The 72,089-nt window shown below is 39.9% G+C and overlaps 3 protein-coding genes across 3 annotated transcripts in view; 2 read left to right on the top strand and 1 right to left on the bottom strand.

The window, feature by feature from the left end:
- Positions 1-22,465, top strand: part of kcnab1a (potassium voltage-gated channel subfamily A regulatory beta subunit 1a) — a 26,958-nt gene extending 4,493 nt beyond the window's left edge. The window contains exons 4-12 of the mRNA XM_056270221.1: positions 3,742-3,786; positions 4,227-4,270; positions 6,781-6,867; positions 16,750-16,835; positions 17,848-17,968; positions 18,054-18,148; positions 18,756-18,876; positions 18,980-19,068; positions 21,269-22,465. Of these exons, the coding sequence (XP_056126196.1) occupies positions 3,742-3,786; positions 4,227-4,270; positions 6,781-6,867; positions 16,750-16,835; positions 17,848-17,968; positions 18,054-18,148; positions 18,756-18,876; positions 18,980-19,068; positions 21,269-21,358 (778 nt within the window). The 3' untranslated portion in view covers positions 21,359-22,465. The remainder of the gene's footprint in view (positions 1-3,741; positions 3,787-4,226; positions 4,271-6,780; positions 6,868-16,749; positions 16,836-17,847; positions 17,969-18,053; positions 18,149-18,755; positions 18,877-18,979; positions 19,069-21,268) is intronic.
- Positions 22,466-23,892: 1,427 nt separating this feature from the next.
- On the bottom strand, positions 23,893-26,632 carry ssr3 (signal sequence receptor, gamma). The gene is made up of 5 exons (XM_056270217.1): positions 26,410-26,632; positions 25,827-25,953; positions 25,631-25,729; positions 24,085-24,216; positions 23,893-24,007 (listed from the first exon to the last, which is right to left on the bottom strand). The coding sequence occupies exons 1-5, from the start codon at positions 26,540-26,542 to the stop codon at positions 23,941-23,943; spliced, it is 558 nt and encodes a 185-aa protein (XP_056126192.1). The 5' UTR covers positions 26,543-26,632; the 3' UTR covers positions 23,893-23,940.
- A 12,447-nt stretch (positions 26,633-39,079) lies between these two features.
- Positions 39,080-66,689, top strand: tiparp (TCDD-inducible poly(ADP-ribose) polymerase). Its single transcript, XM_056270218.1, has 6 exons — positions 39,080-39,234; positions 41,527-42,383; positions 57,922-58,108; positions 59,136-59,323; positions 63,207-63,482; positions 65,661-66,689. Exons 2-6 carry the CDS (start codon positions 41,551-41,553, stop codon positions 66,106-66,108), a joined length of 1,932 nt encoding a protein of 643 aa, XP_056126193.1. The 5' UTR covers positions 39,080-39,234; positions 41,527-41,550; the 3' UTR covers positions 66,109-66,689.
- Positions 66,690-72,089: the final 5,400 nt, after the last annotated feature.

The raw sequence follows: 72,089 nt of genomic DNA, 5'->3' as shown, positions 1-72,089 counted from the left end.
TCACTATATATTACTGTTTTTTTGTTGTTGTTACAAAAAAACAAAAAACGGGTGGCATCCATAGACTGTAAAAAAAAGATGGACGACGCCCCTTCGCTCTCTTCGGCCCTGTCCCAAATGGCACACTCCGGACTTGTGGATTTCCTCAGAGTCCACACTTCAGTGACGTCATGTAGTGCAGACCTATAGGGCCCTTAGCGCGAGTCCGCGAGGGCGCATTGAGAGGTATTTTTGGGACAGACTCGATCGTCACGCCGGAAACAGGAAGACGGTCTGGTCTGGTTGTTGTTATGGACAGGAGCTACAGGTTCGGGGAAATATGCTGCCTGTTGTTGTTGTGTTTACATATAATATGACTCAGTAAAGCCCTGACATTCTGTTCTATTTATTTAATGAATCATAATGCGATCGTATTATTCAGCTCGCTATTATTAGCCTATGTTTGAGACATCAACCACTGGTTGATGATCATAATGTTTGTATAAACTTGTCATAAAAACCGTAATGATAATTACACTTAAATATTTTGTTCTCAGCCATGTTAACAATTGTCCGTGAGCGAAATCTCCTCCCATCCGTTGTCTGATTGGCCTTTCGCAAGGATTCCTGGGTAGTTAAAGTGCGTGGAGCCTGCATCTATGTGGGCTTCGCGGAAGACCGCTTCAAGGGTACACAGGGGGCGCTGCTGAGCACACTTCAGAGCGTTAAAATGCTAAATGGGACGGCCTATGGACTCGTAGACTCGGCGAGCACGCGCAATTTAAGTCCACGAGACCGAAAGTCCGCATGAAGTGCGCCATTTGGGACAGGGCCTTCCATTGGTCAGGAGTGAAGCTGCGAGTGTTCCGATATGGCGCTGACATCTCGGGACCAGACCTGCGCAGTCGTGAGCAGGAAGTAAAGCCGCGAAATCAAGGCCCCGCCCTCACTCTCGCAGAATCAATCGCAAGCACACGCTCCAGCACTTTTTAAAAATTAATTATAGAAATTTAGATATTCAATTTAAAGCTCCAATCTCCTCAGTCCTCCGAAGACCCCGAAAAAAAAGTCTGTTGGTGCTTCAGTGACTACTTCACTCAGAGAATCTGTCAATCACAGCTGTCAATCATGACATCACCACCACCGTATCAAATAACTAAAAACAAACTTATTTTTAAAACAAAAACTTGAACTTACTACAGTACTACAGTAAATGACAGAAAGCATATTTGGAAAAACGATATTTGAAGTGTAATTTAATTGTTTAGTTGGTCTCACGTGCCAAACACGGGGAGGCGGGGCTTATGAGCTATACTAGGACCAGCCACCGGGGGGCGATCGAGACGTTTTGGCTTCACTTTTCAGGGCTTGTGCGGCACGCTTGGTGGCATCCAGTTAACATCTGTTTACATAACATCAAGTTATTTGGTGTTTTTAATACAGTTTTTGCATTACAGTGTCTTACCACTTGACAGATTATAATGTTATTCCCAAGATTACCATGGATCTCTCTCTCTCTCTCTCTCTCTCTCTCTCTCTCTCTCTCTCTCTCTCTCTCTCTCTCTCTCTCTCTCTCTCTCTCTCTCTCTCTCTCTCATATATCTCATCAGACTGATCTGTAGTGTTCAGATTTCCTCTGTCCCACAACTAATTTAATCTGGCCCCTTTTATGAGCTTCCGAATCCATAACCGTGCTGTTCTGCTGATAGATGTCGTCGTCCCACCGCAGTGAACACACACACACACACACACTGGTGTCTGGATATTCATAACCCCCAATCAAAATTCATCAGCACATCTGGACTGATCTTGTCTGTAAATGTTTAATGGATGTACATTAAAGATGAAGTGACCTGATCCACAGCTTTAATGAACAGAGCAGAGACCGTTTGCTGTCGAGTTGCCCTCTCTTCTGTCTTTCATTACTTCACTTTCCTACTCAATCTTTCATATCTTTCAGTTCATTCTTTCTCTCTCTCCCATATTCTAATTCCTGCCCCATTCCCCACTTTCCTTCCTTTTCTTTCATTCTCTTTCCTTTTTTCTCACTCCTTCCATAGAGATGATGGTGTGAAGTTCACATGTTTTTACACCAGCTGTTTGTTTGCTATCACAGTGACAATTGGTGTGAAATGCGAAACTCATAATACACTGGCCCACACACACACTGGCCTAATATACAGTATGTGTGAAATTTCACAGCCTCAACTTTCTTCTTTAAACTGTATCTTAATTATTTTGTAAGGCCACGATTTAGAGGGCAGCTCTCAGTTGTGAATGTAGGACACAGCGAGAGTTCACACCAGTGAAATCTCATTTACACCGTTTACAACGCAGAGTAGAGCGAGTCTCTCAGATTATTGCCAAACCAGCAACAGGTGAAGGTTACACACGTATCACACACTGAGCAGTGACATCTCTCTCTCTCTCTCTCTCTCTCTCTCTCTCTCTCTCTCTCTCTCTCTCTCTCTCTCTCTCTCTCTCTCTCTCTCTCTCTCTCTCTCTCTCTCTCTCTCTCTCTCTCTCTCTCTCTCTCTCTCTCTGCTTCCTGTTTGATGAAGTCATGTGACCAATGAACGAGCGAATAGCTGACGTTCAATTTCAATCAGACTACAACCATAATTTGTCTAAACTAAACCGTTTAGTCTGACTGAATTCACACAGATCTAGATGATAATGTATGGCTTCATCCAGCATGTTAATCAGACTCCATTGTGCAATTCCCCGTGAATCTTTGCATAATTTGCATAATAAATGTCTGATATACACTTCCGTTTAAACGTTTGGGGTCTGTAAGATTGTTTAATATTTTTGTCTCATTTGGTCGCATTTATTTGATCAATAATACAGTAAAATTGTTACCATTTAAAATAAGAGTTTTCTATGTGAATATACGTAAAGTGTAATTTATTCCTGTGATGATAAAGCTGAATTTTCAGCATCATTACTCCAGTCACATGATCCTTCAGAAATAATTCTAACATCAGGAAACATTTCTCATTGTCATCAATAGCTACGTTTACATGCACTCAAATAATCAGATTGAAAAGGTTTGTGTAAACACGAACAGATTGAAAGGGGTAATGTAGGCCTGAAATAATTCAGTCGATAGGGGGAAAGCACGTCAAGTCTTCTCAGTCGCAGAAATACTTTGCGCACATGCACAGTGTTTACGCAACCCGATCACACTAAATGCGTCTCTATAGCACGCAGTGTGTTTATCGTGCAATTTATCCGCCAAAATGAGTTTTTACGTGCATATGATACGCATGGGTTGGTTAGGGTAGGTTTAGTAGTGGTGTGGGGTGCGTGTGCAAATGCACGTAAAAACTCATTTTCGCGTATAAATTGCACGATAAAACACGATGCGTGCTATAGACGCATTTACCTGTTATAAAAAGATCTCTGTTTATATACATTTTACATATTACAAACTTAATATTCAATAAATATTTTCATAATTTTCATTTTTAAAAGCTCTTATGACATAATGCAGCTTTCTTTTTAGGAATGTCATCAAGGCAAAAGCGAAAAATAATTAAATAGTCACAGTAGTTCTGGTGATTTTATCAATGAAGGGCACTGCGCATGCACAACATATCTGTTCAATAAAACATTATTCACCTGTTGAGTTATAAAAACACCATTTCTGCGTCGCTTTTACAACATTTCAAATCCCACAGTTCTCACCATCTCTGAAAAGCCAAGCCGATGTGCATAATTTAACTCACTTTTCCCTCTCTCCTTCCTCCTTTCCTTAAGGCGATCCAGTCTGGTTATTACCACAAAGCTCTACTGGGGTGGAAAGTGAGTAAACTGTCTTCACATCTGTCATGATAACTTTTATTTCATAACTCGCGCTGTTGCACATTCTAAAGGGCAGCACACTTAACGCCGACATCCGTACATTCCCACATTTCATAAATGCAATTATAGACGTGAGTTCAGGGCAAGTGCTGACCCAGTGTTTTCTCAATGAGGAAGTATTCTGGGAGTCCGTGAGCAGAAGCAGAAGTGCAGCTGCCGAGCTCGATAAGACTAAAGAAAAGGCCTGTCCCTTTTCCCCACAAATCCTCTCTCATGAATAATAATTAGCATTTAAATATGCCAGCGTTTTATATGGAGTTGAAAAGTGAACATTTGCAAAGTTTGTCCCAGTTTGGAAGAGGAAAAATGTCTCGTATGTTAGACTGAACTCAACTTTGTGATGTACGTCTGTCTTTGCGTGTCTCCTTTTTTTGCCACAGAGCCGAGACCGAACGAGGCCTTTCTAGGAAACACATTATTGAAGGTGAAGTACACTTTCTCTTTCTTAAATCCTCTCGCTGTGTGATCACAGCTTGTGTGTGTGTGATGTGTTTGTCTCGTCGCGGGGCATTGATTGAGTGGTTTTGGTGTTAGTGTCGCTCTGGCAGGCAGAACTAACAGATAGCAGGGCTAAAGAGGACGGAGCCTCACACACACACGAGAGGGACTTGCCAAACGACTTCAGTCTTTGCACAGAATCAAGCCGAGAATGAATGCCCAATCGCCCATGCATCACATGACTCTATCTTGACTGAATTTCATCTGACACACACAGGCACCTTGAATTTTCGTTGCATTTCAGCATGCCGTGACAGCACTGACGTGGTTTGATCTGTTTCATTTGTGGGTGAGCTATTCTTTTAATATTACAGGATTAACTACTGCCCTGCAAAACCAGTTATGTTGTTATTCACACAGTAGATGCTGTGAGTAGGTTCAGTTACCTTTGGTGTGAAAGTAGAGGAAATAATACACACCCTGGCCTAGATATTCAGGGTTACATGGTGGATGAATGATTGGTTGTGTGTGCTGTTCTGCACTGGCCCTTATTTTTCTTCCATGCCAGCAAGTTTGGGGCCAGACGCCTATTTTATAAACCTAGAGCTCAGGATACACACTCCTGTAACCCACCTGCAGCTCCCTGCATTAGGTGTGAACACACCAGCCGTATATTTGCATGATTGCATTTGCTTCAGTCATTGGTCTGGTTGCAAATCTCACACACACACACACACACACACGGATACAGAAACCTTTCTACATTTTTACATAAAAAAAAAAACACACACTTAATATCTAGTTAATACAACTATAAGCTGTTTTCCTCATAGGAACCAAAACATGTCCCCACAAGGACAAGGATTTCGGATATTTCCATCTTTGTAGGGACATTTTGACCCCGTAACGTAGGGTTTACCTGAACCACACTTACACACACACACACACACACACACACACACATACATAAAGGTGGGCTGAGATACATTTGTGGCACATACACATTTTGACACACAATCTGTCTCTCAGGATACACAGAAATATTGTGTAAATACACAGATTTTGTGTATGTGGTCCTGTGAAATGAAGTGACATCCCTTCCCCACGATTATCAATTTATGTCATAGTATGACAGTCTGGATTAAGTTATTTAAAAACTGCACTTAAAATACAATTCATGCAATGCATACAACAACTTGAATACTTGATGAGCGAGGTTCATTTGTGATATAAAACTTGCAAAAAATTTACAGAGAATTAAAAAATATATATATATGTTATATGATAATGATTAAGATGGAATGGAAATGGCAAACTCAATTGAGGCGGATACATTTTTGATCCGATAAAAAGACTTGCGCACAAATTACGATGAAAAACATTTACCGAATATATTCCTTTGATGCACAACAAACTCACCTGTGGATTTGATTGGATAACTGGACTAACCAAGTGACCAATCGCATCACAGCATCTCAATTGTTAGTTTGATCATTCTAAAATAACCAACAACAAAAAAAATACTTGCAAATGAGTATCAAAATGTTATTAGCAACAAGTTCCTTGTTTTTTTAGATTTTTGACCTACCCATGTGGTCTTTGTTCTTACGCACCCATCACCTGCAGGTGTGCGATGGTGAATGCTAATGGTTTGATCATTCTGAAATGCCCGAGACAAAGTCTGTCATCAGAATGATTTGGTTTAATTTCCTCCAGAAGCGTCTCACATGATGCGTTCACAAACACCAGCATCCGAACGCAAGATAACATGACAGCGTTTATTGCGTTTCAGAAGTCATTTACGATGTAGAAAAAAAGAGAAACAGCGGCTTCCCCAATTGCAGCAACTTCCATTTTAATTACAGATATTCACGCAAATTTTGCACTCATGAACATATGGGATGCAAACGCTGCTTTATTTGCAAATGTTTTATGCGATATTGCAACTTTGCACGTAAGTTAAATTCACAAATTTGGATGGGAACACAGCTCTCGTTGTGCTACTTTCCACTATATTATTGATCAATCGCACAAACTGCTGACGGACACCATCATTTCCTGACTGTAAAGCTTCATCTGACCTCAGGATGCGGACCCTGTCCGAGTGAGCCTCTAGAGATGGGCACAGGAGGGAATCCAGTCCCAATCAATCCAGCCGAATTAAAGACAGAGACATAACGAGTGAATGAGCCCTGGGGCCCTGTACAGAAAGAGCTAGATTACTGCAGAGTCCCCCAGACTCACACAGCTGAGGGTCCCTCGTCTGCGGCGCATGATCGAGTCTGTCCTGATGTAATGAAGGCTTGAAATTCTTCATGGTATAAGAGCCGTCAGCAATCTGTGATCTGTCATAGCATGCACCTTTTCAATTAGCACAAACCTGTCTCCCATGCACAGCTAATCACGCTATATTGTTAGGTAAACACTACCAGACTTTTTGAAAAGGAAGACAAACAAATGCTCAAACACATTCGCAATAACCGTCTCCTCTTTCAGGTCTCAAGGGCTCTTTGCAGAGAATGCAGCTGGAATATGTAGATGTGGTCTTCGCCAACCGGCCCGACAGCAACACACCGATGGAGGGTGAGTTTGGCCAGATATACACTAATGTTCACAAGTTTGGGGTCAGTAAGTATAGCAAGCAGGGTGGGGCCGAGAGCCTTGGGAACGGAGCGAGTAAGATTTAAAAAATGTCACATTTGCTTATACGCATTTATTTGATTAAAAATACAGCAAAAACAGTAATATTCTGAAATATTATTACAATTTGAAATAATAATGTAATCTATTCCTGGAATGGCAAATATGAATTAACATTCTTCAGTTTCACGACATGCCTTAAGAAACATTTCTGATTATTATCAATGTTGAAAACAGTTGTACTTCATATTTTTGTGGAATCTGTTTTCCCAAAATTCTTTAACCCCTTAACTGTCACCGTCCCGTATACGGGACGCCTAACTTTACTTCGCTATATCACTATTAAATCCTAATCTAATTATGACAAACTATATATGGTTGGAAAGGTCTAAGACTCCTAAATAGATATTTGACTGCTGTTTTTTTGCTACAAATTATGTAGGAAGAGTAACCGATGAATTTTTGACAAGAGTGCACCTCAAAAAAATCTGCATCATAACAGGAGTTCTGACCTTTGTCACAAAAAGTTGACGCACACACCTTTAATAATTGAAACTTTGGTTTTCATGCTAAAAGTTCATAATAAAACATATAATCTAGTATTTTTTAATAAAAAATTTATAATATAATATTATCCTCTAAAAAGTATAATATGTATAATATCCTCTAAAATATAATATTATCTTTTTTTATCGCCTTTTTTTATTATATATATTTTAGTAGTTATCATAAATTAGGTATCATTTGAAAGCTTACAAACTCAGAATTCATCCTGTGAAAACCGTTTTTAAATTGAACGTTGTGTTACCATAGAAACGGTACTCTAAAATATTTTGTCAGGCTCCTCCCCTTTTGAGCATCATTATATTTCATAATTTATGATCAAAACCTTTTCTAATCTTGACAAAACACATATTTTCAGAAAGGTCTGAGTCTCAAGGTTCCAAATTTTGTGACAGAATTGATATTTGGACAGAAATTTATTAATTTGTTAAGGCAGAATGTATACAACTAAATTCAATGGAATGTAAGTTACCCAGTGGCTATTTTTGGTACTGCACCTAAACAAAATCTCATGGGAACTTAAATTTTTGTGATATCAACTTCAAATTTGGAACATAACTTGGTTAGATATATGGCTTTGATTTTATAGTAATTTTATAGTAAAAAAGATTTTGTAAAATATATATTTTATATAAAATAAAAAATATATAGTACAGTATATTTGATTTACTGTAAATTTAAACTTCCATAACTTTTTCATACTTTAATTTTTTAAGCGTTTTCACTTTAGCAATAATCTTCTGAGTGTTTCCTTTAAAACAAGACCAAACTTAGGTATATATTCCAAAGCATTCTTGAATTACAACCATTTAAGTTTGAATAGTGCATTTTAACCCCCATTCTCAAAAAGGGGGGTGACGGCTAAAGAATGTTTAAAAGCATTTAATTGAAATCCAAATCTACTGTATGTCACTTTTGATCCATTTAATGTATCCTTTCTTATTAAAAGTATTAATTTGAAAAAATCTTGCTTACCCCAAACTTTTGAACAGCAGTGCATGAAAATCATTACATTAATTGACTTGTTCATGGGAACATCTTGAAGACTTTAGTAGACTTTGGTAGATTTGGTAATTCAAAAAAATGTTACCTTATACCTTCACCAAAGCACTTTGAGATACTCTCTAGAAAAGTGCTGTGATGTTAGCAACGACAATACTGCATCAAAAGCCAGAGATGTACAAAAGAATGAGTGTTGGTGTCCTGCAGGCACATCCATCTGAGGTCTAAGTGCTCTGAAATATGTATTCATGATAACAGGGTTATGATTAAGTGCAGTCCCCGAGGTGCCATTCTGAACAACCAGACTTCTTACTTCTACCCGAGGAACGCAATGCAGCCAGTAAGCCACCAAACTGCTGTTACAACCCTGTGCAGCCCAAAGCTTCAAGTGCAGTCAGCCTGAAAATCTAATCTACTGTTTATAATGTGCTTTTCGTACAAACCACAGAATAGCGAAGTCTCTTGAACAGTGTACAGAGAGAAACAACTGCACCAAGAGAAAATGTGCTTTAAAATGAGAACCTGCTGTCGATGACGTTTTTAAAACTGAGTGTTTTACTCTCAGAAGAGCAAAATGAAGAGAAAAAAGATTGTTCCAGCCTCTTTGACCTTCATTAAGGAATGACTAGCTGATTTTCTCTTTCGTTTACCCATCGTATTATCTACATGCATATGCCAAAAGCATAAATACATAAGGAGAAGAGAGAAGAACAGATAGAGGAAGATGGAGAACATGAATGATAGAAGCAGAGTGATCGGCTTCAAAGTAGTTTTTCTTCTGAAGACCAGAAACAGAAGCGAATGCACATGCATACTTGACACTTGTGCATTCTTGCTTTACTGTGGCAGTAACAACAGTTGTTCAATAATTGTACTAAAGAGAAAATTGACTGAAGAATTGGAAGAAACTAACCCGCCTACAGCACCCCTAGTGATAAAGCGCAGCGCATAGCTTATAACTGGGATGAGAATGCACTGTCCTGTGAATTTAATTGAGCCTGCATAGCTAGAAGCATTTGTTTCACATACTTTCAGAAAGTTTCATGCCTTAGAGACAACCATGGAGGGATTCAAGACAATTTATGATCTCTCAGGATGGTGCTAATTAGTATAAAGCATGTTAAAATGCTAGGCAAGCTGTTTTAGCCCTTTGCTTAAAATGTCTCTACTATCTGGCAGATATCACTGAAATGGCTGCCCTAGAGAAATCGCAACGTCTACGTCAGGGATCCAAACTCAGTCCTGGACGGCCACTGTCCTGTAGAGTTTTGCTCCAACTAGCCTCAACACGCATGCCTAGACGTTTCTGGTCTGTAAGACCTTGATTAGCTGGTTCAGCTGTGTTTAATTTGGGGATGGAATTAGGGGTGCACGATATATCGGCCACCATATCGGTATCAGCCGATTATGTTCATTTTTAATGTTATTGTCATCGGCCTAATAAGAAAATTTGGCCGATATATTAAAGCTGATAAATAATGGATTAGTTCCTTCAGCTGAGAGACTTCAGATGCGCACTGTTCGCCATTATGTATTTGAACAGCTTTAAATATGATTGGAATCACTTAAAAAAAAGTGCAACGTGCAGCGCATATCGGCTACATACAATTATAATGAGAACATTATAATTGTGTGCTTGGGACATGACTTTTAATGTCATTTGTTTTTGTAATCAGGCTCTCAAAAATTATATAAAAATTTGTATTTACATTTATCGGCCAATATATTGATTATCGGCTTTCAAATATCGGTATCGACCGAACTTTTCATATCGGTGCATCCCTAGTTGGACCTTAATTCTTGTGTAGGACAGTGTCCCCCAGGAGCAGGTTTGGACACCCCTGGTCTATGTGACTGCCTTGAACTCTGTAAATAGCAGGGAAGCAGTAGCTTATTCATAAAGAAGCAAAGTTAGCAAAATGGCTTAAATCGCTTAGAGCACAGTTTGGAGCTAGAAATTAGAGATTTTTTATTTCCATTTTTTCTAAACTCAATCAATATTCTCTTGGGCGAGGGGATCAGTATGCCCTTCTGGTAATACATGAGCTGCTCTGTTGTGTAGCATTTAGGGCTTAGTAATATTTCAAAGCTCTGCGCCAGATCCCAAGGTCACCCTGACTCAGCCAATACTTTCAGACTTCTCTACTTTAACAAGCTTTTCAGCTCTCTCTAACACAGCCTGACAACCTGCTACTCTTGATTGATGTTCTTTTAACTTCCATTTACTGTTTTTACATCATCCTCTAGCACAACAAAGTTGATTTGTTACAAACTCAGTTAATTTATGATAAATGTCATAGACAGTCTCAACTCACAGAGCGAACTGCAAAGACCCCAAAATGATTCCATTGGCTGAAATTAACACTAGAGCCAACAAAACACAAAAATAATGATTACATATTATCCATTAATAAAGACATTTTAATGCAGTTCCTTGCACAATAGTGTGTTATGATGACCTCAAAACATTTATACCATAGTGCATGATTTGTAAACTAATAAGTTTTGATGTTTGCAACACATAAACAGCTCCATATGTTTGACTTTTCTGACATGGTAAACTTGTTTGGTAGCTCACCTGGTACAGCAATGCACTTAGCAAGCTAAAATGACATGGATGCTTCAGCAAATGTGTTTTTATCTCACATTTTCTTTTGTTAGGTTTAATGTAGGTAGTATGTTATTTTCAAACATGATTGAAAATTCTCATATGTACAAAAATCACCGTAATAAAACATTGTCAGATTCACGTCCATCAGAAAACTATAAAAAAGTGCTTTTACCGCCACTTTAGCGTCCTTGTTATGTGTGCACGCCTCCCATACCGGAAACGCCAGTTCAAATCCCGCTCGAAGTAGAACCGGAGGATTTACATTGGTGCCGTGACCCGGATGGTATAGAGGTTAAGGGAGATGAGTATAACAGAGGCCAGCTAGAAAAACCCAGCTCCCCTGGAGGCGCACTAGTGACTGACATCAAAATTTATAGGCAAGACAAGTAGTTTGTTTAGGCATGGTTTGTAGGGAATTACAGACCTGCGTGCATATATTCATATCTACGCACATAACTATAGAATCAATTCTTAATGCGCATGTGAACGCCGTCAGCGTTTATCACAGGTTCGCGTTTAAAGTCTGTTTAGAGAGAACCTTATCTAATAACAAATGATCATTTCGACGGAAGTGAATCAATCAAAACTAACCGCTATAAAACCAAACCAATCTCTGTTACCTTAAATTATGTTAAATTAATTATGTTTATCTCTGTAAAGCTGCTTTGAGACAATCTACATTGTTAAAAGCGCTATATAAATGAGGATGACTTGACTTGACATTCAAGTCTGTGTCCTTGTTAGTAGTAGAACTGGAGGGGTTGCATTGGTGCCGTGACCCGGATGGGACGGTTTGGTGGGGTGAGTGTAACAGAGGCCAGCTAGTAAAACCTCACTCCCCCTGGCCTCAAGAGGCACATTAGTGTCAGACACTAAAGGCTGTATCGTTGTTAGTGAGCCTGTGTGTCTCATGCCGGAAACGCCAGTTCGAATCCCGCTCGAAGTTGAACCGGAAGAGTTGTGTTGGTGCCGTGACCCGGATGGGATGGTTTAGGGGGGTGAGTGTAACAGAGGCCAGCTAGTAAAACCTCACTCCCCCTGGCCTCAAGAGGCACATTAGTGTCAGACACTAAAGGCTGTATCGTTGTTAGTGAGCCTGTGTGTCTCATGCCGGAAACGCCAGTTCGAATCCCGCTCGAAGTTGAACCGGAAGAGTTGTGTTGGTGCCGTGACCCGGATGGGATGGTTTAGGGGGGTGAGTGTAACAGAGGCCAGCTAGTAAAACCTCACTCCCCCTGGCCTCAAGAGGCACATTAGTGTCAGACACTAAAGGCTGTATCGTTTTTAGTGAGCCTGTGTGTCTCATGCCGGAAACGCCAGTTCGAATCCCGCTCGAAGTTGAACCGGAAGAGTTGTGTTGGTGCCGTGACCCGGATGGGATGGTTTAGGGGGGTGAGTGTAACAGAGGCCAGCTAGTAAAACCTCACTCCCCCTGGCCTCAAGAGGCACATTAGTGTCAGACACTAAAGGCTGTATCGTTGTTAGTGAGCCTGTGTGTCTCATGCCGGAAACGCCAGTTCGAATCCCGCTCGAAGTTGAACCGGAGGAGTTGTGTTGGTGCCGTGACCCGGATGGGACGGTTTAGGGGGGTGAGTGTAACAGAGGCCAGCTAGTAAAACCTCACTCCCCCTGGCCTCAAGAGGCACATTAGTGTCAGACACTAAAGGCTGTATCGTTGTTAGTGAGCCTGTGTGTCTCATGCCGGAAACGCCAGTTCGAATCCCGTTAGAAGTTGAACCGGAGGAGTTGTGTTGGTGCCGTGACCCGGATGGGACGGTTTAGGGGGGTGAGTATAACAGAGGCCAGCTTGTAAAACCTCACTCCCCCTGGCTGTGTCCTTGTTAGTGAGCCTCCCATGCCAGAAAGTGGGGGTTACACATAAGATAATACACATGAACGTAATATCATTTTGCAGCAATGTTGCCATGGGCATGTTTTTCCAATGAGCCCGTGTTGCTTAATCATCTATGCTTCTTATCTTTAAACATGGGTTTGACGTTGACACCCCTCTCTCACTGTCTGTCTCATAGACCTGTGCAGGCAGTTCGCTATGCAGTGCTTTTCTGCTGCATTGATGCGTAAAGTGTCCAGAGTTTGGTGCTCATCACTGTGTGCAGTGCATATTAAAGTTCCTCAGTAGCTCTGCAGTCCCTTGCTTTCTCGCTTTTCGTCAGCATGAAGGGTAAAAGCTGAAGGGAATATAAAGTTACACTGCACTTCAGCATTCTTTTATGACTCACGAGTGCGCTTATTGAATTGAGTGAAACCACACAAAAGTACGTCAAGCTGAACTTAATGAACCCAAGCTGATACACAGTGAATGAAAATATATTGCACCATGCCAGCTGAACTGTCATCACGTATGTAACAGGAGCACATCGAGTTCAACTCTAATCACACACAGCTTTAAAGAATTTCACAATTTAGCTAATTTACACCAATCTGACATTTATGACTAATGATCAGTGGAACTATTCTAGTTTATTGTTTTATTTTAATGACAGCCTAATTTGTTTTTGCTTGTTCTGCATTTTTTCAACATAAACTAAATAAAATGAAAGATTAAATTCTCATAACGCCCTTGTGAAAAAGAGGGATACTTAAGTACTTTTAAAAAAAAAAGTATGCTAAAGTATATTCTTTTACAATATATTATTTTCTTAAGAGGGAACTGAATGCTGGTCCAATGTTTTTGGACACTTAAGCCGCGTTTCCACCGCAATTGCCCGGAACAATTTGTCCCAGGAACTTTTTTCCCAGGAACTTTTTTTGCCCCAGACCGGTAGCTTTCTGCGTTTACATCGCGGTCTAAAGTACCGGGTAAACTGCGCGCGACTGCTCATTGCTTGCTTGTGACGGACAGTAGACTGTAAAAGACAGTAATCAGTTTTGAGCGCCACATTTATAATAAATATGGAAGAGATTCACACTGTGCTGCAGTTGTTTGAGATGTATTGGTTTTGGTTTACTAACCAGGTAATTAACAAAACGGCAGAAAAGAGACGAGCACTGATACTAAAGCGTGTTCAGAAAGCTCGTAATGCTAACGTTAGATCTAAAATTAGACAGCGTATGTTATCAGCTATTGCGGACATTGACCGTGAGAAGGCTGGGACGAACGCGCAGAAAATTTCTCTTCCGCAAATACGCTTAAAGGGATACTGCACCAGTTTTTCTTATTAAACTATGTTATTCCCTTAACTAAGACGAGTTGATACATACCTCTCTCGTCTCAGTGCGTGCACTATATCGCTCTGTATTGCCGCAAAACTATGTTAGCACTTAGCTTAGCCCATGCATTAAATATGGGCCAAGCAGAGAAGCGACCAAACACTTCCACGTTTTCCCTATGTAAACACAGTTACTCGAGTAGTGTAACTTGACCTGGGCTGGTGACACAAAATAAACCGTTGCGCTTTTCTAAGCGTTTAAAATTGATGACTATATTGTATGGCGGAATACCATAACAAGTGCTTTTGAGCACTTCGACTTGGCGCAATAATATCTTCACTCGTGAAAAGTCCCGGCTCCCGCTTCCTCTCCCCCTCCCTCTCATTTCCGTCAATACAACCAACGTGACATGCGCCGGTAGTAGTAGTTTGAGCGGAGTTGACGAAGTAACAGGTTGTTGGAAGCTAGTTTGTATACAATCATGGTTAAAACGTGCATCGTAAAGGGTTGTGAAAATAAGGAGAATGTACATAGTGCTGTCATTTTTCACCGAATTCCAACACACCACATACAGCGGAGAGCTTGGTTAGCTGCTTTCGGGAAAGCTCCGGTCTGTTCTGGATCATATCTTTCCCTCTCACGGTCCATAAGAGCTAATTCCTCCTCTGTGTACTCGGGTTCAAACAGATATGGCTCTGGGTCTTCTACAAAGAAGTCATAATCATCTACAAAGTCCGCCATTGCAAATGATCTGCAGTTTGCTAATAGCACAGCACAGGTAGTAAAAGTCACGTTGGTTGTATTGACGGAAATGTCAGAGGGAGGGGGAGGAAGCGGGAGCCGGGACTTTTCACGAGTGAAGATATTATTGCGCCAAGTCGAAGTGCTCAAAAGCACTTGTTATGGTATTCCGCCATACAATATAGTCATCAATTTTAAACGCTTAGAAAAGCGCAACGGTTTATTTTGTGTCATCAGCCCAGGTCAAGTTACACTACTCGAGTAACTGTGTTTACATAGGGAAAACGTGGAAGTGTTTGCTCGCTTCTCTGCTTGGCCCATATTTAATGCATGGGCTAAGCTAAGTGCTAACATAGTTTTGCGGCAATACAGAGCGATATAGTGCACGCACTGAGACGAGAGAGGTATGTATCAACTCATCTTAGTTAAGGGAATAACATAGTTAAATAAGAAAAACTGGTGGAGTATCCCTTTAATAAAGCCTGAATCTCGTCGTCGGTCCAGCTGCCTTTTTTATTTTTATTAAATTCCATATTTGCAGACAGACAACTCTTACTGCATGGAACTTCATTACTGCATGAAGCCACGAACTGCAATAGATTCTAAAAATTCCGGTTAAAATAAAATGCTGCGCGGAGTTATCCAATCATAATGCGGCGTGAACACAACCAATCAGCATGTTCAGCGCACAAGCCCCACCCGCGAAAGTTCCTGAACTTTGAAAAAGTACTACCTCGCGAGCAGGGACTTTCGGAGGGGGAAATATCTACCCGGAACTTCATTTAGACCCTGGTTCCTGCGGTGTAAACACACCGAGTACCAGGCCAAAGTTCCTAGTTCCTGGGTAAAGTTCCTGCGGTGGAAACGCGGCTTTAATTCCATGTTAATTGCAATTGATTGAAAATGTATTATAGTTTACAATATATGTTAAATGCATTCAGCTGAACTTTTAAGTGCTTTTTTCATAAATAGAACTTATATTCTATTTATGAAAAAGCCCATTATATGCAAGTTCATTACTTTTATTGTATTTGAATTACTGAAAAGCATTTATGATAAACTAAAATATACTTTTTTTACTGAACCTTGTATGTAATATATTTGTAATGGTCTCGTACAGTTTTGGTTTCATTTCAGTTCCTTTTGCTAGTTGGTTTCATTAGTGACTGATTACGTTCACCTGTGGTTCATTTAGTTCCTTCATTAACTGTATTTAAGCCTTTAAGTTTCCTCAGTCCTTTGTCCAGTATCATTTGTGTTTGTGTGATAATGTTAAATGAGTTTAAATAAGATTCCTAAAAGGCTTTGTTATTAAATTTCCTGTGTCATGTGATCATTGCTTTGAATGTGACATAATTACAAATGTGTAATTACAATATTTTAAATAAAGAAGCAATTTAGCACATTTAAAATCTAGTACATTTAAATGTAAAATTGTATAACAATGCACTACTGTTTAGATTATAATCAAATACTTTAGTATGTTACTCAACATCAGAATAAGCGTAATTCTTTGAAATTGCACTTTTTTTTAAAGTGCAACTAAACATATAAGTGCACTCTCTTTAAGTATACTTATGTGGCCTTTTATTTCATTGATATTATATGATTTGCAAGTAGTTTTTTTAAATATACATGTAAGATTTGAAGTACACTACAAGTGCACTTTCAATACAATTACATTCACTCTTTTTCACAAGAGTGCTAACAGAATCTGTGCATGTTTGTCTCCACAGAGATTGTCAGAGCCATGACCTACGTGATAAACCAGGGCATGTCCATGTACTGGGGAACCTCACGATGGACAGCTATGGAAATAATGGTAAGTAACCGTTTTCTTAACCTCGGTTGTCATGAGATGCTTCATTCAACATGTCAGCCTGCAGGACACAGCATTTCAGCAGAATTAAGTGCATCACTTGCATGTCATGACAGAATTGCTGATCATTGACTTTCTTTAGGCTTGAGTTCAGGAGCAAACCGTGTGTTTGCTGAAACAACAACCTCAGCTCCTCTAGTGTATATTGGCCACTTCACATATTTTTAGCCCTTTGACTGAAGTCAGTGGTTTGTCAGTGCTGTATGTTGCTGTAATTGCAGAGTGTTGCACAAAGCAAGTTGGCACAAACTGATATGTTGTAATTAAGCACTGACATTATCAATTCATGGGCGATAAATGTAGGCTTGATCAGTTTTTACAAAGAGGACACACACTGATGACCTGTAATTTGTGTGACTGTGATAATACCATGTTCTAGTGTCACGCCAGATCTATCCCACGATCCCAGATCTAAACACACCCCCATGACTGGAACGTGTTTACAGCCTGAAATGATACCAACGGAGCCAATCAGTTATGTGATATTACTATACACGATATTGGAGAAAATAACTAGTTGTCACACTTTTTACTACAGTAAATATTTCCCAATGTTAGTTTACTTTTGAAAGTTAGTTTCTACCTTAAAAGCTGCAGAAAATTATTATATTATATTATATTATATTATATTATATTATACAACAGCAGTGAAGTTGTATATTACATTTTAGACTGAATGATAGAAATCGGTGTTTGAAATCAACATGATTTGTGAAAACCGGCATTTTTGCAAACTAGGTTTGTTGCTGACTAGCCTCAGGCATCACTATATAAATAAAATAAAAGTATTTTAAATAATTTCCAGCATGTAATATCTGCAATATCTGCTTCTTCTGATGGCCCAGTAAAGACATTATGAAAGCACTTGGAGATGGAAATGTATGAATTGTAGCTATTACAGAGATGTATGCGTATATTTGAATCCAAAAGTGTAAATCTGATTGTGTGTTTCTAGGAGGCGTACTCTGTAGCGAGGCAGTTTAACCTGATTCCTCCAGTGTGTGAGCAGGCGGAGTATCATCTCTTCCAGAGGGAGAAGGTCGAGGTTCAGTTGCCGGAGCTCTACCATAAGATAGGCAGGTGTCAATCAATCATCATTTACTCACTGAATCCTGACTGTCATGCAGCGGCGGCTCATCTAGATTGTGTGTGTGACTGTAGGTGTGGGCGCCATGACATGGTCCCCTTTAGCCTGTGGGATCATCACTGGAAAGTATGAAAATGGTATCCCAGAATCCTCTAGGGCATCTATGAAGGTACCAATGTAATCCTAATTTGCTAGATATGTGCTCGCTTGCATATATACAATGACAAATAGAGTATTTATTTTGTGCCATGCTTCTTAGATAGATATCCATAATAAAGGCTAGATGTCTGGTCCGCGCTGCTGGCCAATGGAGGTGGACGTCCGCACTGGCGGCCATCTTGTCACAGGCAGCTCGCTCACTCTAACATTGTGTTTTAATGGTGCATGTACTTTTTAAATAACCATAAATTGCTCAATTTTCTACCGATTTTCAAACGCTTTGGTTTGTTATAAACGTCAGAGATGTAGTTATGACACTGCATACTTATGAATAATAAGTGTATAAATAAAATAATCATGCAGAATTATAGCCACGTTAATAACGTTTGTAAGAAACCAAACCGTTTGTAAATCCGACAAGATTTCAACGAGATAAGAGTATTAGTGTTCGTGCTGATCACTCATCTTACATCAGGCACCACAGAGCCCGCCAGAAAGCTTGCCTGTGACAAGATGGCCGCCGGTGATGACGATAGAGACTCCGCCGTAAGACATCTAGCCTTTATTATGGATATCTATGCTTCTTCCTACCCGACTTTACTTTTTGTTTTGTCCAGTCGTACCAGTGGCTGAAAGACAAGATCGTGAGTGAGGAAGGACGAAAGCAGCAGGCGAAGCTGAAAGAACTCACTCATATTGCTGAGAAGCTTGGCTGTACTCTGCCTCAGCTGGCCGTAGGTAAGACCGGTCCAGCAACACTTCAAACACAACCAGTCGTCTTGCTTCGTATGATCGTCCACCATGTCAACAAATTGTACTGAAGCCTTTTTTTGTTCTCCAGCCTGGTGTCTGCGGAACGAGGGAGTGAGTTCAGTCCTGTTGGGAACCTCAAATGCAGAGCAGTTAACTGAAAACCTGGGAGCCATTCAGGTGAGATCCAGGCCCAGTTTACACCTGGGGCCTCATTTATAAACGTTGCGTACGCACAAAAGAAGGCGTATGCCGCTCTCTACGCAATAATCGGTATTTATAAAAAGCAAACTTGACGGTAAAATGTGCGGTCCTTCACGCAAGCTCTGACCCAGGCGTACGCACAAAAGAAGGCGTACGCCGCTCTCTTCACGCAAGCTCTGACCCAGGCGTACGCACAAAAGAAGGCGTACGCCGCTCTCTTCACGCAAGCTCTGACCCAGGCGTACGCACAAAAGAAGGCGTACGCCGCTCTCTTCACGCAAGCTCTGACCCAGGCGTACGCACAAAAGAAGGCGTACGCCGCTCTCTTCACGCAAGCTCTGACCCAGGCGTACGCACAAAAACGGGTGAAATGAGAAATGGCGACACCGTCGGCAGATGGAAGAAACACGTGAAAGTGTGTGAAACTGTAGACCGTTGTGTAAAATAAATGGCAATACTGCCTCTCATAAATAACACGAAGACGTCACAAAGCAAGTCTTACAATTAACAGCCAACACGAACACCCGTTTGATCGATCTGCAACAGAAATGCAAATTAAAACATATTTGTAAAAAGAAAAGTGAAATATGTTCTGCAATAATATTGGCATGTTATACAATTTATCCTCAAAAATAAGATAAACAGAACGAAATAATGTACAAAACTGATATTCTCGCCAATGTGTCCGTCAGGCGGAGCAGATATAGATGCAATTAGATAGATAGATAGATAGATAGATAGATAGATAGATAGATAGATAGATAGATAGATAGATAGATAGATAGATAGATAGATAGATAGATAGATAGATGTATTATTTGTCCACTGGGGAAAGTTGTTTTCATAGTAAAAATGTCTTTATCAGCTACGGAATCATGGTATTCATGCATATGCCTTTAGTTTGTTTTATTTTTGATTAAATAACGTATGACGTATGTCTCAATCATTCAGAAAGCAAGAAATTACATTTGCGCTGAACTATTTCCCATTTCCAAGTAGATTATAACCGACATCTGTAGCTTGTCATTTCTTTTTTATTTCGGCCACAGTCCGAGGTTGTGAGGCTACAGCATTTACAGCGTCTGCAACCTTTTGCCACAAGTGCCTTTTTGGCATTAGTAATGCCCACACTGTGCCCTCCAAACAACATTTTGTCTCCTCTTTTCCACCTCGCCAACGATAACTTCTACTTCACATTGAGTGAAGTTACGTTTTTTTTTATTTCCTCTCTATGTTTGCCATGATTTCGCAATCGATGAATATTAACTTGTGGGCGTTTCACGGACTATTTATGGGCAACTATGGGGGTGACATGAAGCCGCAAAAGCTGCGCTACATTTAGAATTGATTGTGATTTTTTAAGGGAAAAATGCGTAGAATGTGCGTGCGCACGGTTTTATAAATCCGAATATTTCTGTGCGTACGCACGTCCTATGTTTCATCCGTACGCCACTTCTGACGCAAATCCTACGCAAAGTTTTATAAATGAGGCCTCTGGTGTTAAGATGCGTTTTGGTCGATCGGATCACAAGTAGACGAGAGACACATTCCCGTTTACACCTAGGGTTTCAATCCGTCCACTTTCAATCACTTCTGTCCTGATTTCTTCGAGGCGAGGGTCTATGGGTGTGTAAATGCTTGGGTTTTTCAGATCTTTCGATCTAATGGACGAAATAAGCTCACGCAATTTACATATGAATGTGAATGGATGATGGAAAAACACACGGAGAGCATCAGCTTTCGTTTCTGCTCTGACAGACGTAAGACCAGCCGAACGCTGTGAGTGTGTGTTAGAAATCAGGAATGGTGAGAGAACATTGTGCTTGGTACATTTTTTTGTTTTTTCATCTTCAAACAAAACTTGGGTCTCCAGTTGACAAAGTTTAAATCCCGTCTGGCTATTGTGCTTCTCATAATGTTTACGCATGAGGTCAGTAGGCGTCTTTCGCGGCTGTTCGGACACATGAGCGTTTCACTATGAAAGCGATGCGTTATTGACAGCCTCTGGAAGTGGTTGAAAGTGGACAAGCTCAAAACGTTTTATGCCTCGTGTACACCTGTATTTAGCGTCGTCCACCTGTGATCTGATCGAATACCAGGTGTAAACAGCCCTATTGACTTTCTACGCATCTATTCATTTCCAGAAGATTCCTAACTAATTTATTTGCACATTCAGGTACTTCCAAAGATGACATCCCATATAGTCTCAGACATTGATCATATACTTGGGAACAGGCCATACAGTAAGAAGGACTATCGGTCCTAGTGGGTCCGGACACACACTCATGGTGAAGGGAGATGTGTGTGTGTGTGTAGCAGTGTTCGTGCCCTAGTGGTTCCTGCTCCAAATCTGTTTCCATCATCGGTCTGACCTCTCTCTGAAGCCTTAGAGTGCCGTCCTCCATAACCTGTACCTGCTGGTGTGCCTTTACACCCCAACACCACAGCGAGAATCCCACGACTGGTGTCACCTTGCAGGAGACCTTACATAAACACCCATGACCCATGCTTGGCCTCTGCTCTCAAAACCATCAGCCACTGGGATGCCTGCAGGTATTAGCACACAGTGGAGGAACAGCGCATGTCGCCCTCTTGTGTTCGAGTACAGCAACTGCAAACCTGTTTCACAGACTCGGACTCGGTGGAACAATGTGCATTCGTAAAGATTCGAGCTGTTTTGCCTGTGCAAGAATACCTGTATGATATATTATGAGTGATATTTTAATAGAGAATATGTGTGTTTGCTTCATAATGTGAGCCACATGTACATGTGGTGGAAAAATAACTCAATGCACACCTCGGACCTTGGAAATTACTTGAATGAGGGTAGCATATGTGATTATTGAACATGCAACTGTATTATAAACCGACTTCAATCCGCACTGCATTATAATATACAGTATTAAAGTTAATCTGACATGCATAGAGTATATTATACCAGCATCCTAATGCATTCATGGTAATGTTTGATTATAAATGAGTGGCTTGATTTTTCTTTAGTAACAGTAAGGAAGAATTTAATAATTCAAGTGATGCCCTTGTGAAAAAGAAGTGTGCTTAGTTGTATTAAATGTGCACTTGTAGTGTACTTCAAATCCTAAAAGTAAAAAACTACTTCTAATTTCAATGAAATTAAAGGCCACTTTCAGTTTCTTAACACTTAATTGGACTTTTTAAAAGGTTTTACGGTACTTTAAAGTAAATTTTAAATCAGTAGGTTTCGATAATCTTTTGTCATGCTTTAAAGAAGTACTTATTTTGATGTGTTGACTAACATACCAAAGCATATCTAAAGTACTTGCTTATAATTATTACATTTAAAGTTACTATATTTTAAATTACAAATTTGCCATTCATTTACAAATGTGTAATTACTAATTTAATTAAATTCATGACACAAGTTTCAACAGATTTTTTTTTAAGTATCTTTAAGTTTATCATAAATGCTTATTAAATTCAGCAGTACACTTTAACTATATTTAAAAGACAATATAATATAAAAGATTTTGTAATTACGTCCTACTTAAGTGGGTCAAAATATACACTAAAGTTCAGCTATATGTATTTATTCAATACATTTTCAATGAATTAAAATGCAATTTAAGTATATTATTTTAAAGTATATTATTTCCATGATAAGTACTTTTTTTTTTTTTTTTTTTTTTTTTTTTTAAGTATTCCTTTTCTTTTTCACAAGGGTTAGTTCACCCAAAAATGAAAATCCAGTCATCATTTACTCACCCTCATTTTGGTCCAAACCTGAATGACTTTATTCCAGTTGTTGGACGCCATTGACTTTCATGGTATGGAAAGAAAAAAAAGAGATGTTTAAAAAAAAAAAAATACCTCATAGGTTTGAATCATCATAAGGGTCAGTGAATAATGACTGTCCCTTTATGCATCAAGGAGCTCCTGATCTGCATGTCAGCATTAAGATATAACAGAGGTGGATTTGATTGACAGTTTGCGGGTGCCTCGTGTGTGACTTTATAGCTCTTGCTTGCCCTACTTGAAAGCCATACTTTATCATGCCCCAGATATTTTAAAGACTGACAAGCTGCTTTACCCTGTAGTATTTAACTTCTCAGAGCTTTTCGATTCATTTGAAACCTGATGGATGTTGGCTTGAGAAAACAAGATGGCTCTGAACAGAAAACCATCAAAAACAGTGTGTACATAGTGTTACCTTTAGTCTCCCTGCGGAGTGCCTTGATTCTCACCTGCATGAACATTAGGGCTTGCCCATTCTCCCATGGGTCCATGAGTGGAATACTGTGAGCTTTTCTCAATTGTAAATGAAGTATTTTACAAAAACAAAGAAATCACACCGTGTGGTGGCTATTGTTTTCTAAAGTTTGTAACGTTGAGCTGAGTTGTTGGATACACAGGCTGTTCTGAATCTCTGCATCAGGGTCTTTTCTCATGTCATGCGTCTCTCTCCCTGTACGACAGCAGTGACTTCTGTAAATATCAATATGTAAACAGTAGATAGAGGTAGAATATATGCTTGAAATAAAAACACATAAGGCCAGTAAACCCATGTGTGTGTGCTTGCTTGTTATGGGTGGAATCGCCATCAGAAATAACAATAAAGTGATATACAGTATATCCTTGTGAAATATGTATATACCCCCTATTCCTTACAGTAAAATATGACAAGATACATGAGTAAACAGTCTTTTATTGGTACAAAACGAAAACTAGAGAAGACCAGACGAGCCTTAACTGATCATGAATTTCATGAAGCTTTAACAGATTAAATGATAAACCCCCTCCCGAAATATAACAAACCACATCGCCCTCCCCCACACAATCCTCATTTTGCGTGTTCCTCAATCTTGTCCTGTTTTATTTGGAGCCAGTGGACAGCAGGGCGATCAGACCTGAAGAAGCGCTGATGGACAGAATGTAGTTCCTGCGACAAACACAAGGCAAATGTCAACTTCTGAACCAATCAACAGGCTTTAAAAGACTAAACACTAAAGTACGTACACTGTTGGATTGAAGTTCTTCAGCAGGAAGAAAGAGGCGATGATGACGAGCATGAGGAAGAGCGTGTTGTTGTAAAAGATGGAGAAAGTTGTGGCCTCGTAATCGGCGACCTCGTTCTTTTTCCAAAGGATCCTGCGGGAAAGTCTCAGTGTTAGGAACAAAGCACTTTCGGTTACACTATTTTAATGTGTCCCTGTTACAGTGTAATTACAGATTTAAGTACTGAGTAATAATAATTAACTACATGTACTTACTATAGGGTTAGGGTAGGATCAGGATTTGGTTGAGGGTTAATTGCATGTAATTATGCCTGATTTATAGTTATTACTAGCCTGGGAAAACCCAGACAACTTCCGGCAAATTTAGATTTGCTCTGAAAGTTAGTCTGGCGAAGAGCTCACTCAAGCCCATTTCCAATCCGCCGAAATCGAGGCACCAATCAGAAACGTTGGGGCGGGCTTTACACGATGACGACAGCGCTGGGATTTTGAAGCAGATTTTGTAGCCTACATTACAAAGATGGATGCCGCCGTCGAACATCACTCGTTCCAATCAGCTATCGCGTCTGTTTTAAGCCATTTGAACGTTTCCTTTTAGTTAAAAACCGAGCAAAGAACAACACTCGGAGATGTTTCTCCGCCGCTCTGCATACGTCATCTCCTTCATCGCTCTGATTGGGTTTAGGTCTATCCGCGACGTCCGTTGGTGACGCCCCTCTGGAAATGATTTGTCTATGACGCTTTGCCAGACCATAACTCAGTTACAACTGAGAATGCTCTGGTTTTAACCAGGCTAAGTTATTACTATAGTAAAGACATGTAACGTGTGTAACAAGGACACATTAAAATGAAGTGTTACCGCACTTTCAAACAGTAGGCATGTCCTGTGCCTTATTTAAGACAGCAGAAATGGTTCATTTCATTTCTGTCTTCAATAATAGCCAGTGTTGTTAATGGTTACTAAATCGAACACTAGAGCTGCACGATTAATCCTTAAAAAGATCACGATCTTAAACCTTTGACTAATTCACACCGGAACAGTTCAATCTGTGTTTGCGATGCCGCGGAGCATTTACAGGACTGTTAAAAATGTGTCATTGAATCATTCACTCAAGAGTTTCATTCAAAAACGCTGATTCAAGCAGTAATGAAATTAGTCATTGAATTAATCACATGACATGAATTATTAACAATTTTGTCAGAACCTCTTATAAATTACATATTTTGTTAAGTTGTCTGTTCAGAATCATTTTAAACAAAACAAAAAAAGTAGTATTTGTTTTCGGTAACTTAAATAAAGCTGAAATAAAATAAAATATTACATCTAAAACTACATAAATACAAATATTACATAGTTAGAATTGTTTCCTTGACAGTTAACTGAAATAATTTAAGCACTAAAATAAAACTAAATTAAAGCTATATAGAAATATATAAAAACATAACAAGAGCACAATAAAATGACTAAATCAGGTAAAAGTAATACAAAAATAACACTGATAAAAATAGACAAGCCAATTAGAATTTGTCCTAATTAAGATGAATACCTCTCGTCCTTCTCTTTGCGGGACATTTTGCGGTTGTCGGCCTCAGAGAGCTTGCGAGTCACTTCTTTAGACACGGCATCTTCACGCTTCTGAGCAACCCTGAAAGTATAGCAGTTGATCAATTCAGTCTAATGAACTAATTCAGTTCACAAAACCCAAGAGAGAGAGAGAAAGGAAAAGAGATGGGCATTCTTACTTGTGCTTGAGGACGAATTTGACATTCTTGTAAGCAAAGGCCACCAGGTAAGTGCTGACTAGAGTCATGACTGCATACAGCACTGCAGACTGGACCAGGTCCATGTGCCAGATCCTCCAGAACAGCCCTGGCACAACATGACACAAATGCAGGAATTATGAATACATAACAATAACAGTCGGCATCAATCATCAGTGACCATTTAGTCTCAGGAAAGAACGCAGATATAGTATAACACAAAAGCTTTATGTGAGAATCAATAGCACACTAGTGTCTAGGTAAGCAGCTCAATGTTTAACTTAGACTCAACCAATACATTTACTCATTTAGCAGACGCTTTTATCTAAAGCAGTTATACTAAAAATAGGACAACAATATGTAACGTTAAGTGCTGTGACCCTCACCCTTCCCAGTTTAGTCAAACGTAGTAAAGTTACATAGATAGATAGATAGATAGATAGATAGATAGATAGATAGATAGATAGATAGATAGATAGATAGATAGATAGATAGATAAGTTAAAGTAAGTCTGAGTCTCGTCTTCAGCAGGAACAGATGAGGGACACACAGATGAGGAACTTACAGATGGGGATTGCGGACACGATTAGCGCATTGCCGTAGAATAGCGCTGTGGATTTGGCCGACAAGTTCCTGCTGAAGTCCTGCAGGAGAAGATCCTCCTCTGACTGCTGTTTGCTGGCGCTTTTAGGAGCCATGTCTCCGGTCTTTCCACTGCTCGGATCCTAGGCTTGGTTGAAAAGAGACAGACACGTATGTGATCCGAATGGATGAAGCGGTTACGCCGCGTCAGCACAAACAGTGACGTAGAAATAATGCGCGCAGAACTCAAGGAGACTCGCGCTGAGATGCTGCCTGCTAGTGTCCGGGAGGGTCTCGCGCATTTAAAGGGACAGTTCGCTAAAAGAAACTGAAAAAAGAAAAAAGAACCCCCCCCCCACACACACACACACAACAAAAAAACACCATGACTATATTGTAATTACATGATATTATGAAATGTTGAAGATGCCTGCAAAAAAGGGGGATCATATCTCATTTGTGCCTTACGTTTATCCTAGACGTTTGTTTTATAAAAAATATTTGCACCACTAGATGGAGACAAATAGCCTATTAACATTTATGGAAAAGTTAAAGAAAGTTTGGCTATAACAGTGGTTAATGCTATGTATGTACAGTACTTCCTTTGCTATCTATCTATCTATCTATCTATCTATCTATCTATCTATCTATCTATCTATCTATCTATCTATCTATCTATCTATCTATCTATCTAATCTTATTCATTTCATTTTTGTTGTGAAAGGGCCATACATTTGCAAGAAATATGACTTTTTTTAGTTTGTTATTAAAAAACAAACAAGCAAGCCCAGCCCAGGTGAGGAAAAGTAACACAAAAGTAACGTAACATATTACTTTCCATAAAGGTAATGCAATTAGTTTTTTGGGGAGTAACGCAATATAACGCGTTGTATAAGTAACTTTCCCCAACCATCATTACATGTTTGAGAAAAGCAGATTGCTGACATTATAACTCTCTGAACCAATAGTATCCAGCTGCAGACCCGCAGCACCACCAGTTTCAGAACCCCAGCGCCAGAACCGGGAGTAAGGGGCGGAGCTTACGTTCTAACACCAGCGCCAGGACCGGAAGTGAGGGGCGGAGCTTACGTTCTAAACCGAGTAAGGGCCCGTTCACATATCGCGTCTTTTGCGCGCTCAAGTTCATTATTTCAAATGGAGGCGCGCGGTTTGCGCGCTCATAATGGAAGCGACGCGGTCGCGGTGCGACGCGCTCGTTTTTTCCAGGCGCGTCCGCGCCGCATCGAGATAAAAACATCTCAACTTTTCAGAATGCCGCAAGCGCACCATAAGCGCACAGTAGGTCACGTGACAAGAACCAACCGGAGCGCAACCGCCCTAGCGTTTTGAAAAAAAAGAATGCGGCGCGCCCAGCGTTTTCTACGCGTTTTTAGGCGCGATATGTGAACGGGCCCTAACGCCACCTAACGTTTTGGAGCGTAATTTGCTTAGACACGAAACGGCATTTTTACACACGAAACGTCATACTTTATTCGTATTATAATGATACATTAAGGTATAGTACAATAAGCATTTTAAAACATTGATTTTGTGTAATATAATTCTATATAGTTATCCGTTTCATTGTATTATGAGAGTTACTTCCTGATCATGATGGTGAAAAATAATACTTGAAACTTATGGTCATTTTATATAAAATATACTTTATTTCACAAGAACATGTGCAGCATGCATTTTTCTTTATGTAAAATAATGTCAAAAATCTAAAAAGAGAGAGAAAATCCGGCATTGTTTTAAAAGAAACAATAAAAATGTACCGTACTTGTCTCCTTTACACGCCTGGTGTGGCTGCAGGTCTGGGTAAATAAAGGCCGGTCTCAAATAGAGGTCGGGTCTGTTTTTTTAGTTTCAGGTTGTATTAAATCTTCTAAAACCCGTCAGATCGTCCGCTTTTTGGCGGCCGCCAAAGCAAATTTGTGTCCCGCCAAAGCCTATTTTGATCGGTGAGTGATGAATAGAATGACTGCTGCGCATGACAGGGCAGAGCAGAGAGAGAGAGAGAGAGCCCTGGCCGCGCGCGCGCACTCTCACGTCTTCAAACAACACGAGCGCTGTCTTGCTCTTTATTTGTCACATACCAGTTATAGTTCATACAAGGAGCAGTGACTCACTGTGTAATAAAAACATACCCTAAATATTATTTAAAAGGTGCAACAATTTTAAATATTTTCAAATACTTGCAAAAATAACCATGCTTGTGTCATTGTAAATAATTCCGCCCCTCCCTCACTTCCGGTTCTGGCACTGGGGTTCTGAAACTGGTGGTGCTGCGGGTCTGCAGCTGGATATATCTCCTCTGAAGGGCAGTTTGGGACAGATACAGTTTTTACAGACACTGAACAAAGAAGCTGGTGAAATTACACTTGTCTACCACCACGCCACTTTTGATAACTACTCATTACCTCATTTACCCTTGTTTCTGACAACTTTGAGCTTAGTGTGGGAAGGCAGAAGCACAGAAGATGATGAGACATTTACTGTGGTCTGACCGGAGAGAAAGAAACGAGAATGAAAGAGACTATCTGGCAGTCATTGATTGCACAATGGTTGAAGATGATAAAGGAAAGCAGAAAGCACTAGAGCAAAGTTCAGGTAAACGGGTCCTGGGTTTCCCCGGTCAATAAAAGGCAGGCATGGGTGTAGTGTAGACCTCAGGGTTTGTTTCTTTATTTAACATCAGAATGACTGACAGCCCAGTCATGGCAGCTGGTTTGATCACATTTGCACCTCTTTCTTGAAAATGGGTGGATCCGTTCAACGGCAGCCAGAAATGCATGTGACGGAGCTTTGATCCGAAAGATCACGACTTTACGAGGTTCATATGATGACAATGTTGTGTGTTTTGTCTTGCTTGTTGTTCCTCTTGCCCTTTTTAGATCTGGGGCGTGTGTTAAAAGCTATAGAGCCAAATGTTAATAAAAAAAAACAGGACTATGTCAAGTCAAGTCACCTTTATTTATATAGAGCTTTATACAATACAGATGCTTCAGAGCAGCTGTACAGGAATAAACAGTACAATAATAATGATTCAATGGTGCAAACCAGAGTTCAGCAGCTCTAAAAAGACGATAGTAAACATTCATTATTCAGGGGAAATCAGTGGATTCAGTTCAGTAACTGTGTAAAGATCATCAATTATGAAATGAGTTCAATTCATCAATAAAAAAGCTCAGTTCAGTTCTCATCCAATAGTGTCAGTACAGTCAAATCAACATTTTTTGCTGAAAATACGTGTAATAACACTAAGGAAGATATTTTGAAGAATGTTTCAGTTTTGAGACTTCCATAGTATATGGAAAAATAAATACTATGGAAGACAACGGTGCCCCAAAAACAAACATTCTTCAAAACATCTTCCTTTGTGTTTAGCAGAACAAAGACTTTTTTTTTACAGGTTTGGAAGAACTTTTCATTTTTGGGTGAACTATCATTTTAACACCTTTTAATTTCTTTTCTATAGATGAAATATGGCAAGGAAGGACTTCAGTATCCCTCCTTGCCAAACATGTGTTTATACTCTGAGATATGATATCTGAGAATAGTGCTGTTCTGTGTCTGTTTGCCTATATGACAGAAGGCTATTGGTTCAAGTGAGGTAATCGGTTTCCTCAATTTAAATCAGTTTGTGTGTGTTTTACAATACATTCAATACATTATTAAACAAGATTGTTTAATAAGTTGCTAGGGTGTTGTGAGTGATTGCAGTTGAGAGGTTGTTCAAGGTGGTTACTGTTTTATCAAGGTGGTTCGGTTGTTTTATCATCAAATCGCCTATAATAAAGCACACCTATTCTCAAAAAACGGCACATTTGTCCGTTGCACAAACAGTGTGAGTTAATGAGTTTAATATTTAGCTAAGTTTACTTAGTGGCGGTTGTCTCATTATGAACATTAGTAACAGATGCTTGCCTTAAAAAAACACTACTACTTATAAGCGATTATTAGGAATGATGTTAGCCAATGTGTTACTTAAGAAGTGTGTCCTGTAATGGAAGTCTATATAAGAGTCTGAAAAGGCTTTTTTGTTTGTAACGGGTCATAATGCTGTTGAAAAGCACAGAGCACATGTTTATCCTGAGGCCAAAGGCTCGAGGGTCACAGCGCCCTGCCAAGGCCGCTTGCAAAAGCAAACAACCGAAAGAGAGGGAAAGAAAAACTCAAGACGTTGACATTTTGGCAAGAGAGGAAAGCTCGTTCGTCCATCTGCATCTGAAAGGTCACTGCGTTTTGTGTAGCGTCAACCCTGCGTGTGAAGAACACGGGAGATGGGAAAACACACCACTCAAAAAGCAAAAACAACACAGCAGGAACTCCAACAAAAGCGGAGATGGAGGATTAAATCATAATAAAAAAAACCTCCTTGACTTTAAAATCGACCTTTTCATCTAAGAATAGACTGAAAAAGAGACAGAATGAGGAGGAAATAAGTTAGCTTGACATTCTGGCCTTCAAAGTCTGTGTGCCCAGAATGACTTCACCGTTTGTGCATCTTTGAAGACACAAGAGGAAAGAAGAACACATGGTTGTGCGAGAGCTGTGATTATGTGGTCAATATGCTGAACAAACACATATTGTGCAAAAGCAGATGCATTTCTCATACAGATTTCTTGTGACTTCCTTTGGCAAGAGACCGGGTTGGAGAGGTAAATATAATGCTACGAATGACGTAAATCACTGCCAAGTTTATAGTGAGTTTGAGTGAACAAGGGTTTGGTTAAACTACCGTACTCCATTATGAACATATACACGTGAAAGAGAGAGAGAGAAGAAACGAGAGGGAGACTGAAGGTTGATTGTAAATTGTAAATACAAATGAGTAACTCTGAACATAAAGATATATTTCTATTTCTAGAATTGGCACAATTACATTACTTAATAAAAATATTGAAAAATATGTCAGTATCTTTAAAATATCTAAAAATTCTTAAATCAAGAAGCATTTAAGTAAAATTACAAGAAATGATATCTGTTTTTCTGAAGAAGAAACTAAATCTAAATTGAGTGAGTTTTGCTTAAAACAAGCTAAATGATCTGCCAATGGGAATGGGGTAAGACAAATAATCGTGTTTTAATTTTGCTCACTCAACTTATGAGAATATCTTATGTCATTTTACTAGTAAATGCTTCTTGATTTAAGATTTTGTAGATATTTGGACTGGAAGCAAGACAAAAATACAAAATAAGAAAAGCATCAAAATAAGAAAAGCAAGTTATGGAAACTCAAATGTAAATACAAAAATTATATTTTTTACCCAACTATGACGACTTCCGCTTCTGAGAACCCGGGAATGTGAGAAGAGTCCTTAGGTTTTTTTCATTGGCTTGTTTTATTATTATTTTCATTGGCTTGATTATTGCAGAAAATACAACAAAAGCTTATGATTCTTACATGTTGGGTTATATTCATAATAATCTTCACAAATGAACACAACTTGTATGAATTTTGAAGTGTAAATACAATCAGCAGAAAGGCAAAAGCTAAACATAGGCTATAAACGAACTACACCACGGTCACGTGACAGTGACGTCACCATCACTAAACTTCCCACAACTCTTTCAGTCTGTCAATCTTCTCGTTTTGTCTACTCTTTTTAATGTAGTGCTGTGTTTAATTATAGTTTTGTCATTACGTAGAAAAGCTCTGTATGATATATTTATAATAATTCACTCGGACAGCATTTAAAATTCCCTCTTCCACTTTTGAAAGATTTGCAGTACCGGTTCCAGCAAGCTAAAGGCGATAGAGCTTGTATGTCACATTTGCTCTCGGTGAATCAACACCACGGATTGTAATGACGCACCACTCCCTCTTAATTGCTGTAGACTGTTAAGTGCACTCCATGAATACAGCTTGGCATGTGCACAATGAATGAGATGAATGCGAGTTCTGTTCATTATCTGCTGCATTGAGGGGAAAGACCTTGAGTTGATGTGCTTTGAAATGTGTGTCATACTCATACATGTATTGACCTTGCTCATGTTCTCAAGGTTCTCCTCCCAAAACTTGCATTCACAGATCCTCCCTGTCCTTCTGGACTCCGGTTGATATTTACTTGGAAACCACCCTGTGATAACACAATCAAATCTGACCAGTAATAAGATAAAAAAAAAAATTAATAGGATCAGAATCATACATTTTCCAAATATCTAATTAGATCTAATTACAACAAATATTTTTATTATGCAGTAAAAATGAATTAGTATACAGTACTATTATTTTTTTTTTAACTAACATGCATACGGGTGTCTTTCTTTGACCTGCATTTTCATCCGGCTTTCCAGAAATGCCTCAAATAAGGTGTCAATTCTCATGTGGACGAATTATTTCATATTTAGTTTGCTATTTTCAAATAATTAAAATAAGGGATTGCATTAATACACCTACATATTGTGAATCATTATCTCTACATGATACATGATACAGGCAATGTTCAATTTTGGTGTTGCTATCTCCATACATATTTTATATTGTGTCCAAAATCTTCTGTCTTGGTTGCATCTGACCACAGAATCACTCCCATATTTAAAGTGGGTCACTAATGGCGTCTTTTGGGCGGTGTTACGCTGGTCAGGTGGCAATAAGAGAATTATAAGATGATCTCATTAGATGTAAGTATTTGGATGCAGGTTTAAAAAGATGTTATGGGACAGTTTTGAGTCGGGCAGCAGTTTCCATTAGTTTCTAATTCAGTCTTTGTGTGCATATGTGAGATTAGTGAATAGGAAGTGAGAAGTGCATGCGTGGGACGTGGGTGTGTTTCCATAAAAGCGTGTATGGCAGAGAGGAAACCTGGGAGCCAGATAATGTGGGATGTGGAGAGAGGGGGGTGAAGTACCACTTGAGGAACCCAGTCCTCAAAAGCGTGACATGCTATGAAAAAGAGATGCACATCAACTCTTCACAGTGCCCATTAGCCAGAGCGATATAACGGCGGGTCTTTTCCTTGATCTTTTATGAACCAATTTTTAATTTCAGACAAATTTGCAGAATGATGATATTCCAGAAGCATAATTAAAAATGTTTTTTTTTTCTTGAGTTTGGCTCTAGCACCTTTGAGAAACGTTTGAGGCAAAACCCCACACCCAGGTACATGTGCACGCCAGATGGCTAGTGTGTGTTATAAGCAGCTGCATATCCTACACTTTCTTTACGTGCCAGTAGCTGGAGCATCTTTATCCTGTTAACGCTTTCTTGGAATTACGTTCCCTTTCATCCTCCAACTGGTTTCCTGCACATTAATATCGGGTGCTCAAGACACAAGAGTCATGAAATACTGCACTCTAAAAAATGTTGGGTTGTTTCAACCCATGTTTGGGTCAAATGTGGACAAACCCAACCGTTGGGGTAAAAATGTAATTAAAAAATTGAAACAACGGTTGGGTTTGTCCATATTTGACCCAAACATGGGTTGAAACAACCCAGCATTTATTAGAGTGAAGCAATGCATTTCCGAATCCAACCAAAATAGTATTTTTCAGGATTTATAACCAGCTATTAGATGTTTCCCGGTTGTGGTTAGATGGGTTAGCAGGATATGAAACGTTTAGAAAGCTCACATTATTGATTGTTTTTCCCCGCTCACATGTGACCCAGAGTCACCAATAGATGGCAGGGTTGTTTTCTCCATTTGGTGTCCTGGAACATGTTGACCTCGCATGTTGATCATGCTTTGTGTGACGCAATCCTTCAGGACTTGAGAGGTGTGTGTTGTCAGATGTGCTGTGTTATTAAATTACTCCTCTCCTGACCTGACAGCTGCTCTAATTAGTTCTGTATATAAAGCCATGTGATGGAGACTAACCGTTTCATAAGAGGTCACAGGATGCATCAGGCACTGATTATGTTGGTTTCATCTTGTGATCATTACATTTATTCAGTTAAATCATAGCATGGTGTGACAGTTCTTAATCCCTGTAGTCCAAAAGAAACAAAAACACATATTCCTGAATCGAACGAAACCTGCGGTCAGTGTGCACCATTATGAAAAGGAAGCAACCAGAAAACTTTGCTATGGCGACAAATCATTTTTGCTCAGATCACAAGCATGTTGTCCATCTGGGGTTTATTCGGTTTCCTCTATACCCTGGATTTAATGAATCCGTTTCCTTTCCAGGAAATACAGGAATATAGTTTCTTTGCTTCGTCCAAAAAAATTGAATAAGGCAACGTTGTTCTCCTACTTAACATCTTTTGGTTTCTGCAGTGTCCATTATTTATTTGTTGTTAGCCGGTTTTCAGGCGTTCAGAGAGAGCTTGTTATAGATCTGAAGAGCTCAGTGTCAAAGGGGATATGAAGAGGCAGAAAGAAATGCCTCAGATATCTAAAACGGGAGACATTCAGTCCCTGAATAGCACTGCATCTGTCAATTTCATTTCAGGGAAGCCCGGACAGGTAAATGCATCCTTATCTCCGGGGACGGCAGGACAATGTCTGGACAAGAATGTTATTTCAGGGATTTTCTCTGTTAGATTTTAAGTGAAGTTGGCCTTGAAGGTGCCCTCAAACCACAGCACATCAGGCTGACAAGCAGAGCCTGTATATGTGTTTATTGACCGAGCTACTCATAGTGGTGTAAGAGAAACATTCCTTGTGGATGACGGGAAAAGCGATCCACGTACTGCAACAACCCCTGTCACAGGAGACTAGTCATGAACAGAGAGTAACATAGGGCCCCCTTATTCACCCGGGGGACAGAAAGGAAACTTAAGACCCCTACAGCCTCACTGCGTTAGAGAAAGGAAAGCAGCAGACTCATGTTCATATCAATGCTTGTAGTCACTGAGTGTCTGTAAACTTGAACACTTTATGAAGGCACATATGGAGAAATGAAAGTCAAGGTGTCGTGGCATTTCCCCAAACAAACACTGGCACCACCCAGATATAGTGACTGACTGGTCATTAAATGTAATGTCTAGACCTAAATGTGTATATGTTTTCCTCTCTGTGGGTTTCTATGGATATTTTCTAACACGGTTTGTCATTTATTGCATGGGTTAATGTGTCATCAGGCGTTCTTTTCGGATGCTTGTTCCTTTATGGTTCATTCCAGTGGCGTCAATGTCAACTGTTATAAATCTGAGCTGCTGATATTGAAACGTATGAAATTGATGGTTATTTGAAGAATTCCAAGAAGTATCAGGAGAATGCACAGTTCGGTTTCATGTTCCTATAATTGATTTAGCCAGTTTTCAGCTTCTTTTACACTTTTCAGAGACATCTGTGGCATTTGTGAGATGACAACCTGCTGGGCGGGTTTTCGCAGGGTCATTAAAATTCCTGTTCTTTTCCTCTGCTACTTAAAGCTACATGTTGGCTCATGTCCATCTCCCGTCTTTGGCGCTGGAAAAAAATGTGCCCTTTTGCACTGATCTGAGACTTTTGCTCTTTCGCTTACTAAAATATAGATAAGTATGTTAGTAGCAGAAACCGTTCTTAGATCAGGGCGTAACAGAAACCTCCAGCCAGATGAAAAAGAGGAGGTAAAAGCCCTGAAGGGAGGGGAGCTTCATTCAAGGCAGAAACAGATACATGACTTTGGCTCTGAAGATGTTTCAGGCGACCTTTAGCCTCAATTTTCCTGCATCCCATGGTGGCCCCAACAAGAGCCGGGCAGATCAAACCAGGGCTTTGATCAGCACATTGTGAGTGCACACTGGGTGACCTGGTCATGTGCATATGAGAGAAGAGGGCAGAGGGAGGGATGGAGGGAGGGAGAGAGAGCAGAAACTCAAGAACAGGGTATTGTTCCCTCCTTCCTGTCCTCTCCGGGATAAATCACTACGGAAGCTTTTTTTTGGTTTTGTTTTGGTCAGCTCTGCCACCGCCACCTGCCCTTTCAATCTCCACCTCTTTTCATAAACCCCCCACTGAAAGCCCAGGCCTGAAGAAAATCCCTCTGTAGAGAAACCTCAAGCAGTCATTCACACACACACACACACACACATGCCTTCAACAAGGACAAGGTCACGAGGTCGAAGTCTCAGACATCCTTCAAGCAGACATAGACAGGTTGTTTATGAAGTTTAAGAAGGGAAACGGTGCAGCTTTGCGACAAGCTCATCCAAATGGCGGAGAAGGCAGGAATAATGTTCATTTTCAACTTATTCCGTTCAATTCCCAAAGAAATGCTTAATATGTATATTTCACCCAATATTTATGTTCTTTATTTCTTAGTAGCGGCTTCATGTATTTTTACATTACATTTTCCAGTATTTTTTGTGTGCTAGACAGACGTGTTTTCACTTATTTTACAGTATGTGCACTTACATGTACTTACTTACCTAAGAAAGTACTGGTTAATACATGGGTTACAGTGTAGTTATGCATTCAAGTACTGTGTAATAATAATGTAAAAACTACATGTACTTACTATAGGGCTAGGTTCATGATTGAGGTTTAGTTTAGGTTTAGTTGCATGTAATTATGCATCATTTATAGTTATTACTACAGTAACATGTGTAACAAGGACACTGTAATATAAAGGGGTAGGTTTAGGGTTAGTAACTAGTTATTACATTGTAATAACTGTAATAAGTACATATAACTATAGTACAACTATACAACTATAGTAAGTCTGTACATGGGTAACAGGACTGTAAAATAAAAAAGTACTAGGCCTACCACTTTATTTTAAGGTGACATAGTTACACGTTACATGCACTTTTTATAGTAATAACTGTAAATTATGCAGCTATTACAAGTAACTATAACCCAAACTCTAACCTTAACCGTAAAGTAAGAACACGTAATTAATTATTACAAAGCACAGTAACACATTATTTTACAGTGTCCTTGTAACATATGTTAGTAAGCTATAAATTATTCATAATTACATGCAACTAACCAAACCCTAACCCCATAATGCATGTAGTTAATTATTATTACTCAGAACTTAACACTGTAACATGGACACCTTTAAATAGAGTCTAACCCTCGTGTCTTTTGCAGCGTTTCGCGCATGACACAGCGTTTTAAAACAGATGGCTGGCATGATCGCCTAGGGCTGTTCACACAGAACGGGTTTTGCGTTTAGAAATGTTTACGTTCACATGGAAGTGCAGTGGAAGGCAAAACCGCATTCAGTGTGAATGGTTTGCCACTAATTGAGAGATAATGCCTTTATTTTTTGTGTTTACAGTGTCAAGGATGACCTACATTCAATGGCACATAAAGTCCACATTAATAAGCACCAGTTCCATTTTAATCCGTATAATTATGCATTATTAGCTTAGTCGACCATTCCGTGATGGAACACACTGTGATGGAATGCGGTGTAATTATGCTTTTAATATGTATTGTTCTAATCATTATATTTTGTTGGTGCAGGGTAATCGTTTTGGAGTTGTTGGCTTTTTAATGTCAGGTTATCAGATTTTAAAAGTCAAAAGGGCGAATGATGATTGTTAAGAGCGTAAAGAACAGATCGGTTCTCAGGGGCAGAGCCATGGGAACACACAGACGTCACTCCAGTTCCCTGTAGATTCCTCTGTGAGGGAGGGCTCGTACCGACATGTCTATACACAAGATACAGAACGTGTTTTGGGCGAGGTACAATGTGAACTTGGTCACAGAGGCGTAGCCATGCAATTGCACATTTTTACTCCTTTCAAAGGCATATATAATTTTGCAATGCAGAGAATATTTATTTGGAATGACGACTGGTCCTACTGCAAGTGCGTATCTACTGTCCTAAATTGTGTGGGTTGCTTGTTTCAGAATTCAGTTGCAGTTTGTTTTGTCTGAAGAAGGGTGTAAAGTAACATGTCATTTGCTGTGAAAACAGGTTGTGTCATTATGCAGTCAATAACCTTTCACCTCATCTCAGTGACACATCACAGTACAATGATCTGTGGCAGGAGTTTCCAACTGGTGGGTCACACAACCCACTACAATATTTGGTAATATTTATTGGTTACACTTTATTTTACATTACCTGTACTTACAGTGTAGTTACCCAAGAAAGTACTGGTTTTATAATAATGTAACTACATGGATCATTAAGGTTAGGTAGTTTCAGGGTTAATACCTAGTTAAAACCCAGTTATTGGGGATAGTTAACTCAAAAATGAATTTTATCATCATTCACTCACCCTCAAGTTGTTCCAAACCTGTACGAGTTTCTTTCCTCTGTTGAACAGTTGAATGTTGGTAACCAGATAGTTGACGGTAGCCATTGACTTCCATAGTAGGAAAAAAATACTAACATCAACTCCCTGGTTACCAACATTCTTTAAAATATCTTCTTTCGTGTTCAACAGAAAAAAGAACATCATACAGGTTTGGAACAACAAGAGGGTGAGTAAATGACAAAAAAAAAAAATCCTTTTTTGGGTGAACTATCCCTTTAAAACTCCGCTTCAGAAACCCACTTTTGTTTGATAGGCTATTTGAGGTTTAGACGCTTAATTGTTCACATTTCTCTATAAAAAAATTGATTATGCGATAAAAACACTGGTATACAGTAAACACAACACCTGACGAATCCTAGCGTAAGCAAACTAGAAGGGTGAGTCAAAAAGCACAAGCACGCATCGGGCAACTTCCTGATTTTTTTCCTCCTTCCCAAGCCCCGCCCCTTTTGCGCCCCAGCCGCGCTGTGATTGGACGAGCGAGTCCTGTGTTCTGCAACAGCTGCGAGCCGCTCAGACGCTGCTGGAGACCGACGCGAACGCTTCACTCTGTGGATTAACGCTTTGTCTGTCCTATATATGAGAGAGGAGTGCGGATTCACCGGGAAGGGCTACTTGCTTCGACAGTAGCATCAAAAGAAGTCGGGAAGTTTTCAGGTACTACATTTGGAAAGCAAAGGAATATAAATATGTATATACATAGCGCGTACAGGGAAAACGGAGCGCTTCTTCTGCATTGCGAACGGACTGTAATAAATCGTCTAATTGCACCCGGTCGCGGTGTAGTGTTGGATTTGGCATTAATGCATCGCGCTCGTGTGTTTGTGTGAGAACGGGGGCCAAGCGCCGCAGTGGGCAGTGATCGCTTTAACACAGAGTACGTGCGAACTAGAACGAGCCGCTATTGGCAACTGGCACGTACGCTCCCAACTCCATGTATCTAGATCAAGCCATCAAAATACTCCCGAGAGAGCGCTTGCCTTGCGTTTGACTGATTTAATCGCACGGAGCAGCGCAATTAAACCATGCAATTCGATAAAACAAGACGAATATTGCTATTTTATGTTATTTGTTTATAATCTCTCATGTATTATACCCATCGCGCTGCTTTTGCTTGATGTTGATGCGCTTGTATAAAAAAATAAAAAAAATAATAATAATAATAGGAAAGCTAAATTTGATGTGAATGCATAATTAAAGTTATAGCACTTTATTTTAGTGTCACACGTTACATGTAGTTACTGTAGTAGTTACTAAAAAATATGCATAATTACATACAAAACAAACCCTAACCCTGTAGTAAGTACATGTCGTTTTATTATTACACTACTTAAATGTGTAATTACCCTGTAACACCGACACAACATAAAGTGTAACCATAACTTGCATTGGTAAGTTAATTTTTTCGCATTTAGTTTCGAATTTAGTGTGTTGTTGAAACACCTTAAAGCGAGTGAAATGAGTGAAGTGGTTGATACAGATTAAATGGGTGGAAACAACGATGTTGCTATCATAATAATAAACATGTTTTTACAGTGTGTTGGAGGGGGGAGGGGGGGTCTTGAAAGAAACTTTCTGTTTCGCTAATGATTTTCTCTCTCTTCTCGAGAAAGGAAAGGTTTCATCTTTCGCCCGGTCACCTGGATGCCCGTCAAGGAATTAACTGATAGCGCGCGCACTAGATGTTTTTTTATGGTGGTTTGAGTGTGTCATTTTAAACTCTAATAAACTCTAGTACACTCTGAGAAATGTTAAGTGCACACGAGAAACAAGTCACGTGATATTAGGGCTGCAACTAACGATTATTTTGATAATCAATTAATACATCCATTATTATTCCGAATAATCAGATGAAAAATGCAACAAGTATTATACATTTAAAAATTATGTTTTAATTAAAAAAATTATTTTAATCCATCAATTTTCACAATGTTATCTCCACATCCTGTCCAATGCTGTCCTGCAAACAACGTGTAATATAATGCCTATGAAAACAAATATAGCGAATGTCATTAATGAGCTATTCCAACAATAGTGCCTTTACTGTCAATGCTCTCATAAATATGATTACTTGCATATTTTTAAACCTTTATTTCTAAATAAGAAGCATTCTTGTGATTCGGACAAGTTGGATAATGTACCGTTTCATGCAGCTTACTTTGTGTCCTCCGCTACATGCGTTTTGTCCGTAGAAATGTTTGTTTGTTTTTTGCTACTGTAAAGTGATCAGTAATCAAATTCTTTGTCGATTATTTTCATTAAAGATAATAATCGATTTTATCGATTCGTTTTTGCGCGATATACATAGTATATGCATTACAACAAATGGACAAAATGATACGAATAAACATTATAGACAGTGTGTGAACTATTCAATGACTTTCTGGGGAGTCGGTTTTACAACAAATATAGTCTGTCAGTAATTTTAATCTCCTGCAACCCAAAAGTGTCTGCAAGTGTACACACAATTAGTTAAGTAGCATGAAGACGGATACATGTACTAAATCTATAGTAAGTGATAAATAATGTTTTGATAATACGATATACAGATATTCAGCTAATGGGAAGCGTACAGTCGCTATAGTAGGTGAACGCGACTTTTATTCGCCTAATAGCATATTTTTAGCACAAGACAAGTTTAATATTATTCTTTTATTTTCTCTTCTATTCTATGTCTATTTAAAAAAAATGAAATAATTACGTATACAGCGTTAGACTAAACCGGGAAGGGTCACAGCACTTGCATATTGTTAGTTTCACTGCTTCTATTGCTCTCCTCATTTGTAAGTCGCTTTGGATCAAAAACTGAAATGTAAATATTATTGTACTGGTTGCTCAATCGTTTTTTTTTAAACAATGCATATTTTAAAACCCCCATCCATTTTGTTTTCACTCCCTGCTTATAGACAGTAATACACATTTACTCATGTTGCTGTGTTTTCTGAATAGGTGTCGCGGAGACGTGTTTGCACCATGCAGGAGGCAGTAGACACCGCTGAGCCCGCTTTAGCTCTTCCCATGGAAACCGGAGAGTTCCCCGAGCAGCGGATGGGACTCCCCGACAAGATCCCTTTAGTGAAGCCCTACTTCAAAAAGAAACACGCACAGAGAAAACTGGGCGCCAAATGCTTGCACGCTCTAGAGGACCCTATTTTAAGCACGTTATTGAACTCGGACGCTCTGGTGTCGGGGGACGGGGTGTTTGTTCCACGTAACCCGTCTCAACCTCAGAGGACTATATGCACCGCTGTCGTGGAGAAGCAGACGAGGATTAGTCAGGTGTGCCTGAAGGAGGAGGAGGAGGAGGAGGAAGAGGAGGAAAGCACGGACGCGGACGTAGCCGCGAGCGAGCTCGTGGGGGAACAGAAGGTGACGGATATACAGCGGGTGTCCATAGACACTAATGAGCGCGTCGAGGCGGTGCCCTCCTCTGTCGTTTCGGGGTCGAAGTTAAATGACATCTACACCGCTGAGACTTTGCAGGGTGCAAATTGCCTCGCCATCAAAGAGGGCGAGATCTTTCAGGATAAAAGCGAGGAGGCCTCTTTGGATCTAGTGTTTGAACTCCTGACCCAGCTCCAGTATCACACGCATCAAGCGGATGCCGTATCGATCTGTGTGGATTTCCTCCAGGGCGTCTGCATCTATGGCAGCGACTGCGCCCACCATCACACCGTTTTACCTTACCACTGGCAAATCCACAGAGCAGATACGCAGATCTGGCAGAGCATATCGGATGACTCTCAAGAACAACTGGAGAGGCTTTACTGCAACCCAGACAACGAACATGTCAGACTTAAGTTTCTGTAAGTGCTTTTGATTTTGCCCTCTTGAACAGCTTCAGTCATTTATGCTAAGTGTGTAGTTCAATGGGAGAACGGAACAAATTGGTGCACTGGTAAAAAACGCCTATGATCTGGTTTAGCCGGTCTCCCAGTTTGACGTGCTTAAAAATCATACTGAAACCGACCAGAGGGACCAGCAAACCAGCTGAGGCTGTTGTTTTTCAGTGAGGTGTATTGAAGTAGACACTGAACGAGCGCGTGACAGGAAGTTGCCCTGTGTGCAGGAGGTGTTGTGTAGTGGATGAGGTAAATGTGACTAAGAGATTGCATCTTTCCTATAAGCCTTCTGTTGGCTGGCCTGACATGTGGAAGCGCACTGACAGCTGTAAGCCGTGAACTTGCTCGACCCGCCTCTGCTTAGTTCGGTCAAACGCACACACACACACACGCTCCCACTCGCTGCGGCTTGCGCTCAGGCGGTCTCACGCACTCGTCGCTCAGACAGAGAAGGGCTCACATGCAGACTCGCTCGCAAACACGCAAATAAATGAGACACGCGCAATTATGCACACCCACAGGCTTTCATGCACGCACGCATTTCAGTCTCTGTAAATGCCTTATTTCATTTTTTTGATCATTTACACACACATGCACACAAACAGCCTTAGTCTTACCGATCACCATTGCCACAACTTTTTGTCCCTGAGCTGAAAGCACCAGAAGCAACCACGATTTTTTCATTTAGCTTCAACAAAAGGTCCCTTTTGTTTGCGAGGGTGTTGTTTAGGTCCCAAGCCTGATCTGTATGCAAAAGCGGTTTGGAAAAGGAAGCGCACTTGGGTCATGACAAAGCAAAAGAGACAGTGATTTTAATGCTCACCATGACACAGCTCCTGGCTACTTCCTTCTTTAAGATAGCATTGTCGATTTGTCATGGAAATTCTCCTGCGGGACGGCCGACTATTTAGGGGGTCTTTGTCTACAGAGATTAATAGGCCGAATGGCCACGTAACCGTCTCTGTTGGCTCAATCAGCCCATGTGCTCTCAGAACCGTGGCTCCCAGTGACCTGTTTCATGTTAATAGCTAAAGCCGACCATTAACCTCCTGCTGACTTTAGTGGTTCGGGGTAAAGTGAGACCCACAGGGCCTGTAAACCACACCCTTTCCTGCTGACCCCCATCTTTTTTGTGTGTGTGGGGGATTTTTTCCTCTAGGAGAAGTCATTGTGTTATGTTACTGAGCAGAAATGAGAGGGTTTACGTGACAGACGCCATTGGGCACAGAATGTAATTGGCTATAAATACAGCAAACTAAGTGGCATTTATTTGAAAGGAAAATAGCAAGGACTTTTCAAGTGAAAGGGTTTTAAATGATAAATCAATACACATACTCCAACAGTTTAGTATGTGGACGCTTTCTGGTTGTCCAAAAAAAAAAAAAAAAGTCCAAAATGTCTTCCTTAATCTTCAAATACTTTAATGCCAAGACACAATATTAAATTTAAAGGCATGTATTTGAAAGTAAAATTGCAGTGAATTTTTTGAAGGATTGTAAATGATAAATCATTAGATACACAGTTCAGAATACAGTATTTTGACATTTTCTGGTTGTCAAACAAAAGACAAACTAGTACAAAAATCGCTTTTTAGATCTTGATTTGACATTTTGTTTTGTTGACCAAGGTGTCTAAATACTTTTGGACGACTATATTTTTGAATGCCAAGACACAATATCGAACTTACTAGCATTCATTTTCAAGTAAAACAGCAGATGATGAATTTTCAAGTAAAACATTTAAGAAAAAAAAAAAAACAAGGATTATAATTGATAATAAATACAGTTAGAATTAAGATACAGTGTTTGGACACTTTCTGGTTGCCAAACAAAAGACGGACAGGTACAAAAATCGCTTCTTAGATCCTGATTTAGGCTTGTTTTTAAATGCAATGCTAATGTGGCCAAAGTGTCCACATTCTTTGGGGCTGTTTTTAAAAAGATCTCTCAGGCTGTTACTGTTAACATTGGTTCTCAGTAATCCACAGGTTTATTGTTTATATGCTCCTAACCAATGGATGTGCCGGTGCCTGACAGGTTTTCATGTTTTTTTGTGCCACTGTGCTGCAGTGTGTGAGATCTGTGACCCCTGATCCTGAAGGTTTGGTCTCCATGGGAGCAGCTGAGGTTGAGATGATTGTGTTTGTCACACAATCTCAGTGTGCACCAAGGGCATGGTGACCTGAAACCAAGGTGTTTGCATGTGTGCCTGCGTGTGTGAGAAAGGAGATAACGCCTTAGACGAGCCATGAAATTATTCACATGGGTGAGGTCTCTTGACTTCACTCTTTACCGTCAGTTTGACTCATAAAATGTGTTCTTCCTGGATTCTTTCTCTCTTACACTTTTAAAAGTGTATAGTGGTAATGTAGCATGTTAATGATTGTGAATGTTGGGGCAGTCATTGGGGTGGGCGATATGACCAAAAGTTATTTTATTTCACGATTATATCACGATATTGCAGTTTAAATAAATGTATTATGGTATCAAAAAAAATGTTATACCATTGAAATGTCATAAATCTCATCACCAATTTCAATGTGATATACAATTTCACAATACTAGCCTAACTAACATAAGAAAAACAACTCTCACGCTCACTGAAAGACAAGTAAACAGTCAGTGATAAAATAGGAACAGAGAAACTAACACCAAAACAAAGACAAATGAAATAGACCTGCCTGAAAAAACTTCAAGTATACACAGTATAGTCAGTATGTAAATTTATTCTTATTAAAGTTACAAAAGTGATTTACAGAAGGCTGCAGATATATTAGGCTGCTGTTACTTGCATGCAAGACCGCATGCACTGATCTAATGTACTGATACACACACGCTTTCTATCTCAGCTGTTTACGTTCACTTAAGACGCTGACAAAGACGGCCATTTTGACACATAAGTGTGTGTATTTGACCGTTCAAGCTAAATAATTGTGTAATATAATAACTGTATGAGCTTTATATGTGCGCGTTTCACATGGGAACGCTCAGAATCAGTCGCTCAGACAGCTCACGCAATCCTCTTTCGCTGCTAATTGCTCTTGAACGGTTTAAATAACTTGTTTTTAAACTGCACATTCAAATGATAAGCTTTCCTGATGCCGCATCACATCGGCAACGTAATCGCAATAAAGACGATTGTCCAAAATCACTGCTGGTTAATCGTGTCTACCGGTATATCACACAGTACTTTCACTTACAAAACTGCACCATGGTACAACCTTGTGTTTTTGGACATATTACCATGGTACAGTATTTTTACAAGGTATTTTTTTCCTCTTTCATTCAGTTATGCATGAAACGCCGTCGGTGTATGAATGAGTGATTGTGAGGCAATATGTAAAGGTGGCCATGGGTCTGTTGAAAGCGCTATAAGAAAAAAAAGAAAGAAAAGTATTTTTACAAGGTATATTTTTCCTCTTTCATTCAATTATCATAGTGTTTTTTCTTCAATCTTTTTGTGCGAGTGAGATCATAAAGAGCTCTATTCTCTCTTTCAAATCTTTCGAACGTAAACAAAAGCTGGCAAACTTTGCAGCTGAAGTATGTTTATGTGTTTCTCTCCCGCTGAGCGGGACAAAGACAAAGAGAACGAGTCAAATAGTGGCTGGATTGTCTGAACAAACAGTCCCGTCGCTGGATTGTCTGAACACACGTCCCGCCAGTCCCCGCATGGCCTCCAGAACATCCTGAGAGTTTTTAGAGACCTTTTCTTCTTTCTCGTACTGAGTGCAAGACGGAAACGAGAGTATTTATTTGCCCTCAGCTCTTCTGTGCGTGTCCTCCCTGAATGGAAACAAAAATTGAGAAGTCGAGTGTTGATTGAGGTTGATGTATTCCCTTAAACATCTTGAAGAGGAAGAATGGAAAGCCCTTTCCGCTTTATAATCAGCTGTCACTCAGAGGCTTTATTACAGCTGAGTTTCCGTGTAGATATCAAGTTATTATTAAGAGATAGCGCTCGCTTTTTGGACCTGTGTGTGTGTGTCATGGAAGCTTGTACATCTTTACTCAAACCGCTTGTGCCAGAAATGTCTATTCGCACCTGATTATTTTAGTCCAGTGACGGGTATATCCTTCCATAACGCAATAAAACTAGATAGCACAGACAGTTTCATTGATTATTTTAGGAGTGATATATTTTGGTCGGATTGTAGTGTCATCAGTCATCTGTTAAATAGGTTTTCTTGGTGTGCAGTCAGTGCATTGTGGGATTAAAATGCCTAATCATAAGCATATATAAGCTGTGAATTGTCCAAAAGTCACCTGCTTTGAACATTTAACCATTGCTGTTATTCATTTAAGGGATAGTTCACCCAGAACATTTACTCACCCTTATGTCATTCCAAACCCAGAGGGCTATTGTTCATCTTTAACACATGAAGATATTTTTTTAATGAAACCTGATTTCCGTCCTTACATTGAAAGATTAGGCCTAGCCTATTACACAAAAACGTTGATGCTTTTAAATTGATCGTGAAAGAAATCCATATGAGTCGAGCGGTTTAATCCAAGTCTTCAGAAGAGACGATTGCTTTATATGATGAACAAATTTCATTTAGGCTTTTATTCACAAATAAACATGGCTCAACACAGGAAAGACACATGCAATATGGTTATTGGAAGATCAAACATGCTTTATTGATGGGGTTTGAGCTTCCAGAAGAACAAATAAGGTTCGTTCTTTCATCATTTACTCACCCATATGTTGTTCCAATCCTGTCTTTCTTCTGTGGAACATAAAGGAAAAGATGTATTAGTGTTTTTTTGTGTCCATACAATGAAAGTCAATGGGGTCCAAAACATGAAAACACATCTCCTTGTATATTCTGCAGAATAAAGAAAATCATACAGGTTTGGAGTGAGTATATGATGACAGAATTTCCATTTTTGGATGACCTATCTCTTTAATATGATCAGTCAGAGGCTTTGTCTGTTTCACTGTGTAGCATATAACCTTAAAAAAGGCGTTTGCACGTTACTATACGACTTCTGCAGCTGCCCTGCCTGTCATTGTGTGTGTGTGTGTGTGTGTGTGTTTTGTAAGTATCTGTTTGCTGATTGTGTCTCATTGCTGAGTTTACCACCCGCAGAGGTGACTGCCTTATCTCAGGGTTGGTAGTGTGTGATCAGGTGCATACGTGAGTGTGTGTTCTTGTCAGACTGTGACGCTCGTGCTGGGTGTGAATAATGCTGGCATGCAGGAGGCTCAAGCTGAGCACGTAAAAATGAGTTGTTTTACGTTTATGGGATTAAAGTTGGAAGATCGTACTGTGTTTTGGTGCTTTGGAATGAGTAGAGCGTAGAAAAATGAAATGTCTCTCTTTCCTCTTGGATCTGGTCTGCTTTGTTTCTCCATTCGACCATCTGACACTGCAAACCACAGCTGGCACAGAGGTGCCTTTTCACTGGCGTTTGCGGCATATGCGCCAAGAGAGAACGGGGTGACGGGTTAAAGGCTAATCACTGGAGCGTGTCTCTCAGAAGTGGTTATATGTGGAGCATGCCAATCCCCACACAGACCTTGGGTTCGGGCATGCTCAGTGGTGCACAGGGTTTTTAAGGGCTGCTAATCCTTCACACTTCATGCATTCCCTTTCTCGGGCTCGCTCTTTCAGCATCCTCCCTCCCCTAGCTTTGACCCTTTTAGCGTGGTTTCTCTTCAGTACCCTGGGTGTGTGTGTGTAATGGTGAAATCAGCAGAAGCGTGATTTAGCTTTCGGAAAAGCAGAACTGTATAGTGTTTTAGTTTGCCAGCTGGGCTCGAGTTCCCCTATTTTGCAGAAGTGCTGGATAACATGAGACTGGCATAACCTGGGCAAGTTAAACTGAAGCCGAAAAGAAATCAATTAAGTCATGGACACAGCAGCGAAATACGCTTGTCACTGTTCTCAGTCCTTAAAGTCTTCTGGTGACATAAGCAGGACTTAGCCAATCATTTAGTCGGCTTAAACCCCACCCCTTTCATAATAGACTGCAAGCTCTTATTCAGATCTGCCTCCATCCAATCAACAACCAGATAGAACCAAGCCTCAACCTCTCATTTTTTTATTTTTCAATAGTTCAACAGTCCCCGCCCCCTTTTTCTGCCGGGTGGTTCCGGAAGTTATTTTTTTTCCATTAATTTTTCCCTTAGGGATTATAAAATAGTCTTTGTTTAAGAGTTATAAGCCGTGATGAACTAAGCCAATAAGCTACGAGGTGAATCACAACATTACAAACTTTAATATGACGCAAAAATGTTTTTCATAATCCGACAAAAAGACAAAGGTTCAAGACTGTGTACTTTTTTGAGTCCGAAATTTTCGTATGCGTTTTTTCGTATTCGTGATTCGGTGGCTCTGAATTGTCAAAACACCATTCAAACACCATTCAAACTGCTTGCTACGGATGCGAAAAACGCAGAAAATCGAACCCGATCCGACTTTTTTTTTTTATGACGGACTAAAGTTTCGGAGGCAGTGTGCAAGCGTGATTGACATAACGTAGGGTTGAAATTTTGCGAAAATTTCAGAAGCGAATTTCGGACTTTAGTGAGGGAAAGAACTACAATCCTATGAAGTACTGCAAACAGCAGCATAATACAATTAAAAACGAGGGAGAGATATAAAACTACTTATTTATAAACGTTGATTACATGGATAAAAACAATATATTTCGAGTTTATTGCAAAATATGCATATACAAACATTTCAGTATTTTGAGAACGTACAGAGATCGACTTGATTACTTTAATGGGAGTAGGCGAAGCTAAATAAATATTTTGGACAGTGTTGCTCTTTTGGCTCTCTGATTGGTGTGTGCACTTTTGTAGAGCATCATGGGTAATGTAGTTTTTCACCAGGAATTCCGCTGTTAAACACAATTATTTTTTAAATGAGCTGAAATAATGCATTGATTAACAACCTCATAGCTCACAGTAGGGCTGTATTTAAAAGTTTATAAGATATCATTAACATTTTTTACTTCCGGATCCCGACTGTTAATCAGTTTCACTGGAATGTACGTAACAGTACTGAATGATCTGTCGCTACTGTACACACAGTTTATTTTTTTTACAGAAGTTATAATTATATCGTACAGTTAAGCATGCTCTCGTAAAAATTTAGACCGTTACTAGCGTTTCTCAAAATGAAATTTGCAAAGTGTGTACTAAATTGAACTAAACTAATTGTAAATGTAGTGAAATCAGTCTCTTTTAGTGATATTCTGACTTGTTCATTTTTTGACTCATATTTTGGTGTATGCAGCAGACAGAAGAATAATTTAGGGGATTTCAACCTTCATTTAAATGCGGTTGTGTTCACGGCTTTTAAATTGTGAAACTAAAACCTGAAACATTCTCTAAGTACATGAACAAAAACAGTTCTCTTTTTATTATCTATTTCACGCGGTGTTGCGTTTCAAAGCACTTCATGACGCATATAGCAGTTTTACGGTCCGTTTTCTCTGTGCATTGGCAAAACGCTTGCATTCTTGCACAGGCTTTAGTCAATACTTGGACCTTTCAATACTTTGAATATTTTATCTTGATACTGACCTTTCATGTTATTATTTCCCTTTTAGGTCATCAAGGTCATTTTAATGTCGCTGGATAGAGAGTTTTTGAATACTTCTCGCTCTCAGAGTCGAGTCAAATGAGGGTGTGTGTGTGTGTGTGTGTGCATTGGCTGATCTCAGCGCCTGAAACCAGTGAGTCATCAGGCGGTTACAGGTCACGGTCACCGTGATGATGAATTGGGTCAGGGGGTCATCAAGCGCTTTAGCAGGGTTTACAGGAAGAACAGAACAGGTTATTCACCCGTGACTACACCTCACATGTAGAGAAAGAGATAAAGAGAGGAGAAACTGGCTTATCAACCGCTCCCCTCTCTTCTCTCTGGCCCTGTTTACAGCTGGTGTTAAGATGTGTTTTGGTCGATCGGATCACAAGTAGACGAGGGAGACACATTCCCGTTTACAACTGGAGCCAGATTTACTATACAGGGCACATTAGCGTGAGAGAGCAATTCGTAAACAGCGCCGATGGGAGTGATCCACTGACGACACGCAAATTAAAAAACACAGACGCATTCAGATCATTTCCATTATGACCAACACAATCTACCAGGTTGCGTCTGGTTTAAGAGATGCTTTTTTGGGGCGATAAATAATGCCACAAACACCAGTTAATTGACGTGCGCAAACCTTAGCAAATCACCTTGCGTGATTCATTTAAATACTCTACTCTCATTCATTTTGAAAGGGAAAGGGAAACTCCTACAAATGCATATGCAATAAGGTCAGCCGCAGAAATAACCCTGTCCACGACTTTTCATTAATGGTTCGTGTCTTTAGTAAATCCTGACAGTAGCTTTTTAACGCCAAAAGAGGGTTTGCGCTGGAGCAAGCTGTTAGTAAATCTGTCCCCTGGTGTTTTAATCCGTTTCTTTTGTCCACTTTCAGCCACTTCTGTCCTGATTTCTTCGAGGGGAGGCCCGATAAATGTATGGGATTTTTCAGATCTTTTGATCAACTGGAGGAAATAAGCTCATGTAATTTACATATGAATGTGAATGGAGACGACAGAAAACACACACAGAGAGCATCAGTTTCTGCTCTGACGGACGCAAGACCAGCCGAACGCTGTGAGTGTGTGTTAGAAATCAGGAATGGTGAGAGAACATTGTGCTTGGTACATTTTTTCATCTTCAAACCAAACTTGGGTCTCCAGCTGACAAAGTTTAAATCCCGTCTGGCTAGTCGCTTCCCAAAAGGTCAGTAGACGGAGAGTAGACGTCTTTTGCGGCTGTTCGAACACATCAGTGTTTACACTATGAAAGCGATGTGTTTTTGACCGTTTACACCTCTATTTAGCGTCGCCCACCTGTGATCCGAGCGACCAAAACAAATGTTTTAATGTGGGCCTCTGTCTCCCTCACTGCCTTTCCTTACAGTCTCTCTATCCTGCTTATTGTCTGCCCATCTATCTATAGTACGTCTATCGATCGTTCTGTCCACTCTCGCACGCTTGGCACTTTCAGAATTGCGATGTAAACTGTACATCCCGTGGCTTCATCATAAGTAGTTTGTGCCGATGAGCGCAGAGAGAATCAGTCCTTGCACTTAATTTAATGACTGGAAGGTTATTTTTAGTGCTGGAGAGAGAATGAGAGGATCGAAGCGTCCTCTGACCGCATTTTGTCCTCGAGGGGGGGGGGGCACTTCTATTGTTATCGCCACGCTATTACTCGGCCCGTCATGAATAATGGTGGTCATGGTTACCCGGTGCACAGGTGGCCGCCTTGGGTTCGGCGTGCCAGGTCTGAAAAAGTGTGTGTGGGTGAGCTACTGTGAAACCTAGTCTGTCAGGAAAGCCAGCGTGAATGTGTGTGTGTGCGCTGAGGTGAAACACATCGTGCTAGGTATCGCATACCTTGATGCACATCCAAAAGAAAGAGGTAACACAAGCTGAGCACTACACAAATGCGCATGTGTTCATGTTAAAGTGAAATGGAAGCCGCGTTACTTCCCGCCGCCAGATTGCCAGATAATCGGGTCTGAGAAATGACGTTATAAATGACATCGTGCTCAAATGGATTTGCGAGAGAGCTCTGGTTGTTCTGAGATAATGTGTGATCCTCCGGGCTCTATTATTTCATGTTGTCTTAGCTTTCTGTGGAGTCACTTCTGTATCCTCCTTAATCCCAGAATGCCCTGTTCTTTCCTCATCGCACCTCATTGTACTAGCAGAGAGTTCTGGACAAAGAACGAGCGTTGCAGAGAGAAAGAACAGAAAGAAACTTTCTTTCTGCCGTCATAAAGAGCCTCTTCATTTACCCAAACCAGTTTTCTCTCATACGCTTTCACTCCGGGATGTGATAGCCATCGTTCTTGTTAATGGCTTTTGTGTGCGCCTGCTTTAGATGCAGAAGGGCAGGTGGAGCGAGAGTGCAGCGTTCAGAGACGAGGAGAGGAGATGCTGGCACTGTCTCTGCTTGTGTATCGAGCACAGATGACTTAGCATGAGTCAGCAACACCCTGGAGCGAAACAGAGAGCAACACACTGATTCCTGCACAAGGATGTTGAGCTTGTGAAACTCATTTCTGTTGAGAAACTCCAGCTCAGCCCCACTTTGAGTTTTGCATCTAAGGATTACTGAGCAATTGTTGTGTAAGAGACAGTATTTTTAGTTCTGGGATGTTGTCAGAGCATTTTGTGCATATATTCCAGGGGATCTCATTATATTGTTGTTGTTGTTTCCCAGCAAGCAAACGTTTAATAGCCGTCCAACACAGCCCAGACGTCTAGGCTAAAACAAGGCAAAAAATTGGACTTTCAGTGAAAATTTAATAGACGTCAAACCATAGCCCAAGAATAGACTAGTCATCAATTAGATAAAGAAATGAAGTGAGTGAACAAATGAAACTAAACTCCTTGTAATCACTGTTTACTTTGCTTACATGATGGAATATCATACATCTCGCAATTTGTTTGGCAAAAACGACATATAACCAAATTCAAGGTTATTTTGGCTGGAGTGTGTTACTCATAGCCGGACTATATCGGGTCTATAGTTAACCTAGGCGGTGAAATGACGGCTATTGCTTGCTGGGTTTACTATATGATATTTCTTTTCATATTCTCAGCTCTTTTGGATTCAAGAGAAGGATTTGTATTATTTTTTGCACTTCTTGTAGGTGAGAAAAATCACAAAAGGAAATCCATTGTCACTCCTACACATTATCTCCTGCTTCTCATGTTTTTCTCTTGTGACAAAGACCCCGATAATCTTACTTGCGTCTCAGAAGAGCTGAAGTGTGCTTAGAAGAATTGCCAACATACCATAATCAATTTAAAATTCTGAGATTTCATTATTAACTCAAATAGAAGGACCAAATTATCTGAGCCAGTGTTATTATTGTTAACTAAAAACTAAAACTAGTAACAGTTTATTTCGACGGTCCACTTTAGACATTCTACTAACTAACTATAAGTAACTTTGCAACTCCATGTCAACGAGCAGTCATTAGAGTATTAGTAACTGTCTGCTTAATATCTGCTAAAACTTTATTTTGATGTTCCACCAACAAACATTCTACTGACTATAAGTAACTTTTTACAAGTTTGTCAACTTATTCTACTAACTCGAACCTAACAGTCTCTAATGAGAGTTAATGTGGTTGCAAAGTTACTTATAGTTAGTATAGTCAAAAAAAGTGTAAAACTTTTAAAATCTGTTATTGAAGTGAAGCTTAAATTATATACTACTGTATAAATAATACTAAAATAACACTATCACTGTAAAAAACTAGTCTAAACTGGTCTTCCCTGATCTGTTGACTTGTTCTTACAGGGGTTTCGGACACTTTTTAGCTGGATAGACTGGATGACCAGCTAAACCATATTATAAATACCATCTTGACCAGGCTGGGAAACCACCTAGACCAGTTTAAACTAGATTTTTAGGGAGGGATGCAGTTCACTTTATAGCTTTATCCTCATCCTATACATCATAGATTATATTATTTGTGACATTTTAGGTGACGTATCTCTACTCTGAGTAATAACATTTTCAGGCTTATAGTTTCACATTCTTTGCCTAGATGTTCAGGTTTTGTGTGTTTCAATTACCAGTATGTGAGAAAAAGTTGTTTGTGAGCCGTCAGTTTCATTCTCCCCATGTTGCCCACCCTCCCCACACACACACAAGATAATGAATGTTTTCCAGACGTGAGATTACACAAACAATCTACGTTTTGTTCCCCAGCAACTGGGTGTGTGAGCAAGTCTAGATTTACTGTGGTCTGAAGGACATGAATGCCTCCAAATGTGAAAGTCTGGTTTTATCTGGTGCCTTGGCTCTGATGGAAGTGCTGTGTTCGGGGAACCGTCCGGTCTCTCTGTTGGTTTTTGAGCCAGAGACCGCTTGCTTGGGCAGAATGTGTGTTTGTGTGCCCGGAACTGTCTGTGAAAGACAGGCTGTCCCGAACACGCTGCTTTAGAGTGATTCTGGGTGTGTATGATTGAAGCCCATGGTGTTCCAGTTGAGAGGACACAATGTGTGTTTTTCTCTGAAAAAGAGAGTGAGGACTGTTCTTGTAGATCCTGAAGATTTTGGGGTCTGAATCTTAATGGAATAGTTTCCTAAAATGAAAGTTTTGTCATAACTTACTCAAGTTGTTCCCGTATGGCTTACTGTGTAATTGTGATTTTTTTTACCAAATGGGCCAAAATGACAAAAACACCATGACCTAGTGCCCTGAAACACACTTCATTTTGTGTTGTGCTAATCTAGTGTTGTGAAGCAACTACAATAGTGATTGTGTCAGTTCTGACCGATCCTCATTTTTCAATTTCATTGGTCATATGGGTTTGGATTGAGCAATTGATGACAGAATCTTAATTCCTGGATGAAGTAAACCATTTAACTTGTTTACACAATGGGCTTAATTTTGGCACGGACTGCTGGGAAACCCTCTCAGTCAGACATCACGAAGACAACATTTTGTGTGTGTGAGTGTCTGCTTCATGCATACGTATGGTTTGTTTCGCTGAGTCAGTTCAGTAGGTCAGTTAAAGCAGCAATGATAAGCATCTTTCTCTCTCGCGCACATGCATGCATGTGAAGTCTGGGCCTGGTTTTGTTTGTCATGCATTTAGATCAGATTTTGTGTCTGTTGTTGGCATGATTTCAAAGATAGTAGGACATTGTGTGAGCATGATTCTTTCTTTTCTGTGCCATCTGTCTGTGATGACAGTTTTGGCAGCTCACTTTGTGCTTTCAGATGGATCTCACTGAGAAGTATCCTGGTCGTATTTCAAAAATCACAAGAAAAAAAATCGATATTGTTTCGTTTAAAGCTTTTTTGAGGTCCTTTTTGTTCATTACTTTATTACATTTAGTTTTCTTTGAAAACAGCTTCACAAACAGTCTTTTCAACCACACACAGTATCATTATTTCTGTGTTGAAAATATTCACATTATCACAGAAGTTCTGGGGTAAAAGATTATAGTTCGGAGATAAACACTGATGTCTACGGAAGCTTAGCCTGGTTAAAACCAGACCATTCTCAGTTGTAACTGAGTTATGGTCTGGCAAAGCGTCATAGACAAATCATTTCCAGAGGGGCGTCACCAACAGACGTCGCGGATAGACCTAAACCCAATCAGAGCGATGAAGGAGATGACGTATGCAGAGCGGCGGAGACACATCTCCGAGTGTTGTTCTTTGCTCGGTTTTTAACTAAAAGGAAACGTTCAAATGGCTTAAAACAGACGCGATAGCTGATTGGAACGAGTGATGTTCGACGGCGGCATCCATCTTTGTAATGCAGGCTACAAAATCTGCTTCAAAATCCCAGCGCTGTCGTCATCGTGTAAAGCCCGCCCCAACGTTTCTGATTGGTGCCGCGATTTCGACGGATTGGAAATGGGCTTGAATGAGCTCTTCGCCAGACTAACTTTCAAAGCAAATCTAAATTTGCCGGAAGTTGTATGGGTTTTCCCAGGCTAACGGAAGCTATCAAAATCGAGTAAATTGCCTTTTGAAAGTTACTTGACGCTTCAAATAACAATTGTAACACTTACATCGTTACACCAGTAGGTGACTGATGACAAGTGACTGTTAAAAATGTATTTGCCATTGAATCATTCAGTCAAGAGTTTCGTTCAAAAAGGCTGATTCATCCAGTAATGATGTATTTATGAGTAAGTCATTGAATTATTTATTCAAATTAATAAAACATTTCAAATAGACTGCAGTCTGCATTTTGTCAGAGCCTCTAGTAAATCACATGTTATTTTGTTTAGTTGTCTGATCAGAATCGTGATCTCTATTTGAAACAAAAAATTGTGATTCTCAATTTATCCAGAATTGTGCAGCTCTAATTATTTGGTAAGATAGAATCCAAAATATAATTGAAACTGACCAATAAAATAATCACTGAGATTCACATCACAGCTTTTATTTTTTCAGTTTATTGCGACAGAGATCGTTTTGGCTCAGTGTGCTCATGTTTAGTCTTCTAATGCCATGTTTTGGAGGCTTGTTAATGCTCACAAGTGGCCTCTTGCTGTTTAATTGTATTTTGTGTGGATGTATTGTTGCGTTTGTTGAGATCTTCTCTCTGCTCGGCCTCCTATGATGTGCTCTGGACTTCCAGTGTTTAGTCTACCTCCCGTCTGTCCGCCACGTTCGCTTGTGAGTGTTTCTTTCAGGCCTCAGTCCACCCATCCTGCCAGAGCGCCATGTCCTTCTGGTGTGCGTCTGAGATTAGCTCTCAAAACTCTCGGCTGTGTTGATATTAAGTGTGTCGGGCAGTTTCGGTCTAGTACACTCTGGGTCTTTGACCTTTATTGGTATGTTTGAGAGAGAGAGGGTTCGTTTTTATCACTTCTCTCTCTCCTCGTTGTTATATCAAATAATAATAATTTGTGGTGTTTCATATTTGACCTCTCAGGAACCTATCAACTCTTTCCCCGTCGTTGACGTAATCTCTGTCTTTCTGTGTTTTCACTGTTATACGGTAGGGGGCGCTGTTACACATCTACTGAAAGAGTAGAGAATCTCCGGATCAAAACACAGGAGAAGAAGAAGCAGAAACAAGCGATAGAACATGTAAAATAACACGATTATCAAACATTAAAGGGCATATAAATCAAAACTGCCTAATGTAACTGAATGAAATGTCGACTGTGAAGGACTGTGAAGCTTTGAGTGTGTTGATGGACTCGATCGACTCCATCTGTGTTTTGACCATCGTTCTGAATCCCATCCAAAAGCACGATTTTCTCAGTTTTTTGCTTGAAATATTGCTTTTTTTATGAAACTTACCAATATTCAGGTGTTGATAAAAAAGAAAGCATGAAGCTAGAATAAAACAGGGCCGTGAAACTTTTGTGAAAATGCTAAAAAAATGCTGGTGGTGGGTTGCATCATTTTTTACTTTAAAACGGTGGCGGGGAAAGAGTTAATAATGGGTGGTTTGTTATGTGTGTAGTTTTGAGAAGAAGCAATTTTGGCTTTGCAAATGTTTAGATGCTTTGACCATTAAAAAGGGCCTCTTATTCTTCCACTGGGAGAATTGGGTCTGCATGTGGGTTGGCCATTATTGGAACTACTTTTGCCCAGACATTTCACCTTTGACCCCAAATCCTCTTTGTGTTGAAGAGTAAGTGTAATCGATGAGGGCATTATTAGTGAGCCGGGTGACCTAAAAAGCCGGGGTATAAACGCAGGGGTCAGTCAGGGGGGTCGCCGTTCCTCCCCCATCCGTCTGGAGGACAATCTCACCCCTTATTTTTCAGTATTTGAAGACCACAAAGACCAAGGGAGAGTTTTCCAATAAGCCCAAGCTATTTTGTGGAAATTAAATTAGGTGTAAGACGTTGTTTTTCTTCAAAGGGCTAGGAAGTTCATGGTTTAAGGACAGATTATTATTAGCTGTTGGGAACTGTTTTTATTTTGTGATGTGTTCGGGTTTGAATGTTTACATGTGTTCACTTTTGTTTCACGCACAGCGGTCGAGTGTTTACGTTGGACTTCAGTGCCATGCGAGTATGTGACCTGGAGTTTGACCTCGTCAGGCGTTTGTCCACGCCCCCTAGCAACGAAGCCACGCCCACAACCACAAGCCCCACCCCCGACTGCCTGTCCGTGTGGAAGTACTACTGTAGAGATAACTTCGGCTGGAGGGAATATTCAGAGGTGAGATGCCAATCTGATCCATTCTTTAAATAAGCAAATATATGTACAACTTTGGGCTCAGTAAGATTTTTGAAAGAAATTAATACATTTATTCAGCAAGGATGCATTAAAGGGATAGTTCACCCAAAATGTTTTATTCTCTCATCATTTACTCACCCTCAAGTTGTTCCAATCCTGTATGAGTTTCTTTCTTCTGCTGAACACAAAAGAAGATATTTAGAAGAATGTCGGAAACCAAACAGACTCCATTGACTTCCATAGTATTTTCTTTCCATACTATGGAAGTCAATGGGGTCCAAGGTTTCAAGGTATCACGGTTTCCATAAAAATTATTGAGCAGCGCAACTGTTGATTGTCAACATTGATAATAAGATTAATTTCTCTAGCACCAAATCTTGATTTCCTTCCTTGACACTAAAGACTGTATTATTGGCTTCTACAAATTCAGCTTTGCATCACAGGAATCTTAAAATATATTAAAATAGCAAACAGTTAATTTAAATTACAATAATATTTCACAATATTACTGTTTTGAGTGAATTTGTTTTTCCCAAATAAATGTAGGCTTGGAGAAAGATTTCTTTCAATTTTTTTTTTTTTGAAAATCGTATCGATCCCATACTTGTGTAGGATGATAGTGTATTATTCTTGATTTTGGGTAGAAATAAAACATAAAACAGTTCTCGACGTGTGTAAACATCTGTGTGCGTGTATGTCTGTGTGTGTTTGTGTGTGTGTGTGTGTTTGTTTGTTTGTGTGTGGCTGGCTCAGTCTAAGTGTGACTGTGTTGTGTGTGTCTCAAGTCGAACTGGCTCGCACACGCACCAGAGAAGACGTCCTGTTCTATTCACAAGCGCCTGAAATCAGAACATTGCATAAGCGTTCCTTTGGTAACAAAGCTTTTTATTTCCTGTGAAAATCTCCAATGATGGATACATTCTGACCAGTGCTCCGGATGAATCGTGTGGGAGTCGGAGCGCATTTAAGTGTGCTGAACTCATTTCCTCTCTCTTTCTCCATCTCACAGCCGGTGGTTCGGTTGATCGAGGAGGCGAGCGGTCGAGGTCTGAAGGAGGTCCGTTTCATCACACTGCAGAATCAGTACATCCTGAACATTCGCGAGGGCTTCCAGCAAAATGCTGTTTTCGGTTTCCGCCGGCAGATCAAAAAACGCCCGCTGTTCCGGTCCTCCATCATGCTCACGCCGTACCTCCAGTGAGTATCTGCCTTTAATAGCCGCAAAGTCTCTTGTTAGACACCCCTGAATGTCCCATAACAACCAATTTGGCCTCCATTTTGGTTAAAAACGTTACACTCTGGATACACTCCAAAACCCCAAGATAACTCGCAAGTGGTTCACTGCTCACCGAGAACACATATCAGACTCCACATTTAAAGTGTATCTCATTTTAATAGCTTGAAGAGCCTCCAGAACACTTTCCTGAAACATAATATTCATACTTACCTAAAGCTAGAACATGGACTGCAGCCTAGGCTAGTCCATTATAACTCTCATGAGGAGAGAATCATCTGTTGTCAACTGCAGTGCTTATTCACAGGGACAAAGAAAGAAACCGAACGCAGGAGAGAAGGAGGGTTTAGTGTGTTTCGGACCTGTCAGGCTCTGTGGAAGAGAGTTTAACCTGACCATATGAAAGTCCAATTTCTGACTAGCTCAGGATTTTTGTTCTGGCGACATTTTCCTGTGCTGTCTTTCATCGTTTACATCTACTAAGTCACTCAGACCTATGAAGGGTCAGAGAATTGACCCCCCCCCCCCCCCCCCCCCCCCCCCCCTCTATGTTCCCCTAAAGCTAAATGAAGGCGAACAGCAGTTTTGAATCTTTTCCCTCGTTTTTGCTTTTTCTTTCTCAATAGATTCAATGTGTCCAACCGTAGCCTACGCCACGAGCATTAATGGATCAGGGCTGAGAGAGATATTATTTTAGTGAAATATTCAGTGTATATCCTGATATGTATTTGCTCTAAAAACAAATTTTAAGGACCGAACCCATTGTAACCAAGTAGTTTATATATTATATATATATATATATATATTTTCCATATTGCTAAACATAACTATGAATAGCGATATATATGTATATATTAAAAAAATTGTACCCACCAATATAAAAATATTTATCTACTTATACCTTTAAAATATTTGTGGTCAGTACGTTTTTTTGCTGTTGTTTTTTTACTAATACTTTTATTCAGCAAGGACAATTAAATTGATCAAAAGTGACATTTACAATGTTACAGATTTTGGTTTCAAATAAATGAAACCTTACTTTTCATCAAAGAAATATTTAGCACTAAGATTTTAATAATTAACATTAATAATAATCAGAAGTGTTTGTTAAGCAGCAAATCAGCATATTAGAATGATTTCTGAAGGATCATGTGACACAATGAAGAATGATGCTGAAAATTCAGCTTTGATCACAGGAATAAATACCACTTTACAATATATATTCACATAGAAAACAGCTATTTGAAATTCTAGTAATATTTTACTGTTTTTACAGTATTTTTGATCAAATAAATGCAGCCTTGAGCTGGAGAGGCTTTCAAACACATGTCCTCAAAAACTGATTCATGAAAAAAATCACTTTTTTTTTGCCACTGATGTTTAAATCAGACATGCTATCCATCTTAACGCTCACACACATGCAAGAGAAAGAGGGAATGTCATCTAAAGGGTCCTGCAGCGTCAGGAACACACTGTCCCGAGCGCAGGGGTGCAACTCATTAGTGCGATTGACAATTTGGCCGAACCGCTGAGTTAATGCTCAGCAAGCAGCGTAAATCTCCCTCTCGTTCTCACACACACACTGACTCTCTTTACAAACAGACCCTTTCCCAAAAGTATTTGCTTATCTCTTCAATAAGATTGCCCTCGTTTCTTTCCATTCGCTTTTACACAAAGCCTCTCAACACTATATGGTTGTTGAACTCCTGCAGTTCTTGCACCAGGAAGCAAGTCGAGAGAGGAAGGTAGCGCAAGATAAAGTTAACGGATGACTCATAAGGTAGTCACACTGACTAGAGCGATAACGTTCACCTGCTAGATAACAAGTGTCATATTGAGTCACAGGACTGAGCCCTGACCTCCATTTAACCACGACCTCATAAACACACTCTGAGTTTAAATTTAACTTTCTCCCAGTTTATCTCTCGTGAGGTAATAATACAATGCAGAAGCGACACTAAAGATTTAGCTACAATTCAACTGTCTTGTTTCTATTCATTTATTTCTATGTTGCATTTAGGGCCAGATTTACTAACTGCTTTCGCCAGCGCAAACCCTCATTTAGCATTAGGCAAGTTTATTTATACAGCACATTTCATATACCATGGTAATTCAAAGTGCTTTACACAGAAAGGAATTTAAATAATCACAAATTAAAAGCTAGGGAAATTAAAATGTTTTTAAAAGGAATTAAAAGAGTAAAAAGATGATACATAGATAAACTTCTCATCTGGAAAAAAATGACATTACAAAACTACTGTCAGGATTTACTAAAAACACGCAGTGAAATTGTGGCTGACCTTATTATGCATATGCATTTGTAGGAGTTTTCCTTTCAGATGAAAAATTTATGAGAGGAAAGTATTTAAATAAATCATGCAAGGTGATTTGCTAAGGTTTGCGCTAGTCAATTTACTAGTATTTGCACCATTATTTATTTGCACCATTATTTAAGTAAATTTACTATTATTTGCACCATTATTTAAGTCAATTTACTAGTATTTGCACCATTATTTATTTGCACCATTATTTAAGTAAATTTACTAGAATTTGCACCATTATTTATTTGCACCAGTATTTAAGTCAATTTACTAGTATTTGCACCATTATTTATTTGCACCATTATTTAAGTCAATTTACTAGTATTTGCACCATTATTTATTTGCACCATTATTTAAGTCAATTTACTAGTATTTGCACCATTATCTATTTGCACCATTAAGTCAATTTACTAGTATTTGCACCATTATTTATTTGCACCATTATTTAAGTCAATTTACTAGTATTGGCACCATTATTTATTTGCACCATTATTTAAGTAAATTTACTAGAATTTGCACCATTATTTATTTGCACCATTATTTAAGTCAATTTACTAGTATTTGCACCATTATTTATTTGCACCATTATTTAAGTAAATTTACTAGAATTTGCACCATTATTTATTTGCACCATTATTTAAGTCAATTTACTAGTATTTGCACCATTATTTAAGTCAATTTACTAGTATTTGCACCATTATCTATTTGCACCATTATTTAAGTCAATTTACTAGTATTTGCACCATTATTTAAGTCAATTTACTAGTATTTGCACCATTATTTATTTGCACCATTATTTAAGTCAATTTACTAGTATTTGCACCATTATTTATTTGCACCATTATTTAAGTCAATTTACTAGTATTTGCACCATTATTGATTTGCACCATTATTTAAGTCAATTTACTAGTATTTGCACCATTATTTATTTGCACCATTATTTAAGTCAATTTACTAGTATTTGCACCATTATTTATTTGCACCATTATTTAAGTCAATTTACTAGTATTTGCACCATTATCTATTTGCACCATTATTTAAGTCAATTTACTAGTATTTGCACCATTATTTATTTGCACCATTATTTAAGTCAATTTACTAGTATTTGCACCATTATTTATTTGCACCATTATTTAAGTCAATTTACTAGTATTTGCACCATTATTTAAGTCAATTTACTAGTATTTGCACCATTATTTATTTGCACCATTATTTAAGTCAATTTACTAGTATTTGCACCATTATTTAAGTCAATTTACTAGTATTTGCTTTTGCACCATTATTTAACGCCCCCAAAAAGCATATCTTAATCTGCGCTGCTCTTGGTAGATTGTGTTGGTAATTATGGAAACAATCATAAGGTTGCGTCTGTGTTCTTTAATTTGCGTGTCGTCAGTGGATCACGTGCAGAACTTTCCACTCCCATCGGCGCTCTTTTGGGACTGCTCTCTCACGCTAATTTGCCCTGTATAGTAAATCTGGCCCTTAATCTCTTAATGACCCCCTGTTTTCCTCTCTTCATTAGGACTCTTGGTGGCCTTTCCTCAACATTTCTCTCCTCCCTGGAAAGTTCTGGAAACCAGCCTCTCTCTCCGACGTCAAGCACTCCATCCAAAGTGTACCCTGAGACTTGGTTACCCATGAACACGAGTCAGGACTACCTGCAGGTGCCCGTGTCCCGGGATGACCGCAGCTACCGGACCGTTTACAGCCTCTTCCACAAGACCGTGTCTGAGACCAAGTTCCGCATCCTGAAGATTCTCCGTGTCCAAAACCCCTTCCTATGGGAGAAGTACAAAAGGTGTGTCTCAAATAATCCTTTGTGCAAAGTTGTTTAGACTGTGTATGCATGGCCAACGCAGTGTTTAGTAAACACTGAGATTACAGACTGGTTGAAGACAGACGATAAAAGGTTATCTTGGCAGATCTGTGTTTCAGAAACATCTGTAAAGTGAATTTTCATCCCCACCCCTGCACAAGTCTTTGAGGCTTTGACGTTTGCATTCACAATGCTAGGTGTCAACCGCGCTAACGGTTCTTACTAAGTTTTTGTTGGTCGGAAACAGCTGTGTTTTTGTGGTAGATCCATGAGGTGAACTTCTCAGTGTGTGAACATGTAGAGAGGAAGAGAGTGAGAGAGGAAAGGGTGCTAGTGGTGAAGCCTTGCTGTACTTTAATAAGATATTGTCATGGAAATACGGTTTGGTCCCTCTCAGCTGCGGACGCTAGGTCACAGAAAAGGGATGAGTCAGGAAGAGCGAGTTACTGCTGACTCGTCTGAAGCACGCGACCGATTAGATTAATCCTTGCATATTTCAGCGTGTCTAGTAACGCATCGCTGGAGTGATTGCTGTCTTTGAATGCACAGTGGACATAAATATGATAATGGGGTGACCGATTGGGTACGTTAAATCTTGGAAGTCTAGCATAGATGTTTTCAAACTTTTTCAGGCCAAGGACCCTTAAATATAACGCCTCCCTTTTAAAAAATTTGAACAACTAAAGGTTATACTAGGTGAACATACGAAAAAAGAAAGGGACACATACAAATATACTTAAAACAGTATAATTATACACAAGTATAATAAAACAGTAACATTATCAAATTCTGTAAAACATTTTTATTTATTTATTGTTTCTCTCAGCCAGGCTGACCTCGCGTCCCCTCGGCACACAACAATAGAGCCACAGACTCGGGCTAATGCTGACTGGGTTCACTCGGGTCCCTGGCGCTCATCTGTTCACTGTACCCTCTCACTTCTCTGTTTCCATTTGACCAGATGACAGGCTGAGAACTCAAGTTGAGCTTGTTTTCTTGTTTTTGTGCGAGGACAGCTGCCGTGCTCTGGCACGACAGAAAAAAAAAAAAAAAAATGTTTTCATACTGTAACTGTTGACATCAGGGTTCAAAAATGAACTTTTTTTGCCACACCTGTCAACCTAGCCATGAAGTTGTTTTCCCTTGCGTAATTAACAACACTGTTAAATCAATGCGATCTTTAGTAAATTTCAAAATATCAATTTTCATATTATGCATTATAATGTGATGCCTAAATTCACTTGCAGCAATGGTTGATTTTAGTTTTAGTGTTTTATTGACTGGACTGTCGGCTTATCAGTATCAACTAGAATTTTAACTCTTTCCCCACCGTTGACGTAATCTCTGTCTTTCTGTGTTTTCACTGTTATAAGATAGGGGGCGCTGTTACACATCTACTGAAAGAGTAGAGAATCTCCAGATCAAAACACAGGAGAAGAAGAAGCAGAAACAAGCGATAGAAGATGCAAAATAACACGATTATCAAACATTAAACGGCATATAAATCAAAACTGCCTAATGTAACTGAATGAAATGTCGAGCCAGGACGAGCTGCAGGACTGTGAAGCTTTGAGTGTGTTCATGGACTCGATCGACTCCATCTGTTTTTTGATCATCGTTCTGAATCCCATCCAGATTGATAAAAAAGGAATGTATGAGGCTAGAATAAAACGGGTTTTTGCTTAAAAGTAGAGGATCTCCTCTTTCCTTTGATATATTGCATGTCCAGATATCCATACAACAAAATATTCTGTGGGTGGGCCGTGAAACCTTTGTGAAAATGATCATAAATGCTGGCGTTGTCTGGCAACTTTTTTTTTTTTTAAACGCTGGTTGGAAAGATGCATCCCTAGTCTCTGTCATTCACATGTAGGTGTCCTAGATAAACCTATTATGCTACATTTGATTCTTTAGAAGGTTGTAACAAACGTTTTCTTTAGTTGATGTTTTGCATGTTTTTAATTTACATCTTGCTTGCATCAAATTATTGTTCTTACAATTGAATGAAAACCATGTATTATGTTGCAGTTCTTAACCAAGTTACAGGCCAACTGGTTTGAATCCTGGTTTTCTGTTCCGTCATTCCTTTGTCCTCTTATTTGTCTTGCCTTTTTCATATCGATGTTTAATTGAAATGTCTGTTTCTCATTCTCTTCATAGGAAGAAGGAGTACATGTCACGTCGCATGTCTGAGATGGACCGCATGCTGAACGAACGTCACCTGTTCCACGGCACGTCCCAGGATGTGGTGGACGGCATCTGCAAGCACAACTTTGACCCACGCGTGTGCGGAAAGCACGCCACCATGTTCGGCCAAGGCAGCTACTTTGCGCGCAAGGCTGTCTATTCCCACAACTTCTCCAAGCGCTCGCCCCGCGGCGTGCACTACATGTTCCTGGGCAAAGTGTTGACAGGCAAGTTCACAGTGGGCAACCCTTCCATGCGCCGACCACCCCCTCTGAATCCAAGAGACGCCTCCAGCGACCTATTTGACTCCTGCGTGGACAACTGGATGGACCCGCAGATCTTTGTCATCTTCAATGATGATCAGAGTTATCCATACTTCATCATTCAGTATGAAGAGGTGAGCAATACAGTGGCTATTTGAAGAGCACTGCACATCTTGATACCTGCACACGAGACTTGAGACTTGTGCGCACGTTCGGCCAGTTCGAAAGGAGACGGAAGTGGTTGTGCGCCGGCACTCTGAATGGAAATCATGGATCATATGGGATACATTTGGATATGGTTCCCACCCTCGATCCTGTGTGACCTTTCAGTGCCCATCTTCTCATACCCCTGTGAATACAAATGGGGATTGTGTGTATGTGTGTGTGGTGTCCCTCCTCTGTGTTGGACATTTTAGTGTGTGAATCATGTGTGTGGACGAGTGTCTCTGCTATGGCTTTTTTGGCTGACCATGGATTGGGACACGCTTTAGTAAGAGGCCCGTCGATTGCTTGCCAATCGGACTCGGAAGCTGTTGTTGCAGCTTCACATTCTTATAATGTTTTCCCAAAAGACTCACCGTTTCCCATTGCTGCCATTCACGTTCCATACTTGGTATTTGTTCGAAGTTGTAAATATGTTCTCCTTGTTTATATTTGAACTGTGTGCCTTTTGTTCATAAATAAATTGTTTATTTATGTTAGTCAATGTAACAAGTAAATAAAAACAATTTAAAGAGAATGTAACTGATGTGAAGTTGGTGTTTGTTCATATATGTGACGTTCAGTTTTAACAGTTGACAACAATTGACCAAATTTGCCTCTGACCTTTCTAATCATAACCGGTGGTTATCTAACAATTCACATGACGTCGCTGCAACGTGAAAATGAAAATAGAGACTGATCCTTTTGTTCATCTAGTCGAGTTGAAAAACACAATATTGAAGGCATTCAGAGGAGAAAGTCTGTGCTAGACTAAGCTGGTCTTTTCATCAGAGAAGTGAAAGGGAATTAAGTCAGACACTACTAAAATGCTAACATTTCACGGCAGGGATTTAACTGTTACAGAATGGTTCACTCTTATCAACCAACACAGGAATTAGATTTGATTATTCTTTAAGCTTGTTCTCTCTCTCTTGTTCTCTTAACTCTCTCTTGCCCTTTCTCTCCAGAGGACACTGGGTTCCTAAGCTTCATGCTTAATGAATCCCAGGGTACTAGAAAGAGAAAGGAGGCTGCAAGGGAGCCGGCCAGATCACATGCTACCCAACCCCTACTCCAACCCTTCTTTTCGTTTCTCACTCTGAACTATACACATCTTTGCACTTGTGTCATAATGAGTCATTTTGATTGAATTGAGTCACAGTGCATCATCAGTTTGCTTGACAAACAGCTCTGGAGCCTGTACAAAAGCCAGGTGCTGTTTGTCTTTCCATTGCGGAATTATCACTGGCTCCTATCGTTTTGTGTCCTGGGGGCTGGAACAACTGAAGTGGATTGGGGGGAAACGGACAGTCAGCAGAAAGAAGACAAGACTGATCTCCCCTCAAGGGAGGCACTGATTACAACCTGCTGTGATGTGACCCTGTAAACAGGAATTGGCAGTCAGGTCTGTTTCTCTTCCTCTCTCCCCACTAACCATTCCCTTTCTCCCTGCTTCCCCCTGACCTTTCTCCCTTAAAGCCTGTGTTTCTAAAGGCGAGAGCTGCAATCAAAGACATGAGCCCTTGGGCACAGCTTTTGAATAACTTACCAGTGGATGACAAGAAGCAGTCGCTCTCCCTACGACGCTTCCTCCTTACCAGATTGCTAAATAATTGCTAAATCTCACATATTTGTTTAAGGTGTGTCTGGAAGAGACAGGCAAAGAATGCGCGTGATTTCAGATGTTTGACTTCTTATGTTGATTTCAAATATTTGACTTCTTGTCTGCTTCTTAGAGGAGGGTTAGGCTCGGGGGAACCAGAACGAGCTCACAGAGAGCTCTATGATGCGTGAATCCCCGTATTTCCTGCTCAACCCAGTTCCATATTGCTCCAATGACGCCCAGCTGCAACCGATGAACATTCCTGCTCACTTTTTTCATCATTTCAAATTTCTGCCATAAGCCCTTAAGAGCAACAGGGACGGCCCTAATATGGGAAGGAGATTGTGCCCTGAACTTAGCGTGACCTTAAAACCAGCCCTGCTCTGCATGACCTCTGCTTTCTGCCCTGAAGAAGGCGGCTTTTATAACAGCCAGTTTTCCATGCATGGTCAAGCTTAGGATTTTCCTCCTGATTTCTTCTTTGCACGCTTCCAGTTCATCTCGTTTTCTTTTATCTAACACCATTTTCCTCTTTCTCTTCTTGTGGGGAAAGAGCATTCTGAAGGGCTTGGCAATTTGACGGAGGAATCGAGTCATTCATTCACTTTTCTTTAGGGCCGTCTACCTATCGTTATCTGTTTCTTTATTGGATTTTAGAGTAGGTCAGGAAGTAGATAGGGGGAGCAGGGAGGTTAGAACCAATGCTATCAAGGAAGGGACTCATTTGCAGGGCAGAAACTTGATAGGAGTCTAAATTGGACTGACGAATATATAGCAGTTTTATCCAGAGGCCAACAGGTTATCAAGTACCTCCAAGTCCAGAGCTCTGCTTTATGCTGATAGCTCACTTACACACGCTCCAGTAAATCTTGGCTGTTGTGGAATACATGTGAATGAATTGCTCACTCAGTAAGTTGGCTGTCCTGAAACATTATTACATTCATGATGATTATCTAGTACTGTTTCAACTTCTATTGGCAGATTGTGGAGTCTGTGCTTTCGGTTGGTTCTGTTCTCTCATAAAATCTCCATCTGGAGGATTAGGCTGGGAGGCAAGGCAAGTCGAGGACAGGGGGAAGAATGGAGAGCAGGAAAGAGGTGGATAAGTGAGGCTCATTGATAGTGTATACAGGTGGAGCAAATGTGAGGAGGCTAAAGAGATCTCAGCCTGTTTAATGCCTGATGGATTTGAACATGCATACATCTCGGGAGTGAAACTAAACGCTTTTATGATCACATAAGAATATAGTTTCTTTCTGAGGGTCTTCTACTGGGCCTCTACCCAGCAAGCAATAACCGTCATTTCACCGTCTAGATTAACTCGATAAAGTCCGGCTATGAGTAACCCACTTCTAGCCAAAATAACCTTGAATTTGGTTCGTTTTTGCCAAAATAACTTGCGAGATGTATGATATTCCATCATGTAAGCAAAGTCAACAGTGATTACAAGGTGTTTGGTTTCATTTCTACACTCATTTAATTTCTTTGTTGTCTAATTGATGACTAGTCTATTCTTGGGCGATGGTCTATTAAATTTTCACTGACAGCCCTTGTTTTAGCCTAGACGTCTGGGCTGTGTTTGGACGACATCTTTTAAACGCAAAATTGCTTGCTGGGTCCTGTCCTGTCATGTTATTTGCTCCCTTATGTCTGAAGCTCTAAGCAGGGCAAATGCAACGACAAAGGGAAAAATATCATAAAACTCCTGCCTCCAGGAAGGCAGCCCTGGCTGTGCATCGTCATGAGCACTTGGTTCATGGTTGGGCAGGGTTGTTGGTTGTGAGAAGCCCCCTGGTAACATTTTCCTGACTGGAGCAATGGGAGGTTCTGGAATATGCTGGATGCCCAGAGGAAGGGTATAAAAGAGGAGGGAGGTGTAAAGCCAGGGGCAGCGTACGTGCCGCACAGCTTGAGACTGGTGCTGGAGGTGGAGACGAAAGGAACAGGATGCTGAGCCCTACAGGAATGCATACGCCCCGCCAGTGTGTGCATAACACTCATCCCTCCCGCCCATGACCATGCTGGAAAAGAGAGAGAGATAGACCAGGAGAAAGAAAAAAGATGGACACTGAAAGGAAAGGATCAGGGAGGAACTGCATTTTGGAGCATCTCTCTTAAAGGAAATGATCTCTGCAGATAAAATTGCAGGGTAGAGTCGACTTTTGCAAGAATCAGGGCTGATCAACATGCCACCAATGTGATTCATTGCATTTGAAAAAATAAAATAATAATAACGCTTTGCAGGATGTACCTGATTAATGTGTGAATTCAAATGCCACATGAAAACACGTTTACTGACACACTAAACACACACAAAATAAATACTTTGGAAACGCACATCTGTGTAAATACAAACTCTTTAGAGCCATACATTTCCCACACACTCACAGACAGTCAAATATTTGGACGCAGCTGCTCATTCCTTAATGAATGCTATTGTTCACATTTTAGTAATAGTGATATTAAGATGGCAATTTCTTGAATTTCACGTATGCTGAACATGTTGGCGGCATTTCCTTTCCTATCTGTTCCAATTCATCCATTACGTTTTGTAAAGAATTTCACACATTCACAAAACTTATATTTGATTACAGAACTCATTTGAAGTATTTAAACAAAAATCTTCAGAGCAAGCAATCACGAGACACTTAAATCCTCTCAAGTGTGTTCCAACTTTTGACTAGCTGTTCCACATTAACTGCGTTTACATGGACCCTTTCTGTCCTTTTAGTGTTGAATCTAGTGACATCATGTCCTGGTTTTGGGTTCATTTACATGTCTTTTGTCCATGTTGCGTTCATATTTCATTGAAACCCCACCAGAGTTAGTTTGATAGACTCTGTCTACTTGTTTGGTTGCACCAGGGTTCGGATGGCAGCGTTCACACTTATTCAGATGAACTGCACTAACAAAGCAATTGCACTTGGGTTCGTTTTCATTAAAAATCGATTCTGATTTGAAACTTTTGACATTTAAATCCGCACATCAACCTGATCACTTTATTTAGCGGTCATGTAAACACTACGTTCAGATTCATTTTATTTAGAATGAATTAATTCCGATTGAAAGAAAAGGTGTCCATCGCTATTGTCCCCTAAATGCATGTTCCTATGAAAGCCTGAATGCTAAGCTAACGTTAAAAGCCCAGCCGGATTCCAGGCCTGAGTTGAACAGAATACATGCCGCTGTGTCAAGTGTTGGCCTGCCTGGGTGTTGCTTACAACTGTGAATTCCCCTAACCTGAGGGATCTCAATCCAGTCTCTAACGCCATAAAACATTCCGGAGTCTTAGTCAGTGGTAGTCAGCTTTCATTGGAGGCACCTTATATAAACTCTCCACCAAGAGGAAAATGCATGACTTGGTTTGGACCACAGCAGATGCTGGTGCTTTCGAGTGTGTTCGGAAACATTATAAAAAAGAGCATATCGTTAATCCAAATCAAGCTTCGAACATGGAGGCCTGGACACAGAAAGTTACGACCTCAAATCCTATAATCATATTTCCAAAATATTCCAAAAAAGGGAAAAGAAAACATGCATTTGTGTCTTACATTTGTTTAAAGCACCACACAAAGTGCGAGGCGACCCGGCAGTGGGACCAGGTGACAAAGTACAAACATCGGTTCCCTCCACTCACCTGATCCAACGTCAGAGAGCGGCTCTCTCTACTCGAACAGAACAAGCCCGGGCAGGTTGTCACGGCAACAGTGAGAGCACATAGTCTCACACTACCTGCGTCACCGGAATTCTATGTATGTGTGTGTGTGTGCGTGTTGTTCAATTCAAGCTGAAGAAGCCTCTCATGATCCGCCTCGGAGAGAAAAAAGGCTGAGAACTTAATATTCCCCTCACGTTCATGTCCCTATGTTGAGCTGGTGTTTTACTGCTATTGGCTGGAATCGCAAGCAGTGTTTCCAGCAGTGCTTTAATTACGGATATTATGTTAAGTCTGAAACAATGGGTTTATTTCAGAACATTGATACACTGCAACTCTCTCAAAAGTTTATGCAGTAAAAGAAATGTGCAATACAAATATATATATAAAAAATGATGTTGTTCAATGTTCATACAGTTTCATATTTGTCATTTCCATTTGGCCGATATAGTCAGGAGGAGATGTTGTAGTCAGTGTGAAGTGGAGGCTTTGGGCTCGAAACCAATTCCTAATTAGAAACTGGAGTTTAAATTCAACCATGCCCAACAGCAAACTAATCAAACAACTTAACCACATCATGGGTCACATGCAATGTCACACGACGGAAGCTTCATTTCTCCTCTGAGAAAAAAAAAGTAATGAGAAAAAGTTCATATTGTGGCATATAAAGCTTCATGTAA

This window comes from Rhinichthys klamathensis, unplaced genomic scaffold, assembly GCF_029890125.1.
Source record: "Rhinichthys klamathensis goyatoka isolate OS25496 unplaced genomic scaffold, OSU_Roscu_1.1 h1tg000299l_1, whole genome shotgun sequence".
Lineage (NCBI taxonomy): Eukaryota > Metazoa > Chordata > Actinopteri > Cypriniformes > Leuciscidae > Rhinichthys > Rhinichthys klamathensis.
The sequence above is the reverse complement of the archived record's forward strand: the minus strand, read 5'-3'. Positions and strand labels throughout refer to the sequence as shown.

Coding starts and splice junctions, on each gene's coding strand:
- ssr3 (XM_056270217.1), bottom strand. CDS start 26,542: ATGGCTCCTAAAAGCGCCAGCAAACAGCAGTCAGAGGAGGATCTTCTC. Junction 24,217..25,630: donor CGCAAAGAGAAGGACGAGAG/GTATTCATCTTA, acceptor ACTTTCCCGCAG/GATCCTTTGGAAAAAGAACG. Junction 24,008..24,084: donor AAGAACTTCAATCCAACAGT/GTACGTACTTTA, acceptor TGTTTGTCGCAG/GAACTACATTCTGTCCATCA.
- tiparp (XM_056270218.1), top strand. CDS start 41,551: ATGCAGGAGGCAGTAGACACCGCTGAGCCCGCTTTAGCTCTTCCCATG. Junction 42,384..57,921: donor CATGTCAGACTTAAGTTTCT/GTAAGTGCTTTT, acceptor TTTCACGCACAG/CGGTCGAGTGTTTACGTTGG. Junction 59,324..63,206: donor ATGCTCACGCCGTACCTCCA/GTGAGTATCTGC, acceptor TCTCTTCATTAG/GACTCTTGGTGGCCTTTCCT.